Raw genomic sequence first — 70,446 nt, forward strand, 5'->3', positions numbered from 1 at the left:
AGGTTGAGCTAACAAATGAGCGGGTCATTAACCATCCCAAACTTGAGTGGGTTGGATGGATGATCATGTTTTCATGGGTTATTTTTCCAGCCCTAGTTATAATCGATTGAAGTGCACATAAACCCAATGTTTGTGCCATTGTTTAAGTTAGAAATTTTTGCATGTCTATTACCTCAAAAAGGTAGGCTTTTAAAGTTTCATACGGCTGAACTTCAGCCATATGTGCTTGAAGTTCAGTTATTTTTGTCTAACTCAATCATTGTTGCTTCAATTTCGTGAACATGCATCTAGCTGAACTCAGTCATATGACACTTCAAACACTGCATATTTGAAGTTTTGAACTCTAAAGTTGTTCTGAAATAGGTAAACATGTACCATCTTTAATTAAAAAACTGAGTACAGTTTAAAAAACAATATAGTTATTAACTTACGTACACTATGTGCATCACACATTATATACGGTCTCATTCAACAATAATGTGTTACACATGTAAATCAAGTATATATGAGGCGTATTATAACTTTGATTATAGGCATCACCATCCCTTTCTTGACAACCAGAAGTTTTGGAACAAGTAAGGAACCAGCTGGGGTTACTTCAGAACTAAGTAAATTCAAATATTCCACTTGCTGATAGCTACTCTGTGTTGAATTCATCTCCTTTTTAGTCCTAGCTGATAGAGAAATATGATAAACTTGCTCTGACATTTTTAAGTTGGTTGATAAATTGGGAGCCACTATTTACCCAAGTCCTTTCCTGTGGTTCCTGTTAGAGTCCTTGCCTTTTTTTTTTATAGAGATAAATTCGACATCCTTTTCATCCATCTAATTAATAGTATATATTATGAATTTAACCGATAGTGTAACTTTTTATATTATCAGTATATTTCAACCAATTACGATATAGTATTTACTCTTTTTCAGATTATCATATTAGATCTGTTATGACCAGTTTCGAGTAAATCATATGGTGTAAAATAATTGTTACAATATAGTCAGTATAGAGAAGTTAAATTTATATGTGCATAAAGATAGCCATGTATAGGACCACTTGGAAATGTTAAACAAGCCACTTTCTGGCTTAGCTGCCTCTTTGTCATTGCCCTTTCATACTAGTAGTGTACAAATTTCACGCTTATCACTTGTGCCTTTTGCTTCTCAATTTTATTACTGTTACTGTTTACATATGTATACAATTTCTGGTACCAACTTAGTGAAAAAAAAAATCTTGCCGACGTTAGTGCATTATTATTATTTTATTTCATAAATAGTATTTTATTTAAGTAGTAATTAAATTGAAATCCGAAGCTTAAATATATCAAGAGGTCCACACAAAGTTAGGCCTCATTTGTTTGCACTTAATGGAGGTCTGAATCTGAATGTTTCAGATCTTAGGCCATTAAGTGCATTTGTTTACATTAAGATCAAAACACTTATTTGATCTGAATAGGTCTTAATCATTAAGATCTTGAATAAAATCTTAATATCATTAAGAGATATTTTGTATGGATAATTTTCACCACCGGCTTCACCCGCTATTCCCACTATCCTCCACTACCCACCCCCAACCCCCTCAACCCACCTACCCACTATCCCACCCCACCCCACAAACTCACCCCCACCACTACCTACCCACCCTCACCCACAAACCCACCCAACCTCCACCATCCACCTACCTTAACCCCAACCTCCCACCCTACCCCCAGCCTACCCCCAGAAATATTGCACCACCACCACCCCCAAAACCCTCCCACCCAACCTACCAACCACCCCACCCCCATAAAACCCCACCACCACTATAAACATCTCCATCATTACTAGCAAACGTAAATGTTTCATTTTTCTTTATCACATGATATTTTTATTTTATTAATTTGTATTCATTTTCTAATAATTAGTTACCTTTTTATTTGAATTATATATTTATTATGTTTAAATAAATACATTATGCACATTCAGATGCTGAAAAAACAAACAGTCTTAATCATTCAGTGTTCAGATCTAGAGACAACATCTTAATCATTCAGATGTGCATTCAGATTCAGACGTCTTAATCTTAATGAAAACAAATGAGGCCTTAGTGACTTTGTATGATTTCTAGCTGCTATTAACACAGAGTACTAACTGTCACACCCCTTTTTAACCCCGTAGAGTTAAATTTAGCAGTATGACGTATTGGAGATTCCTATTTTTGTTTATGTTTTTAAGGAGTCGCCACCTAATTATTTACGGTGAATTAGGACACCTAAAGTTATGTTTAAAGTTAGCTCTGTTTAAGGTCTGCGAAACTTAAGATTCTGGATAAGGGTTCAATTAGTCTAAAGGGAAGGTATTAGGCACCCTTTAAGACCCATTAACAAATGGTTAACCGACCGGACTTATAATTAATTAGGCTAAGTGTAAATATAGTATTATAGAAAAAAGTAGTCTTATAAGTATGACTAAGGTTATAAGACGAAAGTATAATAACATTATTTAAAATAATATTTGTAGAAAATAGTAAGTGTACAAAAGAGCTTTATTAGAAATAAACCAAAGAAGTGGGGCATGTAATGTTTATATGTGGAAGAAATGACTAAAATTTAAAAGAGTTATTTTGATAAGAATTTTTAAAGATTTATTCTAGAGAAATATGTATTTCAATATGTATTTTTACTTAAGTGCTGGGAAGAACCTAAAGTGAAAGAGCTGTTCATCGAAACTAGTTTGCCTATTTTTAGAGTAAGCTAACGTTAATGCAAAGAATAGTAGCGTCTTAAAGTTTCTAAGATATTAAGAATGAATCTTGATCCTCAAAATATGTAGTCATACTATTTTGAAATGAATTATTCTAATAATAGAAAAAGACAGTATGGATATTATAAGTAGTTAAACTTATGGGATTAATAGTTGATTTTCTTTAGATTAATTACTTATTACTAGAACCAAACCCCACTAATTTTGCCAAGGTTTAATTAATCTAAGCAAATAAACAAGTAAAAGTATCAGTCATACAATTATCAATTAAATGCACAAAAAATAAAATGGAGGAGCAAATAGGTTTAAATGGGTTCAGCCCATTTTTTAAGGGCTGCTGCTACGCTACTGTTGCTGCCGCTATTGGGCTTCAGCCCAAATATTTTTAGGAACTCTTTCAGATGGGCTGGACACGAGAAGAATATATTGTTGGGCTTTTAGTCCAACACTGAATGCGGAAGACAAGCCCCTTGGACTCGTATGCGGAGGTCATACATAAAAAAAAAAGGAAAAGGAAAAGGATTAGTATATAATCAAAGAATAATGTTAAACATATAAAATATAAATTCAAAGCAGGCTGTGTATATACCATGTATATTTGAATGAATGAGACCGAGACAGGGCTAAAAAAATGTCCAAGTGCGTCACAACAACGCGGCAACATGGTTAATAGACTAGTTAGCAGGTGTCGTCATTTCACATGTTTTAAAATAATCATTCGTTCAGACAATGTTCAATAGCCGGACTCTCGTACACTGAGGGTGTTTTGACACAACAAGAAATGATACCAGGCATGAAAGGATGCTGGTCCCATAATAGTCACAGATAAAGCTATTCTTGGTGGTGCATGGATCTGGACAGACCCAAAATATGACTCAGATCAAAAGAAATACGCAGATCACATGAAAGGGCAAATATAGGAGGAAACATTATGACTGAACATGCTCGATTTACCTATAAACAGAAAGCAAAAAATCTAAAACCACACCTAAACACAATAAACTCATCTAATAAGAAACAGGAACTAAAATGCCATGACTAACAACATGGTGCTATACTGTGAGGCTGTATAGCCATGTAATGTCTCCGGTTGTTTTCGGGGACTTGATGCTGTGTCTCTGGTTGTCTTCGGGGACTTGATGCTAATTCCCGTAAAGTCCAGGATAAAGTTGTAAAGTGGATGATGTCTCCGGTTGTTTTCGGAGGCTCAATGATAATTCCTGTAAAGTTCAGGGTAAAGTTGTTAAAATCGGTAAAGTAAATGATAAAGTATGAGGTAAAGTCGTAGTGTAGTCGTCCGGCTTATGCATGTGAGGCTGTATATCCGAATGATGTCTCCGGTTGTCTTCGGGGACTTGATGCTATGTCTCCGGTTGTTTTCGGGGACTTGATGTTGTGTCTCCGGTTGTTTTCGGGGACTTGATGCTAATTCCTGTAAAGTTCAGGATAAAATAGAGGGTAAAGTCATAGTGTAGCCGTCCGGCTTATGTATGTGAGGTTGCATAGCCATGCAATGTCTCCGGTTGTCTTCGGAGATTTGATGATAAATCCCTTTGGTTGTCTTCGGAGACTTAATGTTGATTCCTGTAAAGTTCAGGACAAAGTGGTTAAAGCAGGTAAAGAAAGTAATGGAGTGAAGGGAGAGCGTAGCCGTTTGGCTGATGATGTCGACGGTATTGTGGCAGGCTGAATTAATGACGCATAATCCTGATTTGATTCGTCTTTAACCTGCAAAAAAGATGTATGAAGTCATAAAGTTGTTATGATAAAATAAAATTAAATATAGGGTTAGGAATAAAGCCGTTTGGCTTTTGAGACGAGGCCTTAATGAGCCAGGTTATGCTTTTCGTTGTGATTGATAGACTTGACTATTGATCTTGCGGTCCTTTAATTCCTGCACTCAAATAAAAATTCTTAGTTTGGGAGGGGGTAGTTGATTCGTGTTGACTCGACGCTTGTCGTTGTTGGCGCTCCATTCGTCTTGTTTGTTTGGATCTTGTGATCTCCGTTCAAATCTCGGTAGCTGACTAGTAGTGAAAATGATCGAAAGGAAGTATTCATTCGGAAGGTAGGTATATAAGTATATGTATAAGGAAATGTAACTATATGTATATAAGTTGTGAAATATGTAAATGTAAGTGTATGTATAGATATATGTAAATATATGTAAGTTGTAAAATATTCTGCCAACTTCGGACTGTGACATTTCTAAAGCCATTGGTTTATAATATTTCCTGTCTGATAGCCTTAATCTTGTCAATGTCCCCGTTCTATATTTTTTCTCAAAAAATATGCCCCAGTTTTGGTTCTGAAGGGTATACTAAATTTATGTTGCGGTGTGACCGAACCTTATATAGGTTGCCTACCTATCCGCCGAGGAATCAGGTCAGAACGTAGTTCGTAGTGGTGAATGGTCTGAAGTTTTTTAATAAAGGGACCGAACCCGATGTGGATTGCCTACGTATCCTACCAAGGGAATCAGGTCAGCGTAGTTCTGTTATATCTATGGTAAAGGGTTTGTTGGATTTTATCTAGGTGTGACGGTCCGTATGTTGATAGTCTTTGTGTAAGGATTTTTTTTGAATTTTCTGTTATAGCGCAACCGAACCCTATGTTGGCTGCCTACGTATCTCACCATGAGAATCAGGTCAGAACGTAGTTCGTACAGGTTGTTAAAGGAAAGGTTGCAAACTAGGTTGTCTTACCTAATGTCGTCCTTTGACTTGTTCTTGGATTGCTTGCTTTCAGGTTTATGTCATCACCTATCGGCTATTTCGATTCTTTTGAGTGGGATCTTGTCTTGTCCTCTAGTTTCTTTGTTATTCTCTCGGGATGTATGTTGTCTGTTCGTTCATTTCATGTCACAATCGTTGAGTTGACATATTTGATAAGTAGGAAATAACAATAATAGATGATTAAGGGAAATAGTAGATGATTAAGGAAAATCAGAAATGCATTCATAGTTTTCACGATTAAACTTCCAAAAGATGAAGCAAAACAAACAAATTTCGGGTACGGTTCAAACATCAATAAAAGAAAACAAGTTCACTACATGTTCATGCTACCAAGGTTCTCGGCGAATCCGGACGGAGTACAAGTTCAATTCTTCAGAGTCTCTCCTGAGTCGGCGCCCTATATTGTCAGTGCCTTGGTGTTGTGAGTAGTTGTATTGGATTGTTCCCACGAGAGCGACAAAGTTGATGATCTGGCCATTCCCGCCCTTCTGATTGACACACTGGATTCTTTCAAATCTTAGTATCCTCATGAGCAGGTAAAGGATTGTTGACCACATTGGGTTTAGCTTCAGCGAGTTGGATTACTCCTTCCTTAATCAGGTCTTCAATTTTGTTTTTAAGCCCATAGCAATCTTCAGTGGCGTGCCCAGCAACTCCAGAATGGTATGCACAACGCTTGGAACCGTCAGACCATTTTGGGATAGGATCGGGAATTCTCCCTTCAATCGGTTGTATTATACCCGCTGATTTCATTCTTTCAAACAATTGAGCCAAGGGTTCAGCGATCGGAGTGTAGTTACGGGTGTTTTTGGTATCAAGACGAGCTCTAGGTGCAGCATGTGGTCGACTTTGATAAGTTGGAGCTTGGACGGGTTGATATGGACGTGGGTTTTGATGTGGAGGTGCTCGGGGTTGGTAGTAGTTAGCTTGGCTGTTGTAGACAGGGTGAGGAGATAGTGGAGGTTGGTAGGGTTCAGGGTAGTGATAAGGGTAGAAAGGTTGTTGTGGGTGGTTAAAGTATGGAATGGCTTGGCTCGGCTCATGCTTTTGGACGTTCATGACTGCAGTGACATCTTCCTTCTTCTTTTTAATCCCGTTGATAGAACCAGATTGTATAGCTTTGTTCATTGCTTGTAAAGCAATAAGATCCTGAATTTTCCCCGATTTGATTCCTTCTTCCAAGGCTTCTCCCATTCGAATAACTTCTGTGAATTTTTGTCCCATCATACCTATCATTTTCTCGTAAAATATGCCAGCCTGGCATTCAATGAAGGTAGAAGTCATTTCCCTATCATTCATCGGAGGTTGAACCCTGGCCGCTTCTGACCTCCAACGTAACGCATATTCGCGGAACGTTTCAGTTGACTTCCTGGTTAACTTAGTCATGTAAACTCTATCTGGCGTGATATCGGTGTTAAAACTGAACCTGTCCATAAAGTCTTGCGCCATGTCACTCTAACCACGCCATTTACGGACATCCTGTTGTGTATACCAAGTAAGTGCTTCGCCAGATAAGCTTCTTATGAAGAGTTTCATCCTTATGCTCTGGTATCTGCCCACTCCAACCAGTTTGTCACAATAAGCCCTTAAGTGTGTATGAGGGTCGCCTGTTCCATTGAATGTATCAAATTTTGGCGGTTTGTAGCCTATGGGTAGATCGACGTCAGGTTGAACACAGAGATCTTCATACTCTACACTCTTAGTTCCCCTAGCAACTTGAAGGTTTCTCATTGCTTCTTTGAGACTGTGGATCTCTTTTAGCAACATGTTATCTGCCCCTGCCTTTGCATCCTTTTCCATTTCTTCGTATTGATCTACTTCGGGTTGGAACCTGACCGTTACTGGATTGGTAAAGGCTTGTGTTTCTGCGGCGTATACTGGAGGAACATATTGTGCATTAGGGGTGACAAAGTGTGCATGTGATCTCTTCGTGCCAGAGGGTGGGCCTAACGTTGTAAACGATTATATCAAAACAAATAACGCGTCCTAATATGCATGTGATCTCTTCGTGCCAGAGGGTGGGCCTAACGTTGTTTAAAGGATAAAATGTGCCATAATATGTCATCCCGTTGCTTTGATTAATTAAACAGATTCTATTTCTCAAAAAATAAAGTACAAAATAATGTAATATTTATTACATGTCAAATGAATACAACATAAAGTGTTTCCCAATCTAAATAAAGTAAATAAAATTTCTATGCCTAATTTCAAGCTCCATTTACGATGCCCTTGATCTTCGTCATTTGTTGTACTTCGATGCAAATGCATACCTGTCATAGAAACGTTAGTCATTCTCCCCTTCCTAAAGTTTAATTAATTAGAGAAAATAGTCGATATTTAGGCACAGTTATCCTTCAAACATGCATATAAAGTATGATTGGGGTCACTCGGGGTCGTGAACCCGCTTGGACGTTTGGACAAAGTCATCTGATGGGCTTAATACACCAAGGGTATTAAACCTCCTAGGATATGAAATGTATGCTCTTAATAAAAGATGTTGGTTTAGCTCTATCCTAGGTTGACTAAGAGTGGGTTTACTAGACACAAGTGAGAAGGCTACGCGGTCCCCGTTACTCGGGCACCCCGCGCATACGCCAACTCTTCTAAAATTTGGATTCTACGAAAAAAAATTGCGGGTGCGCAAAACACACCTCGCGTGTACGTGTGATAGTGTGAATTTCCAGAAGTGGAGGAAATATGAACGGAATGACAGTTTATCAAAGCAGTAACACATAAACAGTTTATATCAGACAAACAGTTTATATCAAACAAACAGTTTATATCGAACAAACAGTTTATATCAAACGAACAAATAATAGCACGTAAAAATAGTTAACAAGTAATAAAAATAAACACACAACCCATTTAAAACTAAGTCCGTTATGGTTAGAACCTTTCTACATCCCCAGCAGAGTCGTCAAGCTGTCACACCCTTTTTAACCCCGTAGAGTTAAATTTAGCAGTATGACGTATTGGAGATTCCTATTTTTGTTTATGTTTTTAAGGAGTCGCCACCTAATTATTTACGGTGAATTAGGACACCTAAAGTTATGTTTAAAGTTAGCTCTGTTTAAGGTCTGCGAAACTTAAGATTCTGGATAAGGGTTCAATTAGTCTAAAGGGAAGGTATTAGGCACCCTTTAAGACCCATTAACAAATGGTTAACCGACCGGACTTATAATTAATTAGGCTAAGTGTAAATATAGTATTATAGAAAAAAGTAGTCTTATAAGTATGACTAAGGTTATAAGACGAAAGTATAATAACATTATTTAAAATAATATTTGTAGAAAATAGTAAGTGTACAAAAGAGCTTTATTAGAAATAAACCCAAAGAAGTGGGGCATGTAATGTTTATATGTGGAAGAAATGACTAAAATTTAAAAGAGTTATTTTGATAAGAATTTTTAAAGATTTATTCTAGAGAAATATGTATTTCAATATGTATTTTTACTTAAGTGCTGGGAAGAACCTAAAGTGAAAGAGCTGTTCATCGAAACTAGTTTGCCTATTTTTAGAGTAAGCTAACGTTAATGCAAAGAATAGTAGCGTCTTAAAGTTTCTAAGATATTAAGAATGAATCTTGATCCTCAAAATATGTAGTCATACTATTTTGAAATGAATTATTCTAATAATAGAAAAAGACAGTATGGATATTATAAGTAGTTAAACTTATGGGATTAATAGTTGATTTTCTTTAGATTAATTACTTATTACTAGAACCAAACCCCACTAATTTTGCCAAGGTTTAATTAATCTAAGCAAATAAACAAGTAAAAGTATCAGTCATACAATTATCAATTAAATGCACAAAAAATAAAATGGAGGAGCAAATAGGTTTAAATGGGTTCAGCCCATTTTTTAAGGGCTGCTGCTACGCTACTGTTGCTGCCGCTATTGGGCTTCAGCCCAAATATTTTTAGGAACTCTTTCAGATGGGCTGGACACGAGAAGAATATATTGTTGGGCTTTTAGTCCAACACTGAATGCGGAAGACAAGCCCCTTGGACTCGTATGCGGAGGTCATACATAAAAAAAAAAGGAAAAGGAAAAGGATTAGTATATAATCAAAGAATAATGTTAAACATATAAAATATAAATTCAAAGCAGGCTGTGTATATACCATGTATATTTGAATGAATGAGACCGAGACAGGGCTAAAAAAATGTCCAAGTGCGTCACAACAACGCGGCAACATGGTTAATAGACTAGTTAGCAGGTGTCGTCATTTCACATGTTTTAAAATAATCATTCGTTCAGACAATGTTCAATAGCCGGACTCTCGTACACTGAGGGTGTTTTGACACAACAAGAAATGATACCAGGCATGAAAGGATGCTGGTCCCATAATAGTCACAGATAAAGCTATTCTTGGTGGTGCATGGATCTGGACAGACCCAAAATATGACTCAGATCAAAAGAAATACGCAGATCACATGAAAGGGCAAATATAGGAGGAAACATTATGACTGAACATGCTCGATTTACCTATAAACAGAAAGCAAAAAATCTAAAACCACACCTAAACACAATAAACTCATCTAATAAGAAACAGGAACTAAAATGCCATGACTAACAACATGGTGCTATACTGAGCGAGAAATAGGCATCCAAATGCTTAAACACATGAAGCACCAAATAAACCAAACAACACAGCAAATAGTATCCAGGATTGCCTAAAACTAAACACAACAGCGACTAAAACACTACAGCAATCCAGGGGAATATTGTGGTGTTCAGGCACACATTTTCAGTTCATATTCAGCATATTGACAATGTAAAACACTAAGATTTATAGCGAAATGGGCAGTAAGGCTTACTACCAACAAAAATAATTAGAGGAAAACAGGTTCAGATCTAAAATCATGTTCAAGACATTCAAGCAACCCAAAAGAACAGAGCAAGTTCAATTTCCAGGATAACAACATATGAGTAAAGTCAAGCAAACCTCAACTTGTTAATAGAGAAACTGAGGAAGAAGTCAACCTTCTCAAAGTTGATCAACCCAGATTCTCAAAGTGATTTGAATATAGTGTTTTCTTCATCAAATCAGACACCTCAACAATAAGACATCATGCACAGAGATATATTATTTATATCCCAGTCAGTAAACATTTTTTTTTCAACTGAATCAAACATGTCTTCTTCTACAGCTAGAATCACAGACAAAAGAACTTGGTATTACATTATACTCTGATGTAGCAGGGCAAAATCAGAAATATATGAGTTACATAGCCAAGGAATGGTGTAGGGATATTTACCAGCTTAAACCCAGGAATTCAAATCAGATTTTTTGAACAAGCGAAATAGCTGTTATTATAGTCATATAGATCCACACTTGATGCCAAACTAGACAACATCTACCAAATGAGCTAAGCCAATCATATGAACACAAAACAGAGATTAAATATCAAACAAGATGAAATGGATGTTGGAGACTAACTTTCTTTTCACATAGGTTCTTACAGGAAGTTCTTTTGCTGAACTGAGATCAGACAGCATTCAGATTTATTCAATCCCATAAAGTCTTCATATCAGTTCCAGCTAAACAGACACGAACAGAAGCAAACAAATATACATGCAATGAAATAAACATATAGAATCACATCTAGATCATACGGTACATGACTAAAGATTTCGTCAACATGTGACTTCAAACAATATTATAAGATTCAACAGAGTACAAACATGATATCAAAAAATATATCCACCACGATATGTATATCAGATGTATAGCAAATGTATATCCTCTTCTTATTTTGATAACCCACTGTATATCCTATGTATATTTGATTTCAAATGGATTCTAAGTTTTGGAAATTCAGTCTAGGCATCCGAGACTATGATATACATCTTTCGAATTTCTTTTTTTTTTTAGAAATTAGCATCCTATCCTAACAGCACCCAGATATCGAAAAAAAAAAAACAATATGACGACAGAGAAATTACATAACATAAAAATAGCAGAACCACTAAAAAATTAACTAAAAGCAGACACTGAAGACTTGAAGTAATAAATGTGTCGAAGTTTACCTGTTTTGTGTGCAATGAACTGGGTATGAGTCTCGGATTCGTACTCGAACTCGAACGATCCCGATTAAAGTAACTAAAGTCCCAAAATAAATGAAAAAATAGAGTAATTGTTGGTCGCGGATAAAGTTCACCGGAAAAGGAAAATTAAATTTTGGAATATGGTTTGCATCTCTTAAAAAAATGACTCCTTCTTTCTCAAGAATCTGAAAAATCCCTCCAAATACTAAAAAAAATTCCCTTTTCTAAAACAAAGTTCCGTCCCAAGAATCTTCTATTTTTCAACAGAAAGGTTTTTTTTCTTGATTTTAAAAGAAAATCAAGACCAGAATTTTAAAAAAAAAATTCAAGACTCGATGATAGAATACTTATGTATCTTCCCAAAAAACCTAAAAAATCCCCCCTTTGATGGTTTTAAAACTTGTATGTGTAGGGATTTTGACTCCAGATCTTTGTCGATCTGTCGGTTTCTTCCCAAGAAAAGAATCCCTTTCTAAAATCAAAAAACCCCAAGAAAACAACGAGACCCTTTTTTTCGATCTGTTCTTGTTTGTTTGAGTTGATTTTCCTTTTTTTTTTTTTTTCTTTCTTCCCCTTCGTTCTTTTTCTCCCCTTCGTTCCTTTTCTCCCCTTTGATGCCGTTGTTTCCCTCTCCTCTATATAGGTTTTGTTTTCGTTTCTTTTTTGTACTGGAAAAAAGAGAGGAGCGGGAGAGAGAGACAAATGGGGGACAGGGGTGAGTGGGGAGCGGAGAAGAAGGAGGGAAAGGGGGAAGTGGTGTGCGGCGGTGAGCGGCGGAGTGGGTGAGTGGAGGAGCGGGGGAAAAGGAAAAAGAAAGAAAGAGAGATGAAGGGGCGGAAATGAAAGGGGAAACCCTAAAGGGTTTCCCTTAATTTGCTGAAAAATGAATTGGACCCGGTCCATTTGTGGACCGGGTCAAATTTTAGACTGGGTATTTAAAAGAATGGACTAGTAAGTTAAACATGGACTGATCTAAAAATTGAGATAAAATATGGTCTAGTCCAAAAAAAGATATTAGGAATTAATCGGACTTTGATTTGGGGTCCGGTAAGTCAAAATACGGACTGAGTGCAAGAAATAGTTTGGCTTCTAAATTTGAATATGAGACACATTTTGATTAACGATGTACTAAGGGTGCCAGAATATCACCTAATACGAAAATATGTAATTATAAAAAGATCCGGGTAAAAATTATATGATGTCGCAAATGACTGTGCAATAATATTTAATAACAAACGTTATCATTTAAATGTGCTAAATAAATGCGATGTGTGTGCGGAAGTCGCAAATTTCAATAATACTAAATAATAGTAGCGAATAAAATAGCGATAGTAATACTGCTAATAATGATAACAATAATGATAATGGTAATAATGATAATGCTGATGATAATGGTGATAAAAAATAATAATAGATATAATAATAATAGTAGCTAACAAATATGGATAATTAATAACAAAATCACAATAAGAATAATTAATAATAATAATAAAGATGATAATAATTAACAATAATAATAATAAATAACAATTATTGATAATAACAAAATGATAATAAATTAATAACAATAATACTGGTAATAATAAAATAATAATGATAATAAAAAATAATAAAAAATAACAAAATGATGATAATAATAATAATAAATAAAAATTATTGATAAAACAGTGATAATAATTAATAATAAAAAATAACGATGATAATGATAATAAATAATTGATAACAAAAAAAAATAACGCTGATAATAATGACTAGTAATTAATAATAATAATAATAATAATAATAATAATGGAAATAACAAGAATGATAATAATAAAGGACAATTAATAATAAAAAAATGATAATTTAAGAATAATAATAACAATAATAATAATAATAATGATAATAATAAACTGCAGAAGAATAAATAAAACGTGGGTGTTAATAAAAGACTAATAATTATAGTAAAACTAAAAATGCATATTTTTTAATTTCTCGAAATACCAGAAATATAAATAGGTATTTCGGAGAAAATGCGGGACAAAATTGGGTGTCAACACTAACTACCTAGGACTAATTGAGACAACTAATTTTTTGTAAACAACTAACTCAAAACTCTACATTTAACTTTATAACTTGTCGTGCGCTCTCTCTACGTCAACTTTAATCATTAGCTCTTTATTATTTTTATTTTAGAAAGAACTGCTCAAAGTATATAGCATATATATCAGGAGCTTCGGCATTTCTATCAATTTATAGTGTAAACTGGTTGTGTAAACACTTCTAGAAACATGTCGACCAAAAGTTAAAGAACATAAAGATGTAGCCTTAAAGAACATAAAGTTGTAGCTAGTGCATTAGGTTGGTTATTAATTTTAAAGAACTATTAATGGAAATTGATGTAATGGGGATTAAAAGGATATAGTAATAACAATGACTTCCAACATGCCAAACCATGATTTTTAATTGGAAAATAGCATTTTGATCCCTCAGTTATTGGTGAATTCTGATTTTGGTCCTTATAATATATGACTCAGCATATTTAACCTTCATAATTTATTAGAATTTGTGCTTTTGGTCCATTTATAAGAAATATGTTACAATTTGAATATTTTAGAAGTATATTACTCTCAAATATGGAGTAAAATACAACCTTAACATAACCTATAGTATTAAATAGTGGAATGGTTTAATAATTCTAAAATTTGTGATATTCACAAACAAAAGGTTCAAAAATGTACATTTCAAGTAATTGGAGGTTAAAATTACTTAGTTAAATATTAAGAAGACTAAAATTGGAATTTGCTAATAATTAGGGGAGCAAAAGTGCTACTAACACTTTTATTAATTTAGATTTACATTGATAGGCTAATTAAGTGGAGTAACCCTTTACATTATTAAATATTCTTCATTTTGAGAATTTTAAGATTAAATGGATCTTAATCATTGCATTACATCCCTCAGTGATTCACATAACAGTTATGATCACGAAACCTAGGTTGTACGCAGTACGATAATGACTTGATTTGAATAGTCATTATCCAAATAAAGTAATAGCGACGCTAACCAGAAAATTTAGAAAAAAAGTACTCTACACTAAAACTGGGAGCCAACAAATGGCCAGAAAAGTGTAAACATCACAGTACCAGAAAACTATGTACTCCATCCATATGACCATATTAAATGCATATAGTAAACTCATATATGATTAATGCAAATGGAGTACTGTTTACTTTATTTAACGGCAAGAGTCGGTTTATGGGTCGAAGTACTTGAACTTATCGTCACAGCAGATTTGAGTGGAAGAAAATTAGTTAACGAAGATAATTTGAAGAAAGAAGAGGAAATAATAGTTACGCAATGTATAACTGTTCTATTCATTTTGTTGTGAAGAGGATTAGTACGCGTAACAAACACCGGATCCAGATATTATTCGAAGCACTTCTATTTTAATATCGAGTCCTACTCAATAAGAATGGCCAATCACTTCTGACTACTAGGGGGTCGTTTGGTAGGAAGGAAATTATTCATGTATTAAAAATTATACGGTCAATATCATGTTTGGTTGCTTTTTAGTTATTTTTTTTTATAAAATTCAGCATACCAAATATGGTGTTTGGTTATCATTTTACAATCCCACATTACTAAAATATGTATAAGTTATGAGTTAATTCATGTATTATTTTATGAAGGATAAAAGTTGGAATGGTTAATATGTACTACTAAACCTTGCATTAATCCTAATACCTACATAATACTAACCAGCAACCAAACGACTCCTATATCTAGATATTATTTAGAATTGAAAAGGGCTATATGATGGATGATTCTGGTTGTCTAATAGATTTTGAATTTTTTTAATTTATGATTAAAATCTTACATATACAAGGAAGTATAATTGATTTTTATATAACAATAGTATGTGTATTTTAATATGTTATTGTAACAAGTAACATGTCTTATTTTTTATATCATTAATCTATTTTCTATAGACAATTAATATAATTGCGTATCTTTCTAGATGTTGTATCACTTGGTAAGTATTGTATAAAAGTTAGATCTCTTTAATATTTTTAACACGTGATGTATTAATCGAGCATGGCTTTTGGGAAAGTGAATAAATATAGGGCATGGAGGTGATACGCCGTTCTTTTCACATGCCAAGTTAATAACTACTGAGGGGAAAAGTCTCCGTCTCTGAAAACCATGCAGTTCTTTTCTTGCCTCATTCTACTCTACCTCTAGCATCAAATGCTGGTCCTGTTCTACTTTTTCTTTGACTCCCCAGTCTTTTCCTCCTGTTTTATTTTCGATCTAATTATTCGATATTTAAAATTTATTGATTCGATAATTTACACCGAATAAGTTCACTAAGGGAGGTAAAATGCTTCTCACTCTGATGACTTGAATCCAAAATCTTTTGTTAAAGACGAAAGGATCTTAACTATATATCGTCTGGAGCCAAAATGACTTATTTTTGCAGCCATTTGTCACGTCCTTAGTCTTCAACTAAGCGCATGTGCGGCACTTGACAACTCGCTCACGTTCTTGCACAACTTGCTCACGATCTTGCTATGTCAAGTCAGCCTAGTTTACTACACTCAAGATCGCTAAGGGAATAGTAATTGAGAAAGACAAGAGAAATTTGCTAGAAGGAAGCTTTTTGTTATAGAAGACTTGATTGATTTTGCTTGATAGTTTACAAATGAATGACCCTCCTATTTATACTACTCATCTAGGGACTAGTATGTAAATAATTATTATTATACAAGTCCCTACATATTTACAAATAAGCCCCTATTCTAGAAATCTCTACACAACTAGATTATTCTAAGAACTTTCCATGCAATTCCATAAGGTTCTAAGATCTTCCATGAGAAATCTCCATATTTCTCTAGAACCTTCTCACATAAGCTAGTCTCCTCTCCATGTAAGCATCCACATAAGCTTCCTGCATGGCAAAAATAGTTCCACGTGGCGCCTAGGTGGCATGATGATGTGGCGGGTCATCACACATTGGCCCAAAATAGGATGCGTTTTTTTTATACCAAAATGGGTATTTCGTTGGATAACCAACGAAATACCCACACAACACTGTTCCGGTGCCGAACTAATAAGTTGCATTTCGCTACACTTGTAGCGAAATGTAACAATTTTTTTTTTTTTTTTTTTTGCATTTCGTGAATTAATGAACGAAATAGGTTTATTTTTATTTTTTATTTTGTATTTCGTGAATTAATGAACGAAACTGTTTTTTTTTTTTTTTTTTTTTTTTGCATTTCGTGAATTAATGAACGAAATAGGTTTTTTTTTTTTTTTTTTTGTATTTCGTGAATATGAATTTTTTTTATTTCGTTTATATAAAAACGAAATAGGAAAATATAATTTTTTTTTTGTATTTCGTTTATATAAAAACGAAATAGGATTTTTTTTTTTTTTTGCATTTCGTTTATATTCCAACAAAATAGGAAATTATAATTTATTTATTTTTTTGCATTTCGTTCATATACCCTTTTTCTGCTCTCTACTTTTACCCTAGATTATTTTAGCTTATCCTCTCCATTCTCCATTCTCCATTTTTCCTTCTCCATTCTCCATTTTCCGTTCTTCCTCTACCTGCATTCTTTCTCTTCTTCCGTTCTTCATTCTTTTCTTCTTTGTCTACTAATCCTATCGCAAGGATTCCTCTACTTTTGCTTCATAATCTTCTTCAAATTGAGGTAATTTATTAATTTTATAAGTTTTTACATATATTTTTTGATTTAGTCATTATAAATTAGTTCACATTTATTTTTTTTGTTTTATTTATATCTTATACTTAGTGTAGTAGACTATAATAAAGAAAACAAAAGTTACAAGTTTAATTAATCAATAGTTGGTAATTTCAGTTGTTGCTTCAATTAAAAAAAGCTTTTAAAAAATGTTAGTAGAGTTTATTGGTCAACGAACTACATTTAAAATACTAAAAAGATCGTTGAAGCTACTGATTAAAAAGGTATAAATTTATATTATAAAATGTTCTTTTAATTAGTCATTTTCATAGAACAACAGTTAAAAAAAAGATGAAGAAATTGTGAGGAAAGTAAGATTGTTAAATATAACATAAAGATATTTGTATCATTTGTTGGGTCATTTTCTATGTTCAAATTGTGACTAGTCGTTGGAGATTATTTTCTGTTGATAAGCATGAAGAATTTTTAATTTTCAAATTAAAAGTATAAGATCAAGAAACTGTGAGGAAGTTGAAGTTGTTTTTGAAGCTAATAGACAAAAATAGCATGTTCCTTTTTTTTTAATACCAAAATGAGTATTTCGTTGGATAATTGACGAAATACTATTCCGATCTGGTAAAAAAAAAATTAACTGTCCTTGCATCCCCTCTCCAGTTATATGCTTTGTTTTAAATAGAAAAGAAGTAGTTATATGTAAGTTGAATCCACGGGCTTTCTTCAATAAACCGTTGTAAGACTCAGAGACATTTGTCATCATAGCCCCCCACCTATAACCACCGTCCTTATGCAATGTCCATTTTTCCTTCGAAAGCTCGCTTAACCACATATGTGTTGCAGGTGACAAAGTTTTAATTTGTTGCATCCTCATTTGGTATTTCTTCTTCTGGTGCTCTGTAGCAGCCAACCACATTAGCTTCTCAAGATCAGAGTTAAGAAACTTTTTGTTAATGTTGCTTTTTAAATGTCGAACACAAAATCTATGATGTGTGGCGGGTGGCTGTAACCATTCAAGTGTCATTACACATTGCAAGATCCCTTGGTGACGGTCAGAAATTAGTCCAATGCCTTTTCTATCACAAACAACATGTCTCCATAATAAACTGAGAAACTAAGTCCATGACTCATAGCTCTCACGTGCAACTATAGCATATGCAAGTGAAAAAATATTTCCGTTTGCATCAATGCCAACAACAATCAACAATTTCATCTCATACTTACCATAGACATGGGTGCCATCTATTGAGATGACCGGCCTGCAACTTTTGAATCCATCGATACTTGGTTTAAAGGCCCAGAAAAGATACTTGAAGATGTGTTCGCCTTGCATTGTAGTTGACTTGTGTGTCCACTCAACAATAGTGCCTGGATTGAAATGTTCTAGGGCAGCCATGTATGGAGGCAATGCCCTAAAAGAACCTTCGAAATCACCATACACCATCTCAAAAGCTTTCTTACGCCCTTTTTGCGTTTTTCTATAACTAGGAGTATAGTGATGGATGCCTTTTATAGTTTCCTGAACAAACTTAATACTGATTTGTGCATTGATCATAACATATGGTATCAACGAAGTAGCAATCATGTTGCTATTCAAATTGAAATGATCCTCTGTATAATCATCCGTATCACAATTATGTGGCTCAATCATTTTTCCTGCTTTCCACATACAACTTCCGATAAACGAAAAATGGATCATCCAACTACAACCTTCCTCATGCCGCTTGCAAATAACCTTCCAAAATGTACTTATGGCTTGATCTATTTTAAATTCTTTTTTGTGGGCTATATTATAGAGTCTCACTGCACCTTTCATTTGCTTCTTGCTGTGAAATAACATACATATTTGCACGTACAAGAAAAAATATCAACTCCTAATTACACCAATTAAAATCACAAAATTCAAAAATAATATATTATTAAAAAAATTAGTCACACCAAACTAACTTGATTTGATAACTTTAGAATTACTGGAATCCAAAGTGCAGCCCGAACAGACCCGTTATCTCTCATGTATGCAAAATCTTCCGGTTCTACTTCTTCTGTATTATCCAAATATGGGATCACATTTGAATGATAATTAACACAAACATTATTGGGGGTCGCAACATCTTCATCAGAATCGTCACCGTCAGCAGACGATTGATCATCGTCCGTCCCTTCATGATCTAATGGACTATCGCTATCCGACTCATTTATTATATCATTAGCTAAATCGTTATTGCTCACAATTTGTGTGAGCTGAGTCAACGTGGGGTTATCTTCAAAATCGTTATGCCTATAAATAAGAAAAATTCATAGAATTTACAAGTCAAATACAATTATACAATCCATGAATAAAGTGAATAAAATATGATTATATTTACCTATCACTGTCCAATTCACTTGGACCAGGATGTGAAGGGTGTCGTACATTACAATTCAAATTATGCAACTGCGTAGTAGCATTATTTGGTCCACCCGTCTCACGATTCTGTCCACTCCAATCAAAGTTATGATCGTGCGTTGAAGTCATACCATCATACTGTGTACCATAATTAGTTGTATCATTTGACTGACTATCAAATCCTACAATTGTTTGTTGTTGAACTACACCCCTTGAAAAATCAATATTCAAACTTGGGAGATAGGTAGTACCTCCAAAATCGAACTCATTGTCGGTCGGTCCTTCGATCTAGGTAGAGCGTTGAACTGTAGCATACATGTCAAGCACCGCTATGCATATGTGATTTTTAAAATCTCAGGACAACGAAGAAATGACGATAAAGATTCATCGTCCGTAATTGGCATCTCACCATAAATTGGTGAACCATCGGCTGTAAATGAACTTGGATATCGTCCGGTTATAACCACCGATAGTTCAGGATCATTTACGAACATTTTACTCCTTAAGACGCGTTGCAGACGATCATGTTTTAGAGAAATTGGAAACCTTTGCCCTATTTCAGGACCACGGTTGTATCTAACCGAAGCTGCTTCATACACAACTTTACCATCCCAAAATAAATACACTTTAACATGAGTTTCCGTCATCTTTTATGAAATATATGAGAGAAAAAATAAAAGTTGAAGGATATGAAACAGATAAGAGAAAAACAATAGATGAAAGATATGAGATGGATAAAAGAAAATTGAAAGACTAAGGATATACCATAAGTAAAGATAGGACAATATTTATAAACGGAGAAAAGTAAAAAAATTCGCAAATTAAGTCACGAAATGTAAAAGATGTTATTTTGACAACTATTCAATGCTCGTCTGAAACTGATTGAACCAACAGAAATGAACAAAAAAATAAAATTAAAACCATAGTGATATGGAGAGCAGAAAAACGGTAAAAAAAAATGGGGAGGGGGGGGGGGGGGGGGTTCGTTATATACCTGCGAAATGGAACAAAACATTTCGTTGGTATATAAATGAAAAAAAAATTATTTTCCTATTTCGTTTTTATATAAATGAAATACAATATATATATATATATATATATATATATATATATATATATATATATATATATATATATATATGTATGTATGTATGTATGTATGTATTCCTATTTCGTTTTTATATAAACGAAATGAAAATAAAATTAATTTCCTATTTTTTTATATAAACGAAATACAAAAATACAATTTTTTATCCTATTTCGTTTTTATATAAATGAAATACAATATATATATATATATATATATATATATATATATATATGTATGTATGTATGTATTCCTATTTCGTTTTTATATAAACGAAATGAAAATAAAATTATTTTCCTATTTTTTTATATAAACGAAATACAAAAATACAGATTTTTTTTTTATCCTATTTCGTTTTTTAATACACGAAATGCAAAAAAAATTTATAATTTCCTATTTCATTGGTATATCAACGAAATACAAATAAATAAATAAATATATTTTATCCTATTTCTTTGATCTACCAACGAAATGCAAAAATAAAATAAAATTATATATATATATATATATATATTTTCCAATTTCGTTTTTTAATAAAAGAAATACAATATATATATATATATATATATATGCTATTTCGTTGATATACCAACGAAATGCAAATTTTTTTTTTTTTTCCAATTTAGTTTTTATATGAACGAAATAAAAAAAAAATCATATTTCGTTTTTTAATAAACGAAATACAATATATATATATATATATATATATATATATATATATATATATATATATATATATATATACTATTTCGTTGATATACCAACGAAATGCAAAAAAAACATAAAAAAATATTTGTTACATTTCGCTACAAGTGTAGCGAAATGCAACTAAATATTCCGGCTATGAACAGTGCTAATTGTGAGTATTTCGTTGGATAACCAACGAAATACCCATTGTGGTATAAAAAAAAAAGACATGCTATTTTGGGCTATTAGCTCAAAAAACAAGCCATTTTGGCTCCAGACTCTAAAATCATCACACGTTTCTACAGTACCACACTGTGACTCGTATTTGACTTGTGTCTAAAGAACCCCACACGGAGTAATACGCAATTTGCTGGCTTATGTACGGATACATACTATTTGTGAGGCTCATAATTGAGAGGTCACAAATAGCAGTACACATTATTACTAATTTCTGAGCTTACATGATGGAGATGACAAATTGTCCACATAGGGCATTACACCTTCTAGTTCATAAATAAGGCATCTAAATATAGTTAGTCATTCAACGCTAGCTTAGACGAGTCGAAGATCAACAACAACAGTAACTATACCTTAATTTCAAGTAAGTAGATCCTAGAAGAGCATATCCCGACAACGTACAAAATTTTCCATATAGTAACGATTCAATTATTAATAATTAACTAATGTTTTATGGTTGTTGACCTATTGTGAGTGACCTCCTCCTTTATTGGGTTTAAAACAGACAATATGAGCAATCTCATACCGGCGGAGTTAGATGAAAAATCATCCTTAAAAACATACAAAATGAAAACATTTTGCTGGTAAGCAAATATTGACTGCTATTTTTAAGTGCAGTGGTAGATACTTGAGCAATATGAGTATCTTTAGGCGTGCTAGGCGAGTTTTTTGCCATGCTGTTATGGAATACAGATTGTGGATGCACGTGGCAACTTGGTATATGTAGGAAAATCCCAATAATTCTTCCCTGCTACTTGTCCAAGGGGCATGGAAGTTGTTGTCTAGGTGTTGTATTATGTCCCAAATATTTATACTATTAGGTCATTTTTATCTGTTACAGTAAGTTAATTACTTGTCTTATGCTTAAGATTATAATTTCATTTTTAATGAAAGGTTATTTGTAAAACTGTAAACATCTTTTGAATGACATGATTATATAAAAATTCTTTAAAATTGTCAGTCTATAAGTTAAACTCTTACTATAAAAAGGCAGTGTAGCTTATTCCATTATTTATACTCCCTAGAAAGCAGTCAAGATACCTACCACACCCACACAGAAAGCGATATAGGAGATGGAGAAAGAGAGGGAGAAGGAAATGAAACAGTCAAAATTCAAGAAGATTTGTGTGTTTTGTGGGAGTAGCGCTGGAAAAAGAAGTATATATAAGGATGCTGCAGTAGAGCTTGGAAGAGAACTAGTAAGGAAAATAGAAATATTACTCTGTTTTTTCTCTGTTTTCAACACTTTCTAAATAAAAACCCTGCATCTCTTGTTTATTGTTACCTTATACTGTTAGAAGCAAAGAATTCTTGCATATAAGTCAGCTTATGCACACATTTTCTTGCCTGAACTATGCCTCAATCCCAAGCAAGTTGTATCGGCTATATATCTCATCATTGTCCATGTCGTGCTATTTAAGCCAGTTTTTGTCCAATAATGAATATGTTAGGGATTGACCTAGTAATAATGATGCCAAGAACTTTCTGTTCAGATTTTTGAAGCTAGTATTACTTTTGCTTGTATAAAACAAGGTATCAAGAAAAATAGACCTGGTTTATGGAGGAGGCAGCATAGGTTTGATGGGTTTGGTCTCTCAAGAAGTTCACAATGGTGGTCGTCATGTTCTTGGGTCAGTTTGTAATTGCAAGTGTTTAATTTTTTACTTATATAATGTAGTACTAAATATCTATCTTCATTATCTCCTCAACATGTCAAAATGATGACCCCTATATAACTAATTTTTGACATGCTCTTGCATACAGAGTGATTCCCAAGACATTAATGCCGAGAGAGGTATGCCTCTCGTCACAATACTAGTACTCATGACGTTGATTTTAAGATGCTAATTTGACTTATATACTCCATTAGTTTAGTCGAGTGAGAAAATATGAGAGCAATGGTTGAAATTTTAGTCTGATAGATAAGCTTCATATAGAAGTATAAATGAATTTGATCTTAATACTTGTTTATAGAATTTGAATGGTGTTTAAATATTTGGGACTCTCTCAATGTGAAAAACAGTAGCTAAATTAGAACGAAATTAAGGAGTATTATGAAGCTTTAGGTTCATCTTATGCTAGCCTCTCACTTGCAGTGGCGGATGTAGATAGAGCCGAGGGGGTTCATCCGAACCCCCTTCGGTAAAAAATTACACTGTATATATAAGGTGAAAATTATTTTTTATGTATATATAGTAGACGTTGAACCCCCTTAGCTTCTTCATTTATGACTTCTTTATATTTTTGAACCCCCTTGACATAAATCCTGGCTCCGCCACTGCTCACTTGCTGTATTTGCTAAGGTTCATCTTGTGCTAGCCTCTCACTTGCGGTATTTGCTACCTCACTCTTATTATCTTTGACATGAATTTTTTTCAGTTGGTATGTGATCCTAAAACAGCAAGAGAGAATATTTGTTAGTTCATTAGACGCTTGTTGGTTTGGTTTAATTTATTGTAGGTATTTTAGTTTTCAGAATTTTCTCGTTCGATAGCTATCGCTTTCTTTATCCCCTTCCTTCCTTTTTCTTCTTCTGGTCCCCCCTCGTTCTAACACCATTGGTCCGCTACTTAATTTAGACAACAAAAAGAAAAGGGAAACTCTTTCTTAATCTGAGGAGCTAAAATGTACCTTCTTGCACGTATCTTTCTATTCCAAAAGCCACAATACTCTCATAAAAGTTCATTTATACTCCCTCCGTTCCAAAATAAGTGTCTCTTTTAGCTCATGCACACCCATTAAGAAATTACCCACTCCTAGAAAATTAGGAGTATTTTCACCAACTTATCCCTAATTAATGTTTAGAAAAAGAAAAGTTATTTAATGATTCTTGATAATAAATAAGGGTAAGTTTGGAAGAATAGAATTAATTTCTTCTTGAAATCCTAAAGTGTCACTTATTTTAGAATAAAATAAAAAACCTAAAAGGACACTTATTTTGGAATGGAGGGAGTACTTCATTACGCTTGAACTTTCAACAGTAACAAGGAAAAGCTAAGTGCGTAGTTGATTTGTCGGTGTTTGACTGGACACGGGGTTCAAGAACGAAAGAAAGATATTTGCGTTAATATAAATCATCTCAATTAGAGTAAAATGTAAAGTTTAAAATCAAAATGATGACAATAAATTGAGATAGAAAAAATACTCCGTCCGGATAAAAAAAAAATGTCCACTTAGTCTTTTTTTTTTTGGATCAAAAACAGTGTCCGCTTATCAAATCAAAAAAGAATTAACCTTGTTTTTCTAAATTTGCCCCTATTAAGTGTTATATGATCAAATTCCAATGTTTATTTAATTAGGGGTAGTTTAGTCAAGTTATCCATTTTGTCTAGGAGTTAGTATTTTTTAAAAGGGTGTGCATATGCCTAATTGGATACTTTTTTTAATCCGGAGGAAGCAGTTGATTTGCTGGCCCAATTGCGCAGGCAACAACTGGGATGAGGCATAACGGGAATTGGACTAACGAAATGGCTGTCCATCTTTAAGTCCTCTCAACAAGCAGAGATTCAAATTTATAGATCATAATGATCACAGAGTCGGCAGATTCAAAATGAGTATGATGTTATTATATATTTTCTCTGTCCCATAATATGAAGGAGTTTGATTTGATAAAAAGTTTAAGAAATAAAAGAAGACTTTTGAAACTTTGGTTTAAAACAAATCATAGAAATTTGTGTGACTAGCTATCATTTCATTAAAGGTAAAAAAGTAAATTTAAAGTTGAATTTTCACTAAATATAGAAATGAGTCATTCTTTTTTTAACTGACTAAAAAGAAAAAAGTGTCATATAAATTGAGACGACGGAAGGAGTATATATGTACAATCTTAATTAATTTATTTTTAATACTCCCTCCGTCCCAAAAAGATTATTCGTTTTTCGAGAGTCAAACTTCTTAATTTTAACGGTATGTTTGATTTTTGAACATAGAATCTTTATAGTTTTCAAAATAAAATTTACATATTTAGAAACTACGTAAAAAGTATTATAAGTCACCATAATTAATAATTTAAAATATTTAAAAGACATATAAAAAAATTACGGTCAAAGAACAATTCGTTTGACTCTCGGAAAGAAAAAAGTGTCACTCCTTTTGGACGGAGGGAGTATATGTGTACGTGCATAGTTCGGGCAGAAAGCAATGGGTGTAATTGAACGTGCCGTGTTGCCTTGTTCTAACATCAGTTACGTACAAGAAGTGACTAGAGAGAGGACCCTGCTTCTGCAATATGCATTACAAGCCTCATCGTCGTCTTTTTGTTCTTTTCCCTACTCGTGTTTTCACTCTTGTTTTATGTTGTTGCAAATTAATTACTACTTATGAGCCCTTGTACCCCTCCTCTGCAGCCCAAGCTAAGACCCCCACCAATAGTTTCTGGAGATAATATGCAGTGACTGTATGTATCCACTTGTGTGGGGCTAAAAAGTTAGTATGTCAGCTGTAGTGTGTGTTTTGGATTGACTTGGTGTGTGGGTATTTTTACATTGACTTTTAATTCAAGTCAGTAATAGTGGTGCCACTGCATGCAGATAACTGGTGAAACAGTAGGAGAGGTGAAGGCTGTCGCAGACATGCACCAGAGGAAAGCTGAGATGGCCAAACATTCTGATGCCTTTATTGCTTTACCTGGTTCCTCCTCATTCTCCCATTTTTCATGATATAACAACTAGTGCCTTTCTTTCTTTGACTTGTGTGGCGAATACGCGATATTCATTAAAGGATTCATAATTTATTATACATAAAAAAAATAAAAATAAAATTAATCTTATATATAGAGTGTAATTTTCTAACACAGAATGTTCGTATGGACTCCTTTCGCTCTAGCTCAGCCTCCTGTATCTGCCCATATAAATTCATGTATACAACATAGTGACCGTGTAATATGTGAAAAAAGGAATTTAACTGTTCATATATACATCTAGAAGATGATGGAGAAAATGATCAAAATGGTCCTTAGTGTATTGGAATTGGCCTATTTTGGTCCTCGATATATGCACCTTAATGGATATGGTGCTCGACAAAAAAGATTCACTTTTTTCATACATTAAGCAGCATATCTATTAGGTCCTGCGTTGTTCATGGAGCGATCTTCTTTTATGTAACTCAAGTACAACTTAGACTGTGATTTTATACGGTTTAGTTCATTTTTTTATGTGATTACATCGTCGACTAGTGAAACAAATTAGATGGATCATGGGACAACTGTGTGGTCTAGATTGTTGTATTTTCATTCAGGGTACACATATCAAAGACCAAAATAAACCAACCAAACATTATGGACCATTTTGATCATTTTCTCGAAGATTATGAGGATAAGCATTGTAGTTCATCACTTTTTTTACACAATCAGATTAAGTTGACATGCATAAGAAATAGTAATTGTTTATGAGCATACATAATTCACTAATGTATAATTATTAATCGCTCAATTATCGGAACCATAGAAGATTAGTTTAATAAATTACAGTACCTTTAATTTGAAAGGAACTTTGTGGCAGCTCTAGTGAAATTATTGGACTAATTGGGTAATACTACAGGTGGTTATGGAACGCTAGAAGAGCTGCTTGAAGTCATTGCTTGGGCTTATCTTGGAATCCATGATAAACCGGTAACTTTCATATACTACTGAAGCTTTCTAAATTCTTTAATCAACTTTGAAACTTTTCCATGACTAACAGTAACAATATCTGAATGAAATAATATGTATTTAATGCAGGTAGGATTACTGAATGTGGATGGTTACTACAACTCCCTCTTGACATTTATTGACAAAGCAGTGGAGGAAGGATTCATTTGTCCCAACGCCCCGCAAGTTTTTGTATCAGCTCCTAATGCCAAGGAACTTTTAAATAAACTCGAGGTAAATGCTTTTTCTAATTTTCATTTTTTAAAAAAAAACACAAAAGATACAAAACCGATCAAGGCTTATAGTCTAGCAGTAAAACTTTTATGAAAGGACTTCATAAAAGTTTTAATGAGGACGGAATTTAAGAAGTAAATCTTCATTTTTTTCGTTTGGGAAGGTACATATGCTTATGGCTATTTACTAGACTATTTGGTATTTGAAACTTATTGATTCGACTAACTCAGATTCGTGTTATGAGATGAACTTTATGCATTATTAATTATTTGTATCTAATATACATGTATATGACCATTTTCAGGGATATTTTCCCACTGATGAAACTGTCCCCTCAAAACTTAATTGGGAAAATGAAGAGTTGGAGCAAAGATCAGGACTTTAACTTCAAGAGAAGCAAAGATGGTTCCATGTCAACTCAGAAGACTAATTTTAGAAAGATCAGGAATTTAACTTGCTTGCAGTTGTTTTTTCCTATATTTTTTTTTGTGGTCGTAAGTTGGAAATTGAGATGACCTTCCTCTCTAGTAACTTCTCTTTGATTTTTTTTTTTTCCATCAACTTCTTTTTGATCTTCACTTTCTCTCAATTGAGGCAAAACGGTTACCAAGTGTTGATAACGATCATGATGGTTTAAATTTGTTTTAATCTGGGAACTGCTAATTACGTACAACTCCCTAGCTCCTTCTCATTTTATGTCATGCTATTGATTTGAGTGAGTCGGAGAAATAAGACAGAAATATTTTTAGAACTTGTGACTTAAAATAAATTATAGATATTTGTGTAGTTATAACTTATAAATCACCTTATTATTATGAATCAAATTACAAAAAAACTTAAAATTAAATTATTTATAAATATAAAAAATATCATTTCTAACTGACCAAAAAAAAAAGATACCACATACATCCATACAAACAAGCAATTACCTACCTCAAAATTTTGAAAAAGAAAACTAACAAAGGAAAAAGTAAATTGGGCTTATGAGACTCTTAGATTTTCCATCAATCCTAGATTAGGAAGTTATGCAATGAGAATTCACTCTCGTTTTTTTAACCCCTCCCCAGGAGCTCTCCGTTTTACTCCCTTGGCAACTCAAATTCACAATCTTCAGATTGAAGGTAGAGGGTGCTTACCATTTGAGCAACCTTCTCTTGTCAATGAGAATTCGCTTCAATTTTTTTTATGTTTTAGCAGGTCCTATGCGAAAATTATATATTTAAATCAGTAAAATTTGGATAGTAATTGATTATATCAGAAAATAAAATAATTCAGTTCAATTAAAAAGTTATGTTACAACTATTATAGAAATCAAAAGAAAAGAAAAATACGCAAACCATGCGGAATGCCTACGTATATACAGAGAAAAGGGTGGGAAAAAAAGAGGACTGGAGATTACAACAATATTCCTTCCAAAATTTAGAGAGCAGAGAAGTACGCAACCATATGGAATGCCTCGAGGTAATCCGTTTAGGTATTACTCCACTTATACTCAATCTAACAATTTATTAGGAGTGGTTTGGTTGCGGACTAAATTATCTCGAGGTTATAGTTTTGACATTATAATTTTGGATTAATTTATTCCGAAGTGGGATAAAATAATCCCATGTTTGATGGATAAGGTGGATATTCTGAATTAAGTTTGAGAATAAATTTATATTGTGTTTGGTTGAGGATATAAATTTATTCCTAAGGACCAGATTCTTCAGCTTGACTGCCTGACTAAGTGATCGACGTCAGCTGTTGTTATATATAATAAAGAAAAGAAAATAGGCATAGTAATAATTTATTTATCACTTTTATTTAATTGAATACTTTTCTTACTGAACCTATAATTTCCATTGTTAACAACTTGTTATTATATTAATTCTAAATTAGTTATAACAATATTGAACAACTTAAATAAAATATATACTTGATCCGAAATCAATCATACAACCCCGTTAATTCAGATTGGTGTTATGACAAGAACTTTATGCATCGTTAATTATTTGTATTCTACTATACTATAAAGGGGGATAAGCTAACAGGTCGTCGACATGCCAGCCTGGCATTTTAAAAAAGGGAATTGCAGTCCTCTTATATTTCATAAATATTCACAGCGCAGCGCGTGGATTTTTCATACCTATTACATCACCGCTTAATTCCTCTTTTCATCCAAGACTATCTCTACAGCATCTCCATTCTTCCACCCTCCTTTCTTGCAATTCTCTCTCTTTTCATCTTCTACTTCTCAGTTTTCTCTTCAGTGGTTCAGCTTCCGGCCGCAACAAATATTACAGGTGAACATGTTTTGTTATTTTAATGGCGAAGAATTTTTGTTTTGTGCGCTTGTGTGCAGCTCTGGATTTTCCGTTTTCCTCTTTATGGTCTGATTGTTTTCTGTCCTTGCTGACGTGTTTCGTTTTACCTTTTGCCCTTTACTGTCTTGGGTAAACTGCTTGAGAATCGACCTTCAGCTCTCCAACTGCTGGACAAAATGCTTGATTGAAGCTAACTTGTGGTTCTGAACGTTGTCTTCCATCTCTCTCTTTGCGCCTGATCACTTTTGACTGAGTTAAATATTACCTCCACTTTTCCCAAATATCCGGAATAAGCTTTCACGCAACACAGACTTCACAAAAACACATTACCACCTTAAATATCTACCTCTTTCGATACAATGAAATAGTTCAACTTTGTCGGAAATAGATTGAATTATTTTTGCACGGCCGAAAAATTAGTAGCCTTTCGGTTGGCAAACATTCTTCTGGCTCTCAAACCGAATTGTGGTAAATAATATGAATATTCCATGCCCTATTTGTAGTACAAGATTTGTAGAGAGTTTGTAATAGGTAATGTGAATACTGCACGTCCTATTTGTATTAAATGAATTGTATTCTTATGTGTGCATATAGGCTTTCTTTGATAACAACGCCTCCTTTGGATATTCCATGTCTTATATATACTAAAGGAATTGCATTTTATATTATATGTATGCGCATATATTACATTATTATTCCTGAAAATGACATGTACACTTGCCTTTTCGTCAGTCTTCTAAACATAAATTACTACCAGCGCCTCTTTTGAATATTTCATGCCAAATTTTGGCTTTAAACATCTACAGGTATAAAAGGACTTGAACTTCTATAGCTGATGGATTCCAACAAACCAAACAACTATTCATATGCAGAAAAACGGAAGGCTACAAGACAACTGAAACGACGCGATACATATAGCCAAATATCTGCTCATAGAAAGGGAGCATTGCTGCTGTATTACATTGCGGAAGTATTACATTGCGGAAGAATATTCCAACAATTAATTATAGTGGACGTGTATATCAAGCTTGAAACACAAAGACTAGACTTTTTCTCATTTAATTTAACAATCTCCTAACAATCTGAAATCCCCCCTTTTTATAGGATTGTGATTAGGGTTTTAGATGGAAGAAGAAGAGGAGCGGGGTGTAGCGAGTGGGGGACAGAGCGTGGTGTGGGGATGAGGAGGCGTGGAAGTGGGGTAGCGGCGGAAAGAGGAAAGAGGTAGGGTCGAGAGAGACTAGGGAGATGAGGAGGCGGAAAGAAGGAGAAAGGAGAAACAGAGGCGGAAAAGAAGGAGAAAAGAGAGGCGGAAAAGAAAGAGAGAGAATAGGTTTAGGGAAAAAGAAAAGAAAGCGATGGGCCGGGTCGGATATTTTTTGTTTTGGGCTGGACCGGTCGGGTAGTTTTTTTTAGGTAATGGACTGGGTTGAAAATTTAGGCAAATGGGCTGATTTGGGCTGGTCTGTTTAGAATTTTAGTTGGGTTTTAAAATGTGGGTTGGGTATTTAAATGTGGGTCATTTATTTGGGTAGGGAAATAATATTGTATCTGTATTTTGGGCCATTAATTTGGCTGAAAATTGTTGATCCTTCCTCCGCTATTTAATTATTTTTGAGATTCTAATTTAATAACTGATATAATATATATTATGTAAAGACAATAAATAATAAACATTTAGCAAAGTGTTGTCCTGTAATTAATTTAACGAGCCCAAACTCGAAAAAATGAAATGATGACGAATCATCTAAAATTTGTAGTAAAGTGATACTTGTAATGTCAAAAATAAAAGTAATGATATTAGTAGTAATGGCAATAAAATATTATAAAAAAAATAAAGTATTTAGCTCGTCAGTAAATTTAGAAATCCGAGTAAGCTAAAATAAAAGAGAGACAAAATTGGGTGTGACTTAGACATAAATAATGATAGAGTAGTCAAATACCCTTCTTAATTTGTAGGAATATTTCTTAAGGGGCATGTAAAATACAAAAGAGACAAATAATTTGAGACAGAAGAAAGGAAAAAGTAAAACGGGCTTACGAGACTCTTGATTTCCATCAATCCTAGATTAGGAGGTTATGCAATATGAGAATCCACTTCAATCACTTTTTTAGTAGGTCCAATGCGATGCATATATATTTAAATCAGTCACGTAAGTAAATTTTGGATATTAAATGGTTATAAAAAAACAAAAAAAAATCAGTTCAATTAAAAAGTTATATAATTATTATAGAAATCAAAAGAAAAGAAAAATACGCAAACCATGTGGAATGCCTACGTATTTATTTCGTAAAGAAGAGAAAGAATAAAAGAGGACCAGAGTACAATAATATTCCTTCCAAAATTCAGAGAGCAAAGAAGTATGCAACCATGTGGATGCCTCGATGTTATCTGTTTAGGTATTACTCCACTTATACTCAATCTGACAATTTATTAAGGAAATAGGTATAGTAATAATATATTTATCTTTTATTTAATTGAATACTTTTTCTTATTGAACCTATAATATCCATTTTTTTAACAACTTATTATTATATTAATTCTAAATTTAACAATATTGAATTTCTTAACTTTAATCCGAAATCAATCATACAACCCCGTTGGACAAGAAACTCTCAAGAGAATTCCTGATAAAATTTTGAAAACTCATTTCCTTTTTGCTGAGGTGGACAGCACCAAATGTGCATTATATGTAATGGCATAGTCAAAATCGGGTTACCTGTGAAAAGTCAGCCACGCGACTTGAATTCTAAATGGTTGCTCATCCTCCAACTTTACCTAAAAATAATATAATGCTTTTATTTGATGTACGCTAAAAAAAAAAAATCCACGCTAAGTCGATGGTTGAGTTTTCAGGGGGTTTGACCATTCTTGAAATAGGAAAAAGAAAAAAGAAAAAAGGAAGAAATTACGTTATATATGTGGTTATTTAGTTGAAGTTTAGTTTATGATAATCAAAGGATCTCATAATTACCTAATGATGGGTGGCTGTGAAGTACACGTGAGTGAGATTTGATAGACGTAAGAATCGCTGTTAAAATGAGATTTTGTCATATGAGTCTTTTTACCAACTTTCGGTGATTTGAGCTTAGAAAAGTCAATATAGGATTCCTTATTCCTTTACTGAGTAGTGAGTAGTAGATTTTATTCTTTTTAGTTTAGCATGAAAGCATCAATTCAGAATATAACTAGAAGAAGTTGGGAGAATGTGAACTGTATGAAAACTAGAGCGTTGACCAAATAAAAAGAAGCTTTACTCTAAGTCTCTAATTATTTAGTGTCTACGTTGACTTTCAACTTCTTAAGCTACGCATGCAATGAAGACAGCTCTTTCTCTTCTTCGTTTACAATTTGTCTTCGACCGTACGTTCTCTAGTGTTTGATTCAGGGTGCTAATCGTTAAAAAAAAATGGCATTTCATTTCTCGAACTTTTTTTTTATACATATAAATATCGGTATCAACGGCCCGACTAGAGGGAAAACACTATCTAGTAGGGTTGTTTCTTCATTCTTGGGGCTTGAATCCGATATCTCTTTTAAGGGTGGAAATAATAATCTCGTCTCAAGCGTACCGCATGTTTTGTTGGTATTTTTGCAATTAAGAAATTCTGAAACGGAATACCTAGCAACTTTGTGATAGAAATGCTAAATAAATCATTTTCTCCGAATGAAATGTCCCCCTTTTAATATAATTATCCGTGTTAAACAACAGGGCAGTTGAAGTGAATTTTCTTTAGCAGACTTATGGAATTGGATTAAGGGTGCTAATATTCTCTAATGAAAGAATGTCGGTAATCATGTACTTCAAATCGAATTCTTCAAGTATCCACTATCTATTGGCACCTAACCTGTAAAAGAAGATTTTTTATTTTCTCAAGAAAGCAAAAATTAGACACTAAAATTGTCCCTCATGCAAGCAAAATCAGTCCATGGCCAAAGGTTTTCTTGCGTTCAACTTAGACCAAGTTTGGCACGAAGGCAATTGAAAATATATGCTGTAATGTTCATGTACTAAACGAATAAAGTCAATCCTTGCCAACCCTTTTTTCTCTACATAAATCTCTTCACGTATACTCAATCTTTTTTAGTTTAATATACTCTGCAACTTGGTGTATAAAAATTGAGGATTTGCTTTAGCTTAATTTGCTGAAGAAGAAAAGGCACATCTTCGTTGTCCTCATTCATTTGGATTTTGGAATATTTCTTGTTTCTTTGTTCTCAAGGTAATATACACATTTCTACCTAGTACTTTTTGCACATTTGTATCTTCCCATTATATATTCCTTTTGTTAGGTTATGAGCAGCAGGAATTCTGAAAAAGGGATTTAAGAAAATCCAAAAGTACCATACCTAGGATTTGAACCTGTATTTTTCTTAAATTAAGGTAATTCAGTTTTTTTTTTTTAAAAAAAAAAAAAAAAACTATTCCTTATATACGCAGTATAACTCTACACGAAGGGGATTCAATGCATGTGGCTCCACAATTAGTTACGAGAAAGAAAATAATGGAAGAAGTATTTCTTGGAATTTGGGTTTGATAATTTAGTAGTTTTAATATTTAAAAATATGGAAACACTATGGATCTTTGAGTATTCTGGAAGAGAATTTAGACCTCATCATGCCTGGTGTTTCTAAGATTCGTGCAGTCAAGAACTTTTTCAGTAATGGCTTATTCTAATAAGTTTAATGCGGTTCAGTAGTTTTCTGATATGTCACAATATAAATCTCTCAATTCTCATGCAAACTTATAAATAATTTTCAGACTAAGCACAAAGATTCGAGTGCCAAAAATACAGGGGAAGCCTTCTTTTCTGGCAGCATACCCGGCCTTTAATTAGTGTCCTTAGTGGGAAATTGTACGTGAACAATAACCATATTTTAAGGTAACGCGTTGCTTATATTATTTGTTTACAAGAGTTAATCCCATGTGAACCTTTGCTGCATTTCCTATGGCATTCTTCAACTCCACTTTATTACTTAGAACACACACTTGTGTTTGCTATATATACTAGACTTGCCCAAGATCCAATGCTCTACAAATTTCAATAGCCTTCCTCCCAACTACCTTATATTCTAAGTGCTGAACAAGCTCATTTAATCACTTATTTAAGCCTCCTTGCATTCTTTGTTGTGGTAAGTATGACAATTTTCCACAAATGTGATCACTAGCAGCTTTTTTTATTATTAGGAATTGTTTTTCACTTCATATTTTGCAGGTGGATAGTTCATCTGAATGGGGTTAGCTAGGAATCCTGATATGAGAAGTGGGGATTCCTTAGAAGGATTGGGAAAAACTAACATGAGGCAACAAAAGGGTGGTTCTTCAAGGCTTGTAACTGTGTTAACTTGTTTACAATTCACATTTGCTGTTTATGCTACATTTCTTCTGTATTACATGAGCCCTTCTATAGATTTAAGGTCTAAACCAGACTTCAGTTGGACTACAAGAATTGCTCAGCAATGGACGCAATTCATAATCCCTCCCCATGTTGTTAGTCATCATAATCAGGAAGCTAATTCAGTTGTTAGAGCTGTCAAAACTCAACCAATTAGTCCCTCTCAAGTTTGTGAGCATGAGAAGATTGATTTTGTACAGAAGAAGTCGAACGATGCTATCATGATCAAGTTAAAGACAGAGCTTTATCAAGAAGTGTTAGGTTATCAAAGCAAGTTTCTTGGTGCTGAGACTCTTTCTGAGCTAATGAAAATGAAGTCCAAATGGGATTTGCACGGTCCAAACAAGCCAAAAATCACAGTGATTTTGAACCATTTCAAGAGGAAAACACTTTGTGCTCAGCTTGATTCTTTGCTTAACCAGACCCTCCCATTTCATCATGTCTGGGTACTTTCATTTGGAAGTCCAAATGAGAACTCCTTAAAAAGAATTGTGCATAGATATAATGACTCGAGAATAAGCTTTATAAGTTCAAGTTATGATTTCAAGTACTATGGAAGGTTCCAATTGGCTTTACAAACAGAAGCTGACCTTATATATATCGTTGATGATGACATGATCCCGGGGAAAAAGATGCTGCAAATGTTAGCACATGTTGCAGGCACAGACAAGTACAAGAATTCTGTTTTGGGCAGCATTGGTAGGATTTTGCCTTTTAGACAGAAGGATTCTAGTTTTCCGAGCTACAGGAAGTTTCGATCCAAGGAAGCAGGTCTTTATTTGCCCGATCCTGCTTATAATATTACGGTGGACAAAATTGTTCAGGTGGATTTCCTCTCTAGTTCTTGGTTTATGTCTGCTGAACTTGTGAAGACACTTTTTATTGAGACGCCGTTCACTTTCATGACAGGCGAAGACCTGCACTTAAGGTATGTACTTCAACGGATTCTACTTCATGGTGCCAAAATATTTTGACATAGTAAATCATATGTACGCTTTTAGAAAGTTCATCGATCGGTTCAACTAAAGGAGGATAACAAATTCGTTAGAAATAGTATATAATGCAAAGTTATACAGCTTTGTTTCTATATGAATATAAAAGATGTCAAATATTCTAGGACTGCTCCACTTGCAAATACATAGTGTGTACCCTTAGATTTTTGAGTTGATGAGGTGTATTAAATATAAAAGCATGGAGATCAAACTTTAATTGAGTATGAAGTTGTTATCTGATTCAGATTAGCATCTTTGCAAGTTGATCATTAGAATGTCTATTATTTTTAGGCACCTTAGGAAAGAATCTTCTTCACCTAACAGTATTTGATTTCTTAATGTTCGACTTTTCTGGCAAAAGTGTTATACTATTGGAATCCTGCATATGCTATTTCTCTCTTGTATAATTAGACCTTTACGCATATTCATTGGCTCATTTGATCCTTAAGTAGCAATCTTTTTTAGCTTTTAAATATGCTTCATGAAAGTAAAGGAAATTTACTAGAATTTCTGATATTGATAAGGTGCTAAAATTAGTCACTTTCACATCCAAATTAGTAATATGTGCATGAGAAGAAAATCCAATGTAAAAATGGAAAAAATGATGCATGGTTATGCCTTAAAATTATGAATAGAGACTATCTTTATAACCTCTGGCATGTTAACATTTCTCTCAAAAATTTCTCAAAAATTTCTAATGAATTAAATTTCCTGTAAAATAATGCAGCTATCAGCTTCAGAAGTACAGAAATGCTGGTTCATTTGTACTACCAGTTGATCCAAATGATAAAGACACTTGGGGTGACAGTGAGCATAGGTTAGCTTATGTATCCGAAACAACTGTAATTTTCAAGGACGTTGTTCAGGTCCGAGATGATCAATGGTGGAGGGCGCTCTCTACTGGCTACGTGACACAATGGGCAGCGATGTATCCTCAAAAGATCGATGCACTCTTCTATGCCCACTCTGTCGATGAAGTTAAAGCTCTTGCACCTCTTCTGCTAAAGTTCAGTTCAACTAATGGAAAAAAGGCCTATATCGTTGTCTCGGGAGGAAACTTTTGCCCTTGTGAAGACGCTGCTGCAGCTTTGAAGTGGAATAAGGCGTTATGCAAAGAAAGAAGATTTAAGATTATGGATTTAAGAGTTGGTGCTTTATCAGGAAATTCAAATTCAGAAATTCCTATTGTTCAAGCAGTTTATGCTAGCATGAAAGGACTTATCAAAATTCACAATCCTAGCCTTGTGATCACAGTAGCCGACGCAGACTCTAGCGTGAAGAAAGCTCTGAAAATGGCTACTGAAGCTAACACAAACAGTTCAACACTCGTTCTACTACCTAGGTCATCAGTGTCAAAGGTTCTATGGATGGCTGATATTCGTTCCACAGCGTTGCCAAGTAAGAAATTAATGTGATCTTATGCCTAATGTTTCCCTTCTCTTTTGTCTAAAGTTCATCTAAGTTTCTGAACAATGCATTTTGTTAGGGATTTTTTCATTTTTGGCCTGTCGGTGGTGAAGTTAATTATGGGCACTAGCCAAAATGTACAAAACATATACACTGATTATGTATATTATATGTATATTTGTGTATATAATATATATATATATATATATATATATATATGATATGTATATTTATAATATGCATAGAGCTAAATTTCTGAACAAAGCATTTTTGTTATTTCAGATTGGAACCGGATGAGGATTCATGTGAATATCATCACACAGAACAGAGCTAATTCACTTGCAAGGCTTCTCAAATCTCTAGGTGATGCATACTACGTCGGTGAAGAAGTTCCTATAACTTTCAATATGGATACTAAGGTGGATGAGGCAACTATAAAGCTTGTCAACTCATTTAATTGGCCTCATGGACCCAAAGTTCTTCGAAGGAGAATCATTCAAGGTGGCCTAATTCGAGCAGTTAGTGAGAGTTGGTACCCCTCCTCGGACGATGATTTTGGCCTCTTGCTTGAAGATGACATTGAAGTTTCCCCATACTATTACCTCTGGATCAAATATGCTCTATTGTCCTATCACTATGACCCTGAAATATTGCTTCCTGAGCTTTCTTCGATCTCTCTTTACACTCCACGGTTAGTGGAAGTGGTAAAAGAAAGGCCTAAATGGAATGCAACAGATTTCTTCAAGCACATTCATCCAAACACACCTTATCTCCACCAGTTGCCTTGCAGTTGGGGTGCAGTTTTCTTTCCAAAGCATTGGCGGGAATTCTACGTTTACATGAACATGAGATTCACAGAAGACCCGAAGCAAAATCCCGTTCAAATCCCTGGATCAAGAACAAATGGTTGGCAAGCATCCTGGAAGAAGTTTTTGATAGACATGATGTACTTAAGAGGGTACGTTTCACTTTATCCGAACTTTCCAAATCAAACAAGCTTTTCGACCAATCATATGGAACCAGGAGCACATATTGCTGCTAAAGAAAATGTGATTAAGCATAACACGGCTGATTTTGAGGTTCCATTGCTAAAAGAAGACTTCAAAAACTTTCTGCCTAATGGGAAAATGCCTGCAGCTCCAAAATTGCCTTCATTAAACCTCTTCAACCAGCCTGTTTCTCTGAAGGGATTAAAGGCAGCTGGTGCAAAACTGGGACAGGATACTCTTAAATGCAATCAAACAGAGATTGTAGCTGTTAACCATGAGACAGGTGTACCATCACATTGTGCAAGATTCTGAAAACTCCACACTAGTCCAATTCATAATTCTTTTTTTCATTGACAGAAGGTTTATTCGCTAATTTTTTCGGATTACATCACTTGGTGGAAGTGATAATGAGGAATTGGGGTGAGCACAAGCTGAAACACTGATTTATTCATCCTTATTCCACATTCAAGGAAGGGGATGAAGCATTTCTTGATGACAGAACTGAAAGTTGTATATTATTGTAGCAGCCAAAAAGTGGCTATTTGTATCTTCCTCTTCTGCCCAAGTTTTGCATTTTCAATAAAAGAAACAACAAGGAATGCCTCATAAATTTTAGCATTGCTTTTGAAGTTGAACTCCGTGGGTCAAGAAAGAGTGAGAACAAGAAATAGGGAAAGGGGATTACAATGTCATAATAAGATCAATAAAAATTCGAATTTTCAAGTTGAATCTATCAAAGCCTGCAGAGTTATTTGGTACCTATGCTCGTGAGAGGTAGAGGTATCCGATGAAATTAAAAGTGTACGCAAACTGACCGGATACCATCGTCATAAAACAAAAATTCTAGTAGGACCAAGCAGTGGCGGAACCAGGATTTTCACTAAGGGGATTCAAAATAAGAAAAAGTAAACACCCGAAGAAGTCAAAGAGGGCTCACCGTCTACTATATATACATAAAAAATAATTTTAATAATGTATAAACAGTGTAATTTTTCACCGAAATGGATTCGGATGAACCCTTGACCCTTCTTCCCTCAGGCCCTGGGACCAAGAATGTATGGTTTAGTATATTTAATCCGTATATGTTATGTGAGTTCTTGAAATATTGATTTGAATCAATTTATTCAAACAATATTGGACAGGTAGTTGTTGTACGCTTGTATTCATATCTATATAACCTTTTAGCTTTATGTTTAAATCAAGACACCTTGCATTGGGAACAAATTAGTAACAACAAAAGTAAGATAGATCATTTCAACACAGAGTTAAGTTTATGAGAAAATTCAGGGTATTTATTGCTGGTGGGACGTGACAGTATCACGGAAAAATAATCAAGATGTGCACCAGCTGACCCGAACAGTACGATAAAAAAAAATTATGAGAAAACTTTGATTCTCATCCATATTGAGCACTTTATTAATTCATAGTTCGTTTTCTTTCTGTTGTACTTTTTTCAAATCATAGGATGAATGACTATAAAGTGGTTGTACTTTGGTGGATTACAGGATGTTCATGGAAAGCAGAGATGCAATTTTTTGTGGCCACCATGTGGGACATTATAAGATTTTAATTTTAATAATTAAAATAACGACACTTTTGAATTCGAAATTTAAAAGCTATATTCACTTTATCAAAGTTTCGATCTACTCAAGAAAAAAAGAGGTAAAATTCAAATTCAACAGTGGTAAAGAAGTAGATTTACAATTGGATTACAAAGATCACATCGTAACTCAAATTCTCCATGAGATTTATATGGACCGAAAATTACAAAATTATCCTCTTGATTCATTTTAATTTTATGACCCAATTGTTGGTAACCCATCAGTTAAAACATGTAGGCAGTGCGTCTCCATTCTTAAACTGCTTCTTTCTTTCTTATCTAAATCCACCAGACCAACAATACTAAACTACGTAATAATTGATAGATTGACTATTTTAGTGTCGAATACTAGTAATACTTTTGATTGCATTTTCTCACAATTCTTGCATTAATTGAGAAGAACATTGTATATTAAGCACATCACCTGAAATTCAAGTATTTATATTAAATCTACCATAGCAATTAATGACTATTTACCCCCACAAAACAAGTCTTTAAGTTGATTTTCTTACCATATTAGATCATTAATATGAATGTCGTTGAACTTTGATTATCAAATGATTTTGAATCATTTAAATTTATTACTCCCTTCCGGTCCACTTAGCCATTTGCACACCTTTAAGAAAATACTATATCCTAGGCAAAATAAGTAATTTGACTAAAATGCCTCTAATTAAAAAGGTATTGAGATTTGGTCACCTACACTTAATAAGAGTAAATCTGAAAATGTAAAGTTAATTCTGTTTTGATTTGGTAGGTAGACACTTTTTTTTAACCAAAAAATAAAAGCTAAATGAAAACTCTTTTTGAACGGGAGAGAGTATTATTATTACAAACACAAACTTTATTATTATGTGATTAAAATTATAAAAGTATTTTAATTATACTATAGACAGTATGGTAAGAAAGTGACAAATTTATCTGTGGGAGGGACATTAGATTAACATTTCGTCCATAATAAAACAAAAAGATTGAAATTAGATAGCGATCTCTCAGGAAGCAAATCTCTCTCTCTCTCTCTCTCTCTCTCTTTGCTCTGTGAAACCATCGAGGAAAACCTGTAATACTCTCAAACCCCAGTTGTTTTATATAAATTGTTGTTCAATTTTATATTCGGGATTGAAACACAGTTAATTTCCTATTTTTCTCCCTTCCTAATTTTATATGTTTGTTATTGAATCTTAGGGTATTATGTTGGAATTATTCTCTTGATTAATTGAGGGGTCTAGAGATACCACAGTTTTGAATTCTTTTTACATTAATATTTTGTTGGAAGTTTATGACCCAGATCAATTGCTCAAGTAAGATTTGTTTGCTCATTTGCTAGGAAATTAATAAAATTCATAAGTTGAAGTTACAGTATTCTTTTTAGAGAGACTAACTTAACTGACATTCAAGTCTAAGAACTGTTAAATTGGTCTCTCTTAGAGGGTTTCCAGTAATTTTTTTTTTTTTTTTACTTTCTACAATTCTGCAGTTGATAAGAAGTGTCGTAGTTTCCCGCAAGGGTGGCCGAGTTGGTTGAGCAGGGGATCTCCCACATAGGGGGTCTCAGGTTCGAAACCCCCTCCATGCTTTTTCGGTCGAGCTCATCGAATGGGGCTTGCCTAGTGCGGTTTACCTCTCTCCTGTGTGGTTTGCGGGCTATTACACTGGAGCGGGGTTTACCCTGTGCGCACCCGAAGGGTAGCGGCTGCGGGTTCCCTTGTCATAAAAGAAAAAGTTTCGTAGTTAAAATTGTAGACAGTTTATCAAACCCTGGGGATAAAATATTGTTGTAGTTATGCAGGTATGGCTTGTATATGCCCCCTGAGTAATATGACTTATCGTTTCAGGCATGTCAAGTTTGCTCTTTTGAAAGTGGATGATGCTATATACATTTCTGGGATTGCTCAAGGAATTGGTTTCTGTCTAGTGCATGACCTTTGGGTTGAGCAACTATTATCACAATGGTAACCTCTCACCGCAGGTATGTAGACAAAAGAACGCATCGTTGTAATAAATTTCACCAAGTTTTAGTTGCCCTATCTCCTGGTTTTTTTTCCATCAGTTAGCTTATAAAATAGCATCGTTGTTTTTAAGGTTCACTGGGGTTTTCAAAAGATCAAATGACAGTGCCAGGCTTATAATAACAACAATCATGGGAATGGTATTTGGATATTTCGTTGGCATTTCGTTTCCATCTGTTTCTCTAACAAAGGTACGTTGACCCAACTTTTGGATGGTCTCCCTGGTGGAGAGTAATATGCCCCTGTCATTCAGTACAATCTTGGGTGTCCTTTGCAGATTACCTTACCGTCGAGCATTATGTCATCTCTTGATGTAGCCTTCAATGATGATCATCAGAGACTTAGCGGACGTAGTTTTCCTGAAAATCTTGGCACTATCCCTTTAACACCTAAGGTACTTATATTTCACTACAAGTCCTTTAAAATATGTATTGTTCCCTGCAGCTTCACTACGTTGATTCACTTGTATTCTTATGAAAGAGGTGTTGGAACAAGCTTTTGTACCAGTAAAACAATCTTTCCTTATAGATGGATTCATCTGCATTTTTGTTGCATTTAGCAGTTGCCAAGCAAAATAATTGGTGAAACCACCAAAGTTTGAGCACCAATTTAAAAAATGTCTCATTTTTCTATTCACAAGATGAGTCACATATTGAGACTCATCTTGGAAGAAATAAGTTTACCTACGCGATTCCAATTAATTGAGAATATATGTTAATCATGTTTATATGTTTATTTTAGGTCCTATATTTTCTAGGAGCCTTTTAGTCTTACTAGTGATTCTTATTCCAGTAATAAATATAGAGAACTTCTACTTTTTATTTTTATTTTTATAAAGTTGGCATAAGATGAATTTAAATGGGGAACTTATGGTCAGTGAGGATTCATATAGCCGATCTCAACTTGTTTGGGATTGAGGCGTGTAGTAGTAGTTGTTGTTAGGTTTAGGTAGAACAAATATCCGCTTAAAAGTGAGGCCCTTGTACGGTTGTATCTTTTTTTTTTTTCTCGCTTTGTCCGTTTCATGCCATTATTTTCTGATACACTTAAATGAAAAATGCACATCCTTGATGAATATTTTCTCAATGCTCAAAGAACATTAGGTATTTTGTTTTTTTTATCAGTAATTGCTTGATGGTCAAGATGGAAAAAACTTACTTAGTGCAATTATATGTGACGCAATTTGCTTTTTGTGAACCAACATAGACAAACTTTAGATTGAAGTTCCTGATTGAAAAAAACACTTTAGATTGAAGTTATGCTAGTGAAATCAATATGTAGAAATAAAATATGAAGATTCAGATACTATACCGACAGTGCTAATCGGAAGTACTAACCAACTTAAAAACACAATAATAAATTACTGTTGAACACTACCTTTCAGATCATCGAATGTTTACAAACGTATTCAAGAAAATTGTCATCTATGTATCTTGACTGTCGTGTCCTGTAGATTTCAGTAAGCTAAAAATTAGCGGCACATTGTTACAATTGTATGCACTCATCATAATCTGAAGTTGCCAAATCTGCTTTATTTATTGGGTTTGTTATAAGCTCAGCTAATTTGATTATTCTTGCAACCTTACAAAAAATTGCGGACATAATTGCATGATCACGTGATCTGTTGCATTTAGAAAAGTTCTAAGATTTATATTCTAATTTCTGAGTAGATGTGGCATCCAGAGCATCGTGAAGTTCGTATTCAATTACTGATGGTGTTGATTTTGTTTCTTAGATATATGTTCCGACAAATCCTCGTGGTGCAGAGTCTTTACCGCCAGGGATCGTGGTCCCAGAATCAGATTTCTATCTACGAAGGCTGTGGGGTGAGCCAAGTGAGGTAGGATGCATCGAGTATCTTGTGGTCATTGGATTATTCTGATTTATCCAAAAAAGAAAGGATGTCTGGTCAGTGTAGAGTTTATGATACCTAGAATTATGCGCTTCCTGAGGAAATTGATCATATGGTTACATGTCTATGTTATCAAACAAAATACAAAATAGTCATAAAAAATGGTTACATATAAGCTGAGAAAGAAATTTTCGAATTTCATAAGATATTAATCTTTGTTAGCTTTGGAGTTTTATTCCTTATTTATGTGTAGCCTTATGAATGTGATGGAATTTCCAGGATCTGACGAAGAAGCCAAAGTATTTGGTAACATTTACAGTTGGTTTGGCTCAAAAGAACAACATTAATGCCTGCGTTAAAAAGGTTAGAAAAAGGAAGTTGATCCATCAAATGCTATAGCATACAGCATTGTCATTCTGTACACTGAATTCTATTTTATGTATTAGTTTTCAGAGGATTTTCAAATTTTGCTTTTTCATTACGATGGTCGAACGAGTGAGTGGGATCAGTTTGAGTGGTCCAAGCGTGCAATTCATATCAGTATTAGGAAGCAAACAAAATGGTAAGACTTTCTAGTTTATATAACAATCTTTGGGATTCTAAATCCCATAAATGATGCATGAATCAAAAGAAATATGACTGAGAACGTTTACCAATTCTGGCAGCCCTTTAGCATGTATAGCACCCTTCTCTTTGAGTTCGTGATGATAAGATGAAGGGGAAGGTTATTAAATAGGATTTTTGACTAGTATCTCTTGTAGTTCCATAATCTTTTGCTGCTCTTTCTATTTTCTTTAACAGGTGGTATGCAAAGAGGTTTTTGCATCCTGATGTTGTAGCTGCCTATGATTATATATTTATCTGGGACGAAGATCTGGGAGTTGAACACTTTAATGCAGAGAAGTAGGTGTTTTTCTCTGGTTGTTTTTCAATAACTTCTCATTCTTAAGAGTGTAAGGTTCCTCCTGTTACTTTTTGTTTCCACTTAATCAGGGCACCTGAATATGACAGGTATATTCAGCTAGTTAAGAAACATGGTCTAGAGATCTCTCAGCCGGGTCTTGAGCCCAACAATGGTCTAACATGGCAGATGACCAAGAGGAGAGGTGATAGAGAAGTTCACAAGTAAGTCCATTGTGTTGCTGTCTCCAATCTTTCTCTTTCCCTCTTAAGTCTTATCTCTCAGTCCCCAATAGTTTGGATTGAATCTCTATATGGATTAGCTTGTGTTCGTGCACATTCAGAATTGTTTGTGGTGTGAAACAGGGATACGGAGGAGAAACCAGGCTGGTGCAGTGATCCACGGTTGCCTCCTTGTGCAGCGTATCTCTCTCTCTCTCTCTCTCTCTCTCTCTCTCTCATACACACACGCTCTCTTTAAAATGCACAATCTAGACTTAGCTACCAATACATATATGTACATATTTAATGGATACTAATGATAAGCTTGATTCTCGCACAATTATTAATTTTATGCATCGAACTGTGCAAAATGCTACATCTTTTTTTTTTGGGAACTAATCACGTTCTCAAAATATACAGTTGTGTTTAAGAAATTTGGACTCTGAATCACCACCTTTTCATGATTCTTAAACTCAAGCATACAGGCTATGTTGCTCGGACCCGGCACTTTTGCCGCCGTACCCGTGTCGACACGACACCGACACGGGTTTGGGTACGGAATTCGTGTCAGATCCGGTCAATGGAGATTGGATACTTTGACCAAAATTCATGACCAAATTAGAGAAAAAAATTGAGATTATGATTTCCCAAGATAACAAAAAGTAGAGATTTGAAGACATGGAATGGCATACCTTCAATATTATGTAGAAAATTTAACTAGTCTCTTTATCTCTGTTTCAGATGTCTTCAACATTGTTTGCTTCATATAGCAGGCCAAATCGAAAAAAACAGAGAGTTAAACCAATTGCAGAGTGATGGACTTGCCTTGCGTATATGCAGCAGTTGGGAAGGGCTTGAATAGGTCCATAATTCTTCCTATTTCGATTTTCATGGTTATTGGGAAGAAGAAAGAGTTTAAAGAAATTGGGGAAGATGACTAGGTCAACCAATTGGGGAAGACGACTTGAGTTTCTTTTTGTTCTTTAAGTGCAAAACGAGTTTTTTTTTTTTTTTTGGTATCAATTCTGAAACACTTGGTATATGGATAGTCCACGTGCACATTATTTAGTACAATATTACTTCATCCAAATTTTGACCCTTATTTTATAAAAAAAGTAAAAACACACACTAATGACCTGCATATACCCAATGAACTTTTAAATTAAAAAATTATCATAAGAGTTTTGAATTATTTTTTGCATATTATTGTAGCTATATTATTAATATTTTGAATTATTTTTTGCCGAATCCCCGCACCCGTATCCGTACTCGGATCCATACCCACGAATCTTAAAATTTAGATCATGCCGAATCCGACATCTCGATCCGTACCCGTATCCGATACCCGCACCCGAGTCCGAGCAACATAGCATACAGGTGGTTTGTGTTTGGCATTAGTAGTTGATTGATTGATACATGTAGTCTAAGTCTTGCTATTTGCTGTCCCTTTTCTTACAATCCTGCATCGGATACTTTTCTTTTGAGCCGAGGGTCTATTGGAAACAGCCTCTTTACCTCACACAGGTAGGGGTAAGGTCTGCGTACATCCTACCCTTCCCAGGCCCCACTTGTGGGATTGCACTGGGTATGTTGTTGTTGTAGTTATCATGTTACATGTAATGGGATTGTACGTTGGAGAACCTGTGCTTTCTGAATTTCAACTTCCTCCATCATCAGAGTAACTTTGTCACATATGACTGAGCCCTATCATATTATCCACTTTTTAGTAGTTTCTTCAAGGAAGACTTATGTAATGTACCTGAAATTAGATGACGCAATATAATGTAAGGAATATCACTATGAATTGTTTAGTCTTTTAGTATTGAATGCAACTTGAGGCTTCATCCATAAAGACCAGGTCTAACAAATTTGAGTAACTTATCTGGTTATCTGCTGGTTAATTCTGCTTGTATATTTTGATTCAGCATAAGGATTTTATGATTGAGCCCTATCATTTGTTGGGGGATGAGGAGGTGGTTATGGGGCAGTGGAAGAATTCAGGGGTCTATGCTGTATCATGTATGTTTATATTTTTGGGCATGACTGCAGATATTTGGGATTGAGGCACTGTTGATTGATAATTCCAGACTACAGAAACCGTTCTTTTAATTTCAGAAGCAAGCCCCCTGCCCCAAATCCTCCTTTTATTATCTCATTCTCCTTACTAAAGGAAAATGACAATTTGGTAGACAAAGGAAGATGAGAGAAGTATTTATATGTTATGAGTAGAACTGCATGCCATTAATGTATTCTCGTTTAGCTAGCAAGATTTGAATCTGCACCTTCTGTACATGTTTTCTTCCTGAAAACTTATGATTGAGCAAGTCAACTTCTCGTAAATTAGTTCTCAGGCAATTTTTAATTAGCAAGTATTATTTTGAGTTTTCTGTACATAGCAATTTTTGGAAATTGATTTGTAGAAGGCCTGTTCTCAAGTGCACATCTGGTACTTTTACCATTGGCCTGCAACTTATCTTTTTCCTGATTTGTTTTTTCAGTTTTGTGGAAATAATGGCTCCTGTATTTTCTCGAGAAGCATGGCGATGTGTTTGGCATATGATTCAGGTAGTTCTTTCAATTGGGATCGCTAGCAATACCCGTATGGATTCATTGTAATCCTTTCAAGAGTGCGTTAATAAAACATGTGCTATTATAGTGACATCTTGGCTTCCGTTTGATGTTTACTTATAGAATGATTTGGTGCACGGATGGGGATTGGATTTCGCTCTCAGAAGATGTGTACAGGTCAGTAGTTCCCATTTATATATCTGTTAGTTATAAAAGTGAAAGAGAACATGCCTCATGATAAAGATGGCTGCCCTTTAGACTTTGATTACATTATGAGCCTTGAAAACAATCCTCTTTAGCATTGTAGAGGTTTCACTAATTTGAAGTATGGTGGACCATTTGCAACAAGTGTTACCTTTTTTTTTTGGGTTTGTTTGTGCAGCCTGCACATGAAAAAATTGGTGTAGTGGATTCACAATGGATCGTGCATCAAGTTATTCCTTCCCTTGGAAGTCAGGTTAGTAAATTTCCATTTCCAGAAACTAAATAGCTGAAATTTCTACTAGTTTTTCAAATTACATTCACATTATTAGCTATGCTCTCATTGAAATAGATAATAAACTTATTCTTACCCCAGAACGGAACTCAAGTACATGTCACCTCTTTGAAAAGGAAATTCTTACAGATTGTGCCATAGCCTGCATGCTGACCAATTTTAGTTCTGTATATATCACCGATAGCGCTCATCTGGCGTTGTCCGAGTCTTTGAGATAATGTAGTTGTTGGGAAATTTGTATTCTTATTTTTTATTATAGTAGTATAACTCATGTTGATAGATTCAAGAACCTACTACTCTAGCTTGAAAAGTCCTCTGGAGGCTGATTCATAGGATGACTGAATCTAGTATCCTTCGTCTCTCTAGAGTTATAAGTAGGAAGAGACCAGATTGTCGGCTTATAGAGCAAGAATGCCACTTTATGACATGATTTAAGCCCTTAGAGCTGAAGCTGGTTTTCGTTATCCATATGTGAATATATATATATATATATATATATATCCTAAATGCTGAAGCTGTTTACTATAGTTTCTTTCAAAAACTTGGTGCTGAGCTCTTTTGGGAGAGGGGGAGGAGGAAACGGCTCAATGCTCCCTTGTATTTTTGTACAAATTGTTATCATTTCTTAAGTATTTTCTTGACGCAATTTCTGTTATGTGAAACATACAGGGTAGCTCGGAGAATGGTAAAGCTCCTTGGGAAGGGGTATGCAAATCCGCGGCTCACCTCAAATCTAGTTTGACAAATATCATTTCTCCTTTGTTTCACATTTAAGTAATCACATCTTAATTCCTTGTTTTCTTTTTGTAGGTAAGAGAGAGGTGCAGAAGTGAGTGGGCAATGTTTCAGGATCGGTTAGCCCATGCAGATAAGGCCTATTATGCACAGAATGGGAAAACCAGAGTATAACACCACCTAGAACTTGTTTGTACATTGCTTCTTTTACCTTTTTCTTTTCCTGTTTTAGGTATGCCTAATTCTTTTTTCCCAACATTTCTTTATAAATATTTGCTTTTACCATAGAGCAGCAACATTTCTGTAGTTCGTGGACAGTAAACGGTACAATATCGAAAGGCCTCTTGTGCATAGATGATACATGAGATACAGTCCATGATCGTTGTTCACCTTCATCCTTTTCTCTTGTATTCTTATTTCTGGAGTGCTTGCACAATCGGTGAATGCATAATTCTGGTTCATAACCTTTGCCGGAAAAAGAAGAAAAAAATTGAGAGTTAGTGAACCTAAAGGAAAAATGTGAAATCAACCATCTGGGGATAGTATCCAGACTGAAGATATCGACGAAAGTTAATACCATTAAGACGAGCTCACATTAAGTACTGGAATGAGAGGATTATAAATATGGCTTAGTTTTGTGCCTATTAAGCCCAGTTAGCAGTGACAAATAATTCAATATACAGTATGGCTTTATTTTGTGCCAATTAAGCCGTTATATTGACAAAAATTGGAGAACCAAATCTGATATGAACCGACATGAATATGGTTGACTATTTATGGTTTTGGGTTTATTTGGCTGCAGTGGCGTACGCAGAAGTTTTTGCAAGCAGTGTCGATATTTTAAAAAATTTAATTTAAAAAAAAAAGGTATTTTTAATAAGAGGCCTACACCCTTTTTCATACTTTTGTTTATAGTGCATATCTTAATAACATAAAATCTTTAATTTCACTTAATAATATTATTGCTATTATTTATATTAGTAAGTATTAATTCAAGTTAATAAGATGTTAACCATGCGTTAGCAATACAATCTGTAGGATATTGTTGTATAAAATTTATTTACTAATATGAAGATATGAGTAGTCTAATGAAAAATTTCAAAAATATTTTTACAAGAAAAGTAGACACTTTTTCTTTTTATTGTTTACTTTTTTATATTTCTACAAACTACAATATTGTTTAAGCGAAGCTCAAATCATGAAATTGACACTTAATTAAAAAAAAATTGGAGCCTCAAATTTTTAAGGGCCTAAAGCGAAGGCTTCACTAGTCTCCCCCCTTGAGCTACTTCTGAAGTGAACAAATGAATAAGTCACTATAACGACAACGTAATTTAGAAAAATACAATTAAAGTGTTAAACTACAACTCTCCTCGATGAGCTTCTATTTTTTAAAACGTATTCATAATAAACTCATTAAAAATATTACTACATATATTTTTTTACGAGTCACAAAATAACTACTCAGAAGCTCAACAAAGACAATAACTTATAAGTCACTATAATGACATCAGGGTTTAGAAAAACACAATTCAAGTATAAAATTACAACTCTCCTCGATGAGTTTCTATTTTTGAAACGTATCTACAGTACACTCACTGAAAATATTACTAAATAATTTTTTTTATACAAGTCATAAAACAACCGCTCATAAGCTCATCAAAGGCAATAACTTATTTTTGGCAGCAATATAAATTTGATGGATGTTGGTTTACTTGGTTTAGAAACTTTATTTTTGGGTAGGCGTCAAATGATCAAAACCTGACTTCAGTAAATTTTCTAAACAATGCTAATTTTTTTTTTAAAAAAATCATTAGGGCTAACCAGATTCGAACACTCGCCCTCGATAGTAAAACTAAAGGCCCAAACCAGGACATGGATGGAAGCACTTTTATCAAGCAGTGACATTTTATTTATATATAACTCGTATATGTTTTGGTTCGCCAGATTATTAATGTATATATAAATAAAAAATATTTCCGGCCAAGCGGTGTCGGGTGACACCGCTTGGCGCCATGTGCCTCCGCCTCTGTTTGGCTGTAGACTTGTATTGCATACTCTAATGATTGTTTACGAATAAATAATATAATGCAGGAATTGTGATATCGAAGTCTAAGGGCCCGTTTGGCCATGAAATTTTTCACTTTTTTCTGGATTTTTTTTTTTCACTTTATTTGAAAATCAGCGTTTGGCCATGAAGATTCTGTATTTGGAATTTGAAAAACAGCTAAAACTATGTTTTCACTTTTAATACATTCAAACAATCAAATATTCTTTGCAAATACTATAACCAAACACAACTCTAACTCCAAAATTTCAAATAAAGTGAAAAATATTTGGTTTTCATGGCCAAACAGGCTATAAGAATGTACTTTTTATAAATTATTTAATAGAATGCGTTAAAAACCCTTACGAGTTCACCATCTGCTAATTTTGTCTGTACTTTTTACTTTTTAAAGAATATGTATTTTTCTTTACGCAAACTAGTCTATTTACTTTAAGTGTAATTTGTAAAAATAGGTGACATATTTTTATTCATATTTTGTTTCAGAATAAATATTACTTCAGTTAAGTTATGCATGTATTATATATGCCGAATTTTATGTCAGTAATCAAACTACATCACTAGATAGGAGGGTATAGAAGGCTAGTTGTAGGGCTAGTATTATTTTCCTTTCCGGTAGGATTAGTATTATTTTCGTCATTTTACTTTAATATTCTCAGTTTTGTCTTATAGTTTCTTATCCTTTGTTTTCTGCTACTATTTGTTATTTCTTGTACTTCGAGTATTTTATTTATCTATGGTAGCTACTGATCCTTTTTTTTTCGAGACTGTTTTATCATGGTCTTTTCGCTTTCGTTACTTCATTTTCATACTGCTTTGAATTGCTTGTCCTTATCTGGCTTTTTTTTTACCATGTTTTCTCTTGAGCCAAGGGTCATTCGGAAACAGCCTCCCTACCGTCCAAGGTAGGGGTAAGGTTTGCGTACGCTTTATCCTCCCCAGACCCCACATTGTGGGATTTCACTGGGTATGTTGTTGTTGTATTTATTTGTGTAGAGTTTTATGTCAGAAATCGAACATCGCTGTGGTAAAATATGGTTTCACACCAAAATAATATTTTCTTATGCCAGAACTCAAATGAGGCACTTCAAGGAGATAGATTTAATTAAAATGATGGATATTCTACACATCTAGCACTTTAATATTATCATCAATCATGTAATTCCTCGTGACCCTTCTCCCACAACATTTTGGAGTATTAAATTATGGTGGAGACTTCGAACGCTATACATGAATGTTAAAATGTCGTCCCTCCTTTAGTTTCTGTGTCCCACTATTATGGGTCACCTTGGACCAAAATATATTTTCAGCTGGAAAAGATTTGTAGTTTATTTATTGTTGCGGAACTCAGCGACTCACAACCGTTGCACTAAATGATTTGTATTTTAGGTCGGTTCGGATAAAAATAATAAAACTCCCCAATTAACTTGTTCTTATTTGTCGTGATGCAATTTAAGTCGTACCAACTCATTGAGATGCAATGAATATTAAATCATATTAGTTGTCAAACTCCAGTTTTCTAAGTTTTGCATCCAATGTTGTCAACATCATGATTTTATAGCTTGCGCACTGTGGATTTTGTCAGTAAGTAATTTAGCTGAAATGACTATCAATTCTAACTGCTCTAATGTTTCTGTCATACAAGGTATTTATGCTACCTGTAGCCCATAAACAATCATTGCACAACTACTCTTGCTTCCAATTTAATGTTTCTCCTTATCTTTAGTATGGAGTATGATTTTATCTTTTACCAGGAGTATGATTTCTTTGCATAGAATAATAATTAATATACATCAATATGATAATTCTCCTAGTTATTCATACTTTTATCTTATTTCCGATCCTCATAAAGTTTGAAGGATATCTTATGTGGGGGCTAGTGTATGAGTATGACAATTTGCCATTCGTAAATTTCACTTTCACATAGTAATAAGTAATGTATAATAGCATGGCTAAGATCTTTTTTTAATCATTCCAAGTAACTCCTAACTTTCTTTGGACAAAAAAAAAAAAAAACTCCTAACATTCTCCCTATAATTTTCTCCTGGTATGTTTTTCATATATTGATTCTTGAATGTTAGGAAGTTACATGTATTCTCTAACAACTAAGAAATAATATGTGTAGTGTAAATTGGAAAGCACTTTCGACCTCTCTGAATAAGTAATCTCATTATAAAAAATTAATGTGTCCTATGGATTGATTAAGAATTAGATTTCATTATGAAATTGGCTAGTTTAATTTTACGTTGACTGTCAATTTATTGCAAACTTTTTTTTTAAATTATTTTTGGAATCGACAATGTGAGCAAATTCACGCCGGAAGGGTTGAGACTTATATTTAAAAGATGAAAACAAGCTAAATATTCATAAATTGTCTAATCTCAAATATATATAAAGGCATACAAGTATATAAAATAGAGAAAAAAAATCATATAAAACTATACACGTAAAGGCGTACTAGTTAAGTTTGCAAGCTTCCAAATCCCAAAATGACTACAAGTTAATTGAAGAACAAGAGAGATACCTAGTGACACAGTTGTAATTTTCTTTTCTTTGTCTTTTTTGTCTTTATTTTGTGGTTGGACATGACAGTCTGAACGCATATTTGTGGCATTATCTTCAAAATGTGTTATTTGGTTGGGGGATCAAATGTCATGGGTTCGTACCTGTTCATAACTGGCCTCTGTGGGCACATGGAGATACTAAAATAAATGGCTTTTTCCTTAGAAGAAAAAATTATTATGATATTTTATTTATTTTTGGATGTGGATAACAGAGGACCAAGAAAATATATTTCAAACAAGTCCTAGAGGATTTCCTTGAACGATGGAACTTGTTAAAAGTTCAAGAGATTTTTCCTTTTTACTTTTCGTGTATAGGAATTTAGGAATTATTTTGTTTGTATCGATAGACAAGAGTTATGCTGACGATTTCTTTCCACTGATGCATCGTTTTCAAACTAACTAGGCGTTTGGACATGGGATTTGAAATCATGATTTGAAACCATGAGATGAAATCAGAGTTTGGACATGCATTTCATTTCATGGTTTCAAAATGGTTTGAAATCCCAAATAATCCAAAAAAACATGATTTGGGGTTTCAAACCATGGTTTTAAAAAAATTAAATATAAAATTTGACTCATAAGTTTATATTTTGTAAAAAAAAATTCATAAGTTGGCAGATATTTTTAATAATTACTCCCACCAACCATTTACCAACCTTTATTTATGTCTACCATATGAGAGGATTATATTAAAGAGTAGTTACATTACTATTCATGTTAAATTTTTATTGAACTAAAGTTTGATGAATTGATGTTGTATTTTTTAGAAAGGCCTTCTAGTAGCGTATTAATTTTGTTATGAACTAAGATTTGCTCATTTGGTAAGATTGTATAAGAATTGAGAATATTTTGATAGTTTTCACAACTTGTGGGGTTTTTATGTCTATAAAAAAAATATAACTTAAGAAATTCAAATTACATGTCCAAATATAGTTTCAAATCGTGATTTCAAACCATGCCCAAACGAATCCTAAAGTTCTACGTGGACTATCACCTAATAAGTTTATGAGGAGATTTATTACGTCATTACGTGTCACCCATATTATCTATTGCCATCAAAGTTTATAGGCTTTTTTGTGTGTGTATACTTTTCCAAGTATTGGTGAAGCCGCGAAGGTAGTAAACCAGCCCGCAGATGGGCAAAGGCAGCGAAAATGTGTCATGCCATCACTCCAACATATCTATAATTGTTTCGCTGAATTTAGTTATTGGATTAAGTTAGCCCAAAAATTAATACTCTTAACACAGTGTAATATATTATCCACTTTCGCCAAGTCACGCGATTTTTCCTAAAAATTCTCCACTATAAAGAATATAACTACACTTTGTATGTATTTCTTTTCAGTTTCCAATATAAAATTTTGTTAACGTACGCAACAAAACAATGAACATATATATGTATGTAATTGAGAATAAATTTAACACTACGTTTCTAAATTTGCCTATACAAAAGAACAATAATTTAGGGCGAGAATTATTATTGGAAGTGACCTACACAACCAGTCATAATCCCTGTTAGTCCATCAGTCTCAGACTATTGTTACGATTGATGCACCTTGTTGAATTTCTCATTAAGTTTTGCGGTTCTGATTTCCTTTAAAAGAGTAAAAGGGAAATTAATGGATGTAACAAATAGAATGTCTTCTCCATTAAAACTAGTTAAAATGCTGGTATGTCTAATTTATAGTAGATACTTTATTCAGTAATATAAAATGTCATGGAGTAATTTCTTTATGCGAAAGTATTGTTTGAATTATGATCTTTTAACTATTGAATTAATCTTATAAAGTACGCTTGTGACTTGATTCACCTGTTTGCCACTTTGCATCTCTCTTTTGGTGATTAGTCCAAATAAGTAAAGAAGAAGATGAAAGAGAGTACCACCTAAAACAAAATCTGAATTCTAAAATTACGTATAAGTCCTTATAATATGTTATTTTTTTTTCTCTCATTTGCACATTCATTTTAGTTTTCGGTTGTTTTTGTCTTTTGAAAAAAGTTTTAGGTTGTTAAAAGGAAATCAGTTATTATACTAGTTTTCCCGATAAAATAATACTAGTTCGTTACCATGAAATTCCATTAAGGGGTAAGTACTTTAAGTTCTTTTATTTTTACTCTAAATAAAAAAAAATATTGATCCCTTTTTTTGTTTTATTCAAAATATCATACTTTAAAGAACGCATAATAAATAAATAAAAACTGGCGTTTGGATTCCTAAAAAAAATTGAAAAACTTGATTTAGGTGAAGTTTTTCAAATTTTGGAAATGTGTTTAGTCATAGTTTTTCCTAACATATTTCACTTTTTTTTTTTTTTTTTTGAAAAACATGAAACATGACTTATACTCATAAGTTATAAAAACTATCAAGAATACTCAATCATACCAAACAAACATATTTGCTAATCCCAAATTATTCTTGTGTTATAATTTTGTTGTTAAATTTGATTTCAGTACTCTTATTTACTAATTTTGTAATTTCTTGTTGAATACATCTCAATTTGTGTAATTTTGTTGTTGGATCGTACTGTTTTTCGCATTTCAATTTGTGCAAATGTGAGATGCCTTTGGATATGGAGACTCAATGATTAGTTATTGGACATTACAAGCAGTGACATAATTTTTGGAATTAAAACAATAGTGACTGGTGGACTGCTTAGGAGATAGCTTCAAGCCTTCAAACAATTCTTACGTTTTGAAGTATTCTTGATTAATGGGGGAAACATGGTAGATACGGATTAGTTGAGTCATAAATAAATGTGTTTTTTTTAATAAAATACAAAAAATTAGGGTAATTTTTAAAAAATTTGAGAAGGCCAAAACATAGATCTTGGCCCAAAAACAGGTTTGAGCCAGATTTTGGAATTTGAAGATTTATTTTCAAATTTGTCAAAATGTTATGGCCAAACAAAGATTTAAAAAAATATGTTCCCAAAATTTATGGCCAAACGGAAGCATATTTTGCTCTGATTAATTAATATACATTCTTACTTTATTTAATTACTTAACTATGATAATATAGTTTGCTATAAATACAAGCTACAAATAAGTATTTATCGCCATTACTTTCATTCCATAGTAACCTAACCCATCTAATAAAAGAGCTTTCCAGGTAAGTATTATCTTTGATTCCTTGCTCAATTCCAGTTTTCTTGGTAAAAGATGCCAATTCCCAAATCAAATCAAATAAAAATAAAATATGTCCATTTAATTAATTATGGCCAATTTGCACGATTGTCCTTCATACGGACTCGTCTTTAATTTTTGGCCCTCAATTTGTTGGTCTTTAATTTTTGCTCTTCGCTTAAAAAGGTAGCTGAAAATATCTTGAGGTTCTGGGTTCGAAATTCAGTGGAGTAAAAAATAATAATATTTTCGCAAGGTATAGGTTTTAATGAACTTATGCCTATTCGGGCGAAGTAACATAGAACCTATGCCGGAGACAACAAATTTTGCCTCATAAGACAAACTTTCAGTTATGCCTTAAGGCATAGCTAAACGACAGACTTTTCCTTAAGACATAACCGGAAGACTTTGCCTTATGAAATCAAACAGACAACAACAACAACAACCCAGTGAAATCCCACATCGTAGGGTCTGGGGAGGGTAGAGTGTACGCAGACCTGACTCCTACCAAGGTAGGACGGCTGTTTCCGAAAGACCCCCGGCTCAATAAAAGCATAAAAAGAAGTCAGATACGGTTAGATAAGGTTAAGAGATTTAAAGCGGTATGGAAATGAAATAATGCAAGCGACACAGATAATACAGGATAATCAGAGAAATGAAAAATCAATCAGAGTGTTTTAAAATTCAGAAAGGGGCACAACAGTCATATCAACTTCCAAATAATTTCCGCTTCGGAACTTTTGTCTCTCTCGTACGCGCAAATTTAGTTGCTTTTTAACTTTTTCACGAAGACATAGTTTATATACTTGCACAAATACAGAACCCCATACCGGCAAAACTGTCATCACATAAGACATAAAGACTCTACTGCATTCAATCTCTGATTCTCATTGAACTTCTCTTTAGTGATCAAAGATAGAGAAAATCTTCTTCACTTCTTCAACGGACCACAATTTAGTGGACATTAAAATTAAATTCTTGCATGTGGTTGTTGTTTGAACTTTGAAGAGTTTTTTGTTATATATAAGGTGGAAAGTTGAACTGGAAGTGTTATCTTGGAGTTATTAAGAGTAGTGGGTGTTTCATAAATTTTAAAATGGGGGTTTCCCAGAATGATTCTTGTAAAATGGAAGGGTGGTTATATCTTGTTCGTTCTAATAGGTTAGGTCTTCAGTATTCCAGAAAACGGTACTTTGTTCTTCATGATCTTGTTCTTAAGAGCTATAAATCAAACCCACTTTCAAACAATGAGGTTGATCATTCTTTTCCTCTCTCTTTTTGTGTGTGTGTAGTGCTAATTCTTGATAAATTGTTTGGGTAAAATGCCCTGGTGTGTTTAACTAGTTCTCTAGTTATTTTGTGAAGGAGTACTGTTCTAGGTTCTTGGTTTTTGCTTTACAGGTTTAGCATTGATATAAATGGCTTAAGTATAATGTATATAAGAAGTTCCTTGCTAACTTGTAATCTTTTTTTTTTTTTTTCATAACATAATACATGTAAGTGACAATTTCTATGTTGCGAACTTGTAAGCGGATTTGCCAGTATTCTATGTTATTTTTTGTGCTGATACTATCAGAGGCAAGTAATGCTGCACCCAATTTTTTGTGACAATGTGCTCGGAATTAATATTAAAACACACACACACATTGTAGATGCTCTATCCCACAAAGGCTGCGTACACCCTATCCTCCCCAAACCCTACTTGTGGGACTATACTAGGCATGTTGTTGTTGTTGTTGTTGTTGATGATGTTGATGTTGATGTTGTCACACATACATTGTAGATGCATACAGAGGTGGGGCCAGGATTTTTACTGTATAGATTCTAAACCATAATTCTTTTTGCTTAACACAAATACAGGGTTTGAGCCTAACTTATTCGGTTCTGTTGAACCCTTAAGTACTCATTGGCTCTGGCCCTGGATGCATGTAACCCTTGAGCTCCGTGCTAAAACTCATACAATTTTTCTGACTTACTTGTAAGTGGTGGATTTTAAGTCGATTACAGCTCTTCAATGGTCTCTAAAATAGTCAAGTATCAACATTTCTTCTTCAAGTGGGTGAAAATTTTATTTTTGTAGTTCTTCTGCCCATATGTCATTTTGATTCTTTTGTAGGATCCTGTTAGAAGTGCTGTTATTGATTCCTGCATTAGGGTGACAGACAATGGGAGAGAAAGCATTCAAAGAAAAGTATGATCTTTATCCCAGTTCCAATACATGGCAGAGACTATTTGTTCTGACTGGGTTTTTATCCTTAAATGCTTTGCCTTCCTTACCGAGACTTTCTGGTTTTGTTACTTCTGCATTCTCCCAGGTTGTTTTCATATTCACTCTATACAACGCCTCAAATCATAATGATCAGTTGAAGGTGTGGAAATTGCCCTTTTCCCCGTTTCAGTTGTTGTTGTTGTTGTTTTTTTTTTTTTAAGACCAACGAGTGTCTAAAGAAATTTTACGAACAATAGTTAGGAGCAAACAGTCCCGAGGAAGCAGCAAGATGGATACAGGCCTTGCAGGAAGCAGCTTTAAAGGTATAAACTAGTCAATATGAGCCATTAAAGTTTCCTTTCTTTGGCAACTGATGATAATGAATAATTGTAGGCAGACATGAATAAAAGAACTGCAGTTGATCGTCCAAGGCGTGACTCACCGTCTTTGAGGTAATTTGATTTGGTCTATCAATATATTACTTTGCTAATTCTTACCTTTGACTCAAAAAACATTTCTAAGGATCTTGGAGATACTTATTCTTCATACAAGCATCTGTCGCTTGTCTCTTGCTAATTTCTCCTCCTTCTTTTTTTCCTTTTCGCCACACAGGTTAAATTGTTCCAACAGATATCATCATCTGAATTCCATTGATTGGACTTTCTGTTCATCCTCGGTGGCAGATGCTACGACATCTGATGTTGTTGCACCCTCGTCCTGGACAATATTTGGTTGTCAGAATGGTAGGTTTTAATGATTGTTATGTTTGAGAAGCTGAAATTTCATGTAGGATTTTTGCTCTTATGATAATATTTTCGTCCTTGAGGGTCCATTAAGAATTTATGTTACAATGTCTCTGAGTCATTTTTCAGAAGTCTTTTAAGTCCTTATTAGTTCTCTTGAGAGGAAGGAGACATGGTTGACTTTATCTTGGGAACTTTTCTATGATCATTTCTCTGTCTTTCGATGCTAAATGATCGCCTCCCCTGCTTTTGTTATTCTTATTTGCCAATTGTTCTTAAATCACTTGGGCATGTAGGTCTTCGGCTATTTAAGGAAGCTAAAGATAGGGAATCTCATGGGAAGGTAACCTAATATTGTCCAGCATATAAGGCAGTAAACCTACAAGCTCATTTTACTGAACTTGTCCCATGCTGTGTAGTGGGATGATCACCCTGCAATAATGGCTGTTGGTGTAGTTGATGGAACTTCAGAGGCCATTTTTCAAACACTCATGTCGCTTGGTCCTTCAAGATCGGAGTGAGTTGCAAAGTCTTTAGCAAAAAGTTTTCGTGCACGCTTCTATGGCAGATACTTAATTGCTACTAAAAATTGTATTATCTCTTTAAGTATAAACTATAAGACTAAGACTTGGATAAGTTAAATGGAAATAAGAAATAATTGTATCCTTGAAATACTATGTATATTACTCTGCAGATGGGATCTCTGTTATATACTCATTGTATCCTTATAGCGTTATGCATTTTACTCTGCAGATGGGATTTCTCTTACTACAAGGGCAGTGTCATTGACCACCTTGATGGTCACACGGATATTGTTCATAAGCTTCTACGTCGGGATTGGCTACCTTGGTCAGGCACATGCATGATATTCACTCTCCAAACTGTTAGTACTTTGTTAGGGTTTATAATTGAAAGAAGTTGTTGCAGGAGTATGAAAAAAAGAGATCTTCTTTTGCGGCGTTACTGGAGAAGGGAGGATGACGGAACATATGGTACCGATGTCTTTGTTAATTGGCTTTGGCAGCTTTTTAGAACTGCTCGGTCTGATCATGACCTATCTGTTTACTCTTGCAGTTATCCTATATCATTCTGTGTTTCATCAGAAGTGTCCATGTCAGAAGGGCTATGTTCGTGCCTGCCTTAAAAGTAATGTATGCCTTTAATGTAGAGCGAGTATAAAGTTCAATCTGTCACTCTAGCTGTTGTGGATGTGTAATTTTATCATCGATGAGCTAACACTAAAAAATTGTCATAGTGCGTGGACGCCTAATTTTCTGCAAACCGTGCATGGTTGATAATTTAATTGTTACATAGCATCAGTCATATGCTTCCACTACACATTTTGTTTTTTGCACAAGAGTAACCTTTGTAGAGCTGCACATTATGGATATACTTTGCTTATCATTGCAGGTGGAGGATATGTAATATCACCTGTGAATCAAAGGAAGCAGTCAATAGTCAAGCATATGCTTGCTATTGATTGGAGATTCTGGAAATCTTACTTACGAGCATCTTCAGCCAGATGTATAACAATCGACATGCTAGGGAGACTCGCTGGTGTGTTTTTACTGCGAGACTTAGTTTCATATTAGTTACTTTTTTTCACTTTTACATATTATGACTGCTCATGGGGGGGCTCAACCTGTAAATTTACTGCTGCATTTGTAGCTTTGAGGGAGCTTTTTAGAGCAAAATTAGGAGATTGCTCTTCCTCGTATCTCTTGGAGAAGCAGGTGAGAGAAAAAAGACTGCATCAGGAAGTTAAGGCTGAGATACAAACTAGACTGGAAAATGGGAATAGTATGGCAGATGTGGAAGAAGAAGAAGAAGAAGAAGAAGTCGCCAAAGCACCTTCTGAACATGCAAGCTTGATGGGGTTAAATGATGCATCGGATGAGTTTTTTGATGTCTCTGAACCACTTGATTATGACCAATCGGAAAATGGCTGGCCTTCTGATTTTGGTACAGAGATGTACTCTCAGGTATTACCTTTTTAAACCAAAATCACTGGGAGCTTCTATGAGCAGATAGCTTTTCAGAAATTCAGGAGTCTACATGAGGCATGACTTTCATGATTAAAGCATGTCTATCTATTGCTACGTAATGGAAGATGTGAAACTTTCTTTCAACTAACTTCTACTTGAATGGCACCTTATGTTTATTCTTGTGGTTTAGTTTATGTATTTTATCTGGTTTTAAGGCATATAAACTTGAGTCCAATAAATATGCAGTCTCTTTACGACTTCCACATCTTAGGCTGACGACAATGTTGATGCATTAATGTCATTTCTTATCCCCACCCTCAAAGAAAAGCTTCATTTCTCTCGAGTATTTCCTGTTTCCCTTCTTTAAACCCTAATGTAGCAATCTATTTTGAACCTTATCCCCTCTTGCTCATACTTTCCTAGACCCATCGTCTTGTTGCAGATCAGTACTTTTTCCAGATGTTTCTTTCCTGTAGGATGTCCTTACATCTTTCTCTTTCTTTGTGTTCTTTTTTTCTTTTTCTAGGACACACGGCATGCCAGATTATCATCTGCTTCTGTTTTTGTGAAAAAGTTGCATGATCTTGCTGGTGAGTTTGATGTGTATTGCTATTTCAAAAAAAACTCAATTAATGGAAATGTTGAAGTTCTGAGGATTGAGTTTTTCCCATTTCAGTTCAAAAGCGGGGTTATGTAGATCTGCATGAAAAGGCAAAGGAAGAAACATTGTTGTGCCATTATGGGTCCACTCTTCCAAAAGATCCAACTTGTAATTTGCCTTGCAGTTGGGCCCAAACAGATCCATCAACCTTTCTTATTCGGGGAGAGACTTATCTAGGAGATCGTAAGAAGGTGGGATCTCATAGTTGATTGAGCTATAACTGTCTTATTTTCCCATAAGCATGTTCTGTAAGTTTTATGTGGTCCATCTCTCTCATTTGATCTTGGAAACTGGAAATGATTCCCTTTATTAAATTGATATCTGTAGTTCGATTTCTGGCCGTTTAATGATTAATATTTGAACCTTACCTACTGATCATCGCTCGACAAAAGCCACAACATCTTGCTGTACCATAGTCAAGTGTTAGTTAAACTGCATTAAACAAAACTCCATTGTTTGTGATTCCTGTCACATAAAACATGTCTAAAATGGCATACCGACATGGAAACTCAACTTCAAAAAAATCTGCAGGCTTCTTGGCTAGTTGTCTGTTATGCCAGCGTGCATGATATATTCTGGGTTCTTGCCCTACTCATCTTAAAATTTGTTTAGTTCGAATCGAAGAGTTATGTGCATTGTCCTAACTTCATGTCATTTACTGGTTGTGTTGCTCTGTTACAGATTAAGGCAAAAGGCACATTGATGCAAATGGTTGCTGCAGATTGGCTGAAATCTGACAAGCGAGAAGATGATCTTGGTGGTCACCCGGGGGGCATTGTTCAGGTTGCTTCTCTTATTCTGTTTGAAGACAATGAACATAGCATATACATGTAGTTTATAAACTTGCTGCGTACCAACTTTTATCTGCAGAAATACGCAGCCAAGGGTGGTCCAGAATTTTTCTTCATTGTGAATATACAGGTTTATTCTCTTGCTTCTTTTATTTTATATACCTTTTCTGTTTTCCTTCGGAATTCCAGAGAGTTCATTTAGCTGAATGTGTCTTACATTCAGGTACCAGGTTCAACAACATACTCTCTTGCTCTCTACTATATGATGGACACTCCTATAGAAAACGCGCCGTTGCTGGAGAGTTTTGTTAAAGGGGATGATGCTTATAGAAATTCGAGGTTCAAGCTCATACCATACATATCCAAGGTTTGTATTCTGAAAATTGATATTTAACATAATCACTTCTTTTACAAGGTTCAATAATACATTTTGCAACTACCAAAGAAATTATATTGATGATCATGGAGAAATTCAAAGAGATGATACTGCATGCTTACATTATATTCCCAAAATCCATGCATCCGATCGAGAGTCCTTTTTTGTTGTAATGCTTCTGTGCTTTCTTGCTTGCTTTTTTGGGTGGACAAATGTTCTTTAATCAGCATTGCGAATAGTACTTAACAATTTTATCCTTTTAAAGATCAGGAATTGTGGTAATTACTCCTATTTATTTGTCAGGGACCATGGATAGTCAAGCAGAGTGTTGGAAAGAAAGCATGCCTTGTAGGTCCAGCACTTGAAATTAATTATTTTCGGGGAAAGAACTACTTGGAGGTAAATTTCAAGAGTATTTTTTTACAGGAAATGATGCTTTAATTTTGTTTGCACGTTATCTACTAATAGTTGGTGCAGTTAAATATGCCCATTTTCAAAATTTCGGAATGAACTACTTCCACTGCCGCAGAAGTTCTATATCTTTTCTTGGCAAATGTAGAATACTGAATTCTTTGCCACCGAGTGCTTTCCTCTTGAACTCATAAAAATTTGCTAAAAAGTTTTTTCTCAATTGGCTAAGAGAGCCAGTAAGTAATGGAATAATCTCACCTCCGCACACCCAGGACTGGACATCTGGAGCATGGATAATATTACATGGAGGCTTATGGATGGGTCTGATATTGATACCATGTTAGAAAATGAACTTTGACCTGCTAACCTTAAAAGCTAGCTCATGAAGTGACAATTGCCCAAAATCATACAAGTGAAACACCACATTCCCGCAACCAATGTAGGATATCTAATGACCCATTTAACCCTCTTTTAAGATTTGAACTTCTTAGAAGTCTAGAAATCAGAACTTCCTGATGCACTAATTTCATGTGGATGAGTTCTTGAGGTATTACTCTGTATCTTTTCATCTTCCTTTTAGTTGTTGGGTAGAAAATATCCGGGAACCGAAAGGCCTTCAATCGCTGGTTGACTCATGTGGCAATTTGACGCGTTAGTTTTACAAAGTTGTAGTCAAAATTTTAGTATCTTTAGAATAATAAGTGAACCTAATGCTTGCATTGACATTCAAACCCCTCCGTAGTAAAACATCTTTTTACGCCGGAAGAAATTTTTTCTCATAGTGGACCTAAAGAAGTATTCTGATCTTTCAGCTTGATATCGATGTTGGTTCTTCTACTGTGGCAAGGGGTGTTGTAAGCCTTGTTGTTGGATATCTAAACAATCTTGTGATTGAGATGGCCTTTCTTGTCCAGGTAAACATTCATGTCCCCTTCTCCATTTAACCATATATGGCTTGAATTGTGGAAGTGATGATATTGTCGATTACATGCAATATCAATAAGTATGACAAGCATAGAGTGACTTCTTTGAATATCTTTCTTCACAGGCCAACACCCCAGAGGAGCTTCCTGAATATCTTCTTGGAACTTGTCGTCTTAACCATCTGGATGTCGCTAAAGCTGTTCAAGTGAAACCATGATCCTTGTATATCTCAATTTTTTTTTTTTCATTTTATATAGCTTTCTACAAGGCAACATGGATGATGCCAATATAGAAGTGCAAAAGCTTTACAAAGTGACTATTCTTTGATTTAATCAAATGTCATGCCAGCAAGTCTGCTGCATTGGTCTCAGCTGTATAGTTTGCCCGATATCCCTGTTTCTAATTATCAGTAAACTGCATTATGAGCATATGCTATTTTTCCTGAAGGGGAATGTGTTTTTTCCAGAGTTACATCTAATCGTAATTTGATATTCTTAAATATTGGTGTTCTAAGGGTTGTTGTTAATGTTAGTCTTTAAACTCCCTTTCTTTTTGGATTGTAATGAGACTTGTTTTATAGGATAAATGGAAAAGGGCCAAAAATGTCTCTGGATTATCGAAAATGGTCTAAAAGTATCCTTCATCTAGCTATTTTGCTAAAAATATCCATCTGGTTACATTTTTGGTCTTTTGACTAACGGTCAACACTAAATTAAAAAGCAATGAAACTCTAAGCCAATTAAATAAATCTACCCATTCGATTTTTTCAGTTACGCGACCTGCTCGGAACCCGCCAGGAAAACATAAATCTCACCGAAAAAATTATTTTCAGACATTTTTCCTCTACTTTCTTATGTGTTTCAAGCTTTCTTAAAAACCCAATAATTGTGTTTTTATTTAAGGCCCCATTTGTCCATAGATACCCAAAAAAAATCATTTTTTTTTTTTTGGAATTTTGGAGTTGGAGTTGTGTTTGGTCATAGTTTTTGGTGAAATGTAGTTGTAAAAAAGTGAAAAAAGTGAATTTTTTTTTGAAAAACAAGTTTAATTTTTTGAGTTTTTGGTATTCCGGAATACAACTTTAAGTTGTATTCGAAATTCTCATGGCCAAACGCTGATTTTGAAAAAAAGTGAAAAAAATTTCCGGAAAAAAGTGAATAATTCTTATGGCCAAACGGGGGCTAAGTGGGCGTTTGGCCATAAAAATTATTCACTTTTTTTGGAAAAATTTTCTTACTCTTTTTACTTTTAGCGTTTGGCCATAAAAATTATTCACTTTTTTTCGCAGTTGTATTCCGGAATACTGAAAACAAGAAAAATTTGTTTTAACTTTTTTCACTTTTTTACATTACATTTCATCAAAAACTAAAATTTTAAAAATTATGGTCAAATAACTCCAACTCTAACTTCAAACATTCCAAAAAAGATGATTTTTTTTTTTTGTATTTATGATCAAACGGGGGCTAAGTCTTCCCAAAAAAGAGAGATTTGTGGAGTGATGAATGTCATCACCGCTTTTAGGCCCCACAGCACCTCAAGAAAAGCATGATGAGTGATCAAATGCTCTCAATCCCTCCAAAACAATCACATGTTCCGCCGACCACGTCACTTCCCATGCTCCCTCCCTCTTCACCCTATGACTTTACTATGAGTGTAACGTTTTCTATCTTTACATTTATTATTTCACCATAAAGTCCAATCCCCACCTACATTTCACTAAAACTCAAAAAAGTAAAAGCTGTTTTCCCCTCTATCTTCTCACCCTATCTTTTTCTGCAAAACCCTCAAGAAAGTACAGTGAAATGGCATGCTCAAGGGTTTAAGCAGAATTTTTTGGACATGCAAAAAGGTCCCTTTTTACCCAATTCAGGTTCCAACTTTTTAACGGTGTGTTCACTTTTTTCCCTGTAATTTCTTGTAGTAATTAATTCTTCTGCCTAAATTGTTCTGTTGCATTTTCTTTTACTCTCTGTTTTGGGTGCTGACAGAATTGGGCTAAAATTTACAAATTTTAGGTCTCTGATTCTCGTTTGGTTTTCAAATTAATTTTCTCTTTCTGGCTATTTTCAGCATCCAAACAGAGAGTAAAGGAAAATGAACAACCTTGAGTTTTTCATTATTTTAGGGAATTATTTTTAAGCTTTCATGAAAAAAGGTCCAAATTTTTCTGTAAAATAATAATCGATAGTCAATTTATGTGACTCTCTCTTCTTAGTTTGTCCCAAAAAAAGAATTTTCTATATTAAACTTTAAACTTTTCATTTTACTTCCGATGAAAAAATTTTTAACTTTAAACTTTTTATTTTAGCTTAGTAAAATGATATTTAGCCACGTAAATATGTATGACTTATTTTGAACTATAAGTTTCAAAAGTCTTTTTTTTAAACGCTATAGCCTAGTCAAATGCTTCATATAAATTGAAGAAAAGTTTCTAGAAAGCAATTCGTTTTCCTTTTTTATGACTCATTGCTAAAATAAGGTCTGAACATGATCTTTCTGCTTTATTTTTATGCAACCCGTATCTTTTATAGAATGGCAGAATATTTCAAAAGTAATATGCATTAGATAGGCAAATAATTATGTTTGTAATACTAAATGAATAATAATAGTAGTAAAAATTAAATAATCATTTTAGATATTGAAAAAAATATGATGAAAAATATTTCATTTTGAATTTGACCCGAGATAGTAACAAATATTCATATTTCACAAAATTATAATTTTAACTTTTTAGAAAACGATTTTGTTTTGGTATTCGTATATATATTTTCGAGCTAAGATTTCCTTTCTGTTACAGGCCCTATTTTATGTGCTTGGAATCTTGCTAAGAAAAAATTATTATAGTAATTAAATAATGAGCTTTATGTATTTTTATCGTTTTTTGTTTTTGGTAAATTTTGAGGATAAATTAGAAGATTCCTTGATACTTAGAATCTAAATAGACTCCTATTTTTGGTAGGAATGTATACCATGGCTAAATAGGAGTAAATTTAGTACTCGTGACGTTTTAACTCACCTACTAGGTTTTGCATACGCGTATACTCCGTGTAATATTTGAATATGGTAACATAATAAATCTATGCGTATATATACATAGCAATACTTTTTCCTTTTCTTTAATTTGAACTTAGCAGCTTATCAAGACCAAAAAAATACAGTTAGAAATTTAGGTTTCGCTTTATTAAAGCAGTGATTGATAAAGGTGAGATATTAGAGAGCAATATGCATGGATTATGAGAGCAAAATTGGTGACGCATTCTTGTTTTAATTGCGCAATATAGGTTGCAAAATTAGATTTTTCCCTTGGTTGCACATACCTTTTGTAATAGCATATAGTTCTAATCCTTGTTTATCGTGTATATATAACTCAGAAGATTAATATGGTTGAACAAAATTGTTGGGATGAGATTCCATTGGGGTCTACTGTTGATGAAGACTTTGAGAGCATACTCAATGGTTTGGACTTTCCTATGGAAAGTTTAGAAGAAGACGGCCTCGGTGAAGATTGGGATACTAGTTTGTACCAGTTATTCGGCCCAATCCCTTCGGATTCTTTTATGACTTTACCTTCGGTGTCCCATGGCGATATTGCAAATGGCTGTGGTAATATTGCCAAGGGTCCTTTGGACGCAGTGCCTAATTCTAATAATACTGTAAGTTTTAACTTTGTTTTGTGTTCTCTCTTTTGCATTACACTTTGCTATAAGGCAGCATACCTTTCTTTAATTAAAATAATTGATTTATTTTTTCTAAATAAGAAGCGGAGCTACTATATCTAAAAAGTTTGTCTTTTTTTTTTTTTTTTAAGTTAGGGAAAAAGAACAAGTTACTTTATTTTGGCTAAATATGCTTAAATAATAAGCTGCCACTAAACAGGACAGTACAAAGAAAGAGTTGCTGTTAATTCTTTCACTGTATCCGTGATGTAGTTGATTATAACATCCACAATTTCAGAATTCTTAAGATGGAGAGAGTTTATTTCACCTATTTAACAAAACAAACGACCACAACGAAAAAGCCCATTAAGAGGCGAGAAAAATTTGAAAAGTATGCAAACCCTATTAGCATTTTCTTCCATCGTAAGATTAAGAACTAAGAATAAGAACTTCAATGGAGTAAGATTAAGAACTTCAAGAGAACTTAACTTTTAATAGCAGATGAGTAAAACTAAGAAATTCTACGATTGATCGTAACCCGCTTAACTAATAATTTTTGAATTTGTATTTCCGTTTGTAAAATAATGTCCTTTTCAATTGTCCAGGGCGTCTCAATAAAATTTAATGGCTTAAAGCCAAATTTTAATCCGAGACCTTAACTATATAAAAAAAAAAAAGGCAGCCCGGTGCACTAAGCTCCCGCTATGCGCGGGGTCCGGGAAAGGGCCGGACCACAAGCGTCTATTGTACGCAGTCTTACCTTGCATTTCTGCAAGAGGCTGTTTTCACAGTTCGAACCCGTGACCTCCTGGTCACATGGCAGCAACTTTACCAGTTACGCCAAGGCTCCCCTTCACCTTAAATATATACATATACATATACATAAAAAAAAATTAGCGTTGCTATTTTTCATACTTGTTGTCTTTTATTTCACATAGTAACATTAATATTTATAATAGTAAGCATTCATTCAATTTATAAGATGTTAGTATGTGTTTTAATACATTATCTTGGATGTTGTTGTAAAACTTTTATTTAATAATATGAACTTAAGTACTTTGGTTCAAAGTTCTAAAATATTTCTCTTTAAAGGTACATAGTTTTTCTTTCTGTCTCGTATTATATAAATTTTGTACTTTTTTTTACAATTTTCAATATTGTCTAAGAGAAAATAAAATCATAAGATTCATCCTTACAATTTTTTGGGGCCTCAAAAGTTTGGGGACCTAAATCAAAGTTTTACTAGCCTCACCCTTGAGCCACCTCTTGACTAGCACTGGTTTGCTCAAACCTCGACTAGTTCTGAGGTACCTGCTACCTCCCATCTGCACAGTTACCACTTAACTCTGTCCACCAAAGCTTGGACAAATAGGATGAAATCACTTAGTGCTTTTGCCTCTTCCGGGGTTTAATGACACTAATTTTCTTTTCTTTCTTAGTCCCATCTCTATCTTTTTAATTTTTTTCTTAATATGTAGTGCTTTCCTCCTATAATGCTTTAAGAGGAAAAAGGGCCTGAAGATTGTTTCCCACACCGGGAGGTTCTAAATGTGTAGTTCAATATCTTGCTGTATGATACCATAAAATACTGTATAATAGTCATCCCCTGCTGTTTAGTATAAGTAGATTGATATATAGCTTTGTGAATTGTGCACGCTGAACCTGTTGGTGACTAATTCTCTCTCCGTCTCTTCTCTCTTTGCTGATCTTTGCCCTGGTTACCCGATGAAAATGTCTCTCTAGGTTTGAAGTAAGGAATTAGTCTCAATCCCTGAGCTAATAATCACGAAGCTCTTCTGTAACCTTTAGTATTATGTAGTTGTTCAATGTCAAATTTGTTCTCCTCCTTGTAGAATGCTTATGTGAGAATATGCAAACCATCACGACATGTTCAAAACTATTTAGTGACCTATAGCACACTCAGTTTCCTTTTTGTTCGTTGCCTGGAATATCAGCGCTAATATGACAAAGTTGGAAGTTGAAC

The 70,446-nt window shown here is 34.1% G+C and overlaps 6 protein-coding genes across 14 annotated transcripts in view; 5 read left to right on the forward strand and 1 right to left on the reverse strand.

The window, feature by feature from the left end:
- Positions 1–19,159: 19,159 nt before the first annotated feature.
- LOC132617610 (uncharacterized) lies at positions 19,160–19,801 on the reverse strand. The gene is made up of 2 exons (XM_060332656.1): positions 19,594–19,801; positions 19,160–19,505 (listed from the first exon to the last, which is right to left on the reverse strand). The coding sequence occupies exons 1-2, from the start codon at positions 19,740–19,742 to the stop codon at positions 19,160–19,162; spliced, it is 495 nt and encodes a 164-aa protein (XP_060188639.1). The 5' UTR covers positions 19,743–19,801.
- A 2,821-nt stretch (positions 19,802–22,622) lies between these two features.
- On the forward strand, positions 22,623–28,140 carry LOC132604931 (cytokinin riboside 5'-monophosphate phosphoribohydrolase LOG1-like). 2 transcript variants are annotated; one of them, XM_060318289.1, is made up of 7 exons: positions 22,625–22,823; positions 23,158–23,255; positions 23,389–23,419; positions 26,154–26,253; positions 27,162–27,232; positions 27,341–27,484; positions 27,789–28,140. In XM_060318289.1, the coding sequence occupies exons 1-7, from the start codon at positions 22,698–22,700 to the stop codon at positions 27,867–27,869; spliced, it is 651 nt and encodes a 216-aa protein (XP_060174272.1). In that variant the 5' UTR covers positions 22,625–22,697; the 3' UTR covers positions 27,870–28,140. The 2 variants fall into 2 exon arrangements, with proteins under 2 accessions (XP_060174277.1, XP_060174272.1); XM_060318294.1 differs by lacking the exons at positions 23,158–23,255; positions 23,389–23,419 and having other exon boundaries at positions 22,623–22,823.
- Positions 28,141–29,126: 986 nt separating this feature from the next.
- On the forward strand, positions 29,127–39,625 carry LOC132604900 (uncharacterized). 4 transcript variants are annotated; one of them, XM_060318262.1, is made up of 6 exons: positions 29,127–29,766; positions 30,594–32,187; positions 34,551–34,671; positions 35,005–36,112; positions 36,904–37,574; positions 37,866–39,625. In XM_060318262.1, exons 4-6 carry the CDS (start codon positions 35,022–35,024, stop codon positions 38,882–38,884), a joined length of 2,781 nt encoding a protein of 926 aa, XP_060174245.1. In that variant the 5' UTR covers positions 29,127–29,766; positions 30,594–32,187; positions 34,551–34,671; positions 35,005–35,021; the 3' UTR covers positions 38,885–39,625. The 4 variants fall into 4 exon arrangements, with proteins under 4 accessions (XP_060174245.1, XP_060174251.1, XP_060174263.1 ...); XM_060318268.1 differs by lacking the exon at positions 34,551–34,671 and having other exon boundaries at positions 29,128–29,766; XM_060318274.1 differs by lacking the exons at positions 29,127–29,766; positions 30,594–32,187 and adding an exon at positions 32,256–34,011.
- A 1,553-nt stretch (positions 39,626–41,178) lies between these two features.
- On the forward strand, positions 41,179–49,349 carry LOC132604948 (uncharacterized). 2 transcript variants are annotated; one of them, XM_060318301.1, is made up of 15 exons: positions 41,179–41,232; positions 42,008–42,141; positions 42,255–42,372; positions 42,459–42,575; positions 43,917–44,021; positions 44,313–44,396; positions 44,480–44,595; positions 44,835–44,936; positions 45,045–45,158; positions 45,300–45,356; positions 47,654–47,720; positions 47,847–47,900; positions 48,106–48,180; positions 48,889–48,924; positions 49,030–49,349. In XM_060318301.1, exons 2-15 carry the CDS (start codon positions 42,122–42,124, stop codon positions 49,126–49,128), a joined length of 1,164 nt encoding a protein of 387 aa, XP_060174284.1. In that variant the 5' UTR covers positions 41,179–41,232; positions 42,008–42,121; the 3' UTR covers positions 49,129–49,349. The 2 variants fall into 2 exon arrangements, 1 of the variants encoding a protein (XP_060174284.1); XR_009568943.1 differs by lacking the exons at positions 48,106–48,180; positions 48,889–48,924; positions 49,030–49,349 and adding an exon at positions 45,897–46,017.
- Positions 49,350–57,492: 8,143 nt separating this feature from the next.
- On the forward strand, positions 57,493–65,277 carry LOC132604963 (protein ENHANCED DISEASE RESISTANCE 2-like). Of its 2 annotated transcripts, none has more exons than XM_060318312.1 (21): positions 57,493–57,958; positions 58,823–58,897; positions 59,022–59,075; positions 59,173–59,238; positions 59,309–59,367; positions 59,528–59,658; positions 59,955–60,001; positions 60,078–60,175; positions 60,412–60,507; positions 60,586–60,650; positions 60,733–60,804; positions 61,069–61,215; positions 61,327–61,640; positions 62,170–62,233; positions 62,320–62,495; positions 62,986–63,087; positions 63,175–63,225; positions 63,319–63,462; positions 63,775–63,870; positions 64,695–64,796; positions 64,931–65,277. In XM_060318312.1, exons 1-21 carry the CDS (start codon positions 57,803–57,805, stop codon positions 65,021–65,023), a joined length of 2,208 nt encoding a protein of 735 aa, XP_060174295.1. In that variant the 5' UTR covers positions 57,493–57,802; the 3' UTR covers positions 65,024–65,277. The 2 variants fall into 2 exon arrangements, with proteins under 2 accessions (XP_060174295.1, XP_060174300.1); XM_060318317.1 differs by lacking the exon at positions 57,493–57,958 and adding an exon at positions 57,965–58,684.
- A 1,116-nt stretch (positions 65,278–66,393) lies between these two features.
- Positions 66,394–70,446, forward strand: part of LOC132604983 (GATA transcription factor 11-like) — a 4,974-nt gene continuing 921 nt past the window's right edge. The window contains exons 1-2 of one of the 3 annotated variants that reach the window (XM_060318325.1): positions 66,394–66,676; positions 68,178–68,459. In XM_060318325.1, the coding sequence (XP_060174308.1) occupies positions 66,614–66,676; positions 68,178–68,459 (345 nt within the window). In that variant the 5' untranslated portion in view covers positions 66,394–66,613. Of the gene's footprint in view, positions 66,694–68,177; positions 68,460–70,446 lie in introns of all 3 variants that reach the window. The other 2 variants (XM_060318334.1, XM_060318329.1) reach the window with 2 other exon arrangements.

This window comes from Lycium barbarum, chromosome 1 (assembly GCF_019175385.1).
Source record: "Lycium barbarum isolate Lr01 chromosome 1, ASM1917538v2, whole genome shotgun sequence".
Classification (NCBI taxonomy): domain Eukaryota; kingdom Viridiplantae; phylum Streptophyta; class Magnoliopsida; order Solanales; family Solanaceae; genus Lycium; species Lycium barbarum.

Excerpts from the sequence above, each read along its gene's own strand:
- LOC132617610 (XM_060332656.1), bottom strand. The coding sequence starts at position 19,742 with ATGACTTCAACGCACGATCATAACTTTGATTGGAGTGGACAGAATCGT. Across the intron at positions 19,506-19,593 it reads AGTGAATTGGACAGTGATAG|GCATAACGATTTTGAAGATA; the intron begins GTAAATATAATC and ends TCTTATTTATAG.
- LOC132604931 (XM_060318289.1), top strand. The coding sequence starts at position 22,698 with ATGGAGAAAGAGAGGGAGAAGGAAATGAAACAGTCAAAATTCAAGAAG. Across the intron at positions 23,420-26,153 it reads AGACATTAATGCCGAGAGAG|ATAACTGGTGAAACAGTAGG; the intron begins GTATGCCTCTCG and ends CACTGCATGCAG. Across the intron at positions 27,485-27,788 it reads AACTTTTAAATAAACTCGAG|GGATATTTTCCCACTGATGA; the intron begins GTAAATGCTTTT and ends GACCATTTTCAG.
- LOC132604900 (XM_060318262.1), top strand. The coding sequence starts at position 35,022 with ATGGGGTTAGCTAGGAATCCTGATATGAGAAGTGGGGATTCCTTAGAA. Across the intron at positions 36,113-36,903 it reads GGCGAAGACCTGCACTTAAG|CTATCAGCTTCAGAAGTACA; the intron begins GTATGTACTTCA and ends AAAATAATGCAG. Across the intron at positions 37,575-37,865 it reads TCGTTCCACAGCGTTGCCAA|ATTGGAACCGGATGAGGATT; the intron begins GTAAGAAATTAA and ends TTGTTATTTCAG.
- LOC132604948 (XM_060318301.1), top strand. The coding sequence starts at position 42,122 with ATGGTAACCTCTCACCGCAG. Across the intron at positions 42,373-42,458 it reads CATCTGTTTCTCTAACAAAG|ATTACCTTACCGTCGAGCAT; the intron begins GTACGTTGACCC and ends TGTCCTTTGCAG. Across the intron at positions 44,596-44,834 it reads ATTAGGAAGCAAACAAAATG|GTGGTATGCAAAGAGGTTTT; the intron begins GTAAGACTTTCT and ends TTTCTTTAACAG.
- LOC132604963 (XM_060318312.1), top strand. The coding sequence starts at position 57,803 with ATGGGGGTTTCCCAGAATGATTCTTGTAAAATGGAAGGGTGGTTATAT. Across the intron at positions 59,368-59,527 it reads CGTGACTCACCGTCTTTGAG|GTTAAATTGTTCCAACAGAT; the intron begins GTAATTTGATTT and ends TTCGCCACACAG. Across the intron at positions 63,871-64,694 it reads GGGGAAAGAACTACTTGGAG|CTTGATATCGATGTTGGTTC; the intron begins GTAAATTTCAAG and ends CTGATCTTTCAG.